Source organism: Anastrepha obliqua, chromosome 1, assembly GCF_027943255.1.
Source record: "Anastrepha obliqua isolate idAnaObli1 chromosome 1, idAnaObli1_1.0, whole genome shotgun sequence".
Lineage (NCBI taxonomy): Eukaryota > Metazoa > Arthropoda > Insecta > Diptera > Tephritidae > Anastrepha > Anastrepha obliqua.
The window spans coordinates 22,419,730-22,491,818 of NC_072892.1; the positions used below are offsets into that span (position 1 = coordinate 22,419,730).

At 36.8% G+C, this 72,089-nt stretch overlaps 3 protein-coding genes across 7 annotated transcripts; 1 reads left to right on the plus strand and 2 right to left on the minus strand.

Moving 5' to 3' along the window:
• Positions 1-12,810: 12,810 nt before the first annotated feature.
• Positions 12,811-45,405, minus strand: LOC129244953 (RB1-inducible coiled-coil protein 1). Of its 2 annotated transcripts, none has more exons than XM_054882883.1 (6): positions 44,441-45,405; positions 15,877-17,697; positions 14,197-15,815; positions 13,861-14,131; positions 13,607-13,712; positions 12,811-13,534 (listed from the first exon to the last, which is right to left on the minus strand). In XM_054882883.1, the coding sequence occupies exons 2-6, from the start codon at positions 17,404-17,406 to the stop codon at positions 12,912-12,914; spliced, it is 4,149 nt and encodes a 1,382-aa protein (XP_054738858.1). In that variant the 5' UTR covers positions 17,407-17,697; positions 44,441-45,405; the 3' UTR covers positions 12,811-12,911. The 2 variants fall into 2 exon arrangements, with proteins under 2 accessions (XP_054738858.1, XP_054738866.1); XM_054882891.1 differs by having other exon boundaries at positions 45,256-45,401.
• A 2,550-nt stretch (positions 45,406-47,955) lies between these two features.
• On the plus strand, positions 47,956-56,667 carry LOC129245515 (pre-mRNA 3' end processing protein WDR33). Of its 2 annotated transcripts, none has more exons than XM_054883724.1 (9): positions 47,956-48,182; positions 48,309-48,699; positions 48,769-49,038; positions 49,361-49,512; positions 52,881-52,978; positions 53,786-53,912; positions 53,985-54,218; positions 54,283-54,494; positions 54,569-56,667. In XM_054883724.1, the coding sequence occupies exons 2-9, from the start codon at positions 48,367-48,369 to the stop codon at positions 55,780-55,782; spliced, it is 2,640 nt and encodes an 879-aa protein (XP_054739699.1). In that variant the 5' UTR covers positions 47,956-48,182; positions 48,309-48,366; the 3' UTR covers positions 55,783-56,667. The 2 variants fall into 2 exon arrangements, with proteins under 2 accessions (XP_054739699.1, XP_054739691.1); XM_054883716.1 differs by having other exon boundaries at positions 48,312-48,699.
• Positions 56,668-61,069: 4,402 nt separating this feature from the next.
• Positions 61,070-65,857, minus strand: LOC129249767 (A-kinase anchor protein 17A). Of its 3 annotated transcripts, none has more exons than XM_054889403.1 (7): positions 65,734-65,857; positions 65,204-65,389; positions 64,678-65,138; positions 64,364-64,621; positions 63,880-64,087; positions 62,263-62,912; positions 61,070-62,202 (listed from the first exon to the last, which is right to left on the minus strand). In XM_054889403.1, exons 2-7 carry the CDS (start codon positions 65,315-65,317, stop codon positions 61,374-61,376), a joined length of 2,520 nt encoding a protein of 839 aa, XP_054745378.1. In that variant the 5' UTR covers positions 65,318-65,389; positions 65,734-65,857; the 3' UTR covers positions 61,070-61,373. The 3 variants fall into 3 exon arrangements, with proteins under 3 accessions (XP_054745378.1, XP_054745374.1, XP_054745370.1); XM_054889399.1 differs by having other exon boundaries at positions 65,670-65,857; XM_054889395.1 differs by having other exon boundaries at positions 65,204-65,857.
• Between the last annotated feature and the right edge of the window lie 6,232 nt (positions 65,858-72,089).

The following is a 72,089-nucleotide window of genomic DNA, read 5'->3' on the forward strand; positions in this document are numbered from 1 at the left end:
GGTGTAGGCCCAAGTCCCGACGGAAAATTCGCCAAGTTGAAGTCTGCGAAAGGCCAAGTTCTTGTGCACGGCGAGGAATAGACTGCCTCGGGTTCTGCTGTATACTTTCACGGACCGCGGCAATGTTCTCGGCTGATCTTGCGTTCCTTGAACGTACGGGTGTTGGCTGATTGTTTACTGACCCGGTCGTCTCAAATTTGGCCACCAAACGTTGAAGAGTCGACTTTGAAGGGCCACCACGTCTACCGAAAAATGGGCGCAATGCGCGCAACGTTTGCGTTAATGAACACTCATTTTGATAATAAAGTTTTATCATTTGAACGTGCTGTTCAATCGTGTAACTTGCCATGATGATTTGGCATAAACAACTGAATAATAAACAAAAGATTTGACAGATGTCACCAAAACAAAATGGCTGCCACAGGGCGCCAAAATCGACCCGCGCCAATTGAAAACCCATTTAGAAAATTTGTAACAAAGTTAAGCCAGAGTAACGATGAGAGAACAACACCTCAGAGTGCCACTATTCACCTACCAAGGCTGTTCTATCGTTTAGCATCTGATGCATAACCCTGACACAGTTTAACCAGAGATTTCTTGATTGCCTTCAGTAGGATTTTATTAAAAGCCACTCGATATCGAGGAAGGCCTCCAAAGCTGAGCTGCTCCTTCAGTCTATGCTGACACAGTTCACATAAGAAATCTTCATCGGTTCCAATGAACATGTCGGTTTTTTTGCTTCTAGCCTCAGTTGGAGTCTCCCTTAGAGGCATGGGAAGTTCTTCCCAGCTGATCCTCGCATGCCATATGGAAGATATCAGCTAGAGTTCTCCAGTAGGACTTCCAAAGCAATATCCTCATTAGCGCAACTAAGCACGATAAATGTCTTCAGTACTTCTTGATGAGTTTATAGCAACGCTATGCACCATCAGTTTATACATGTATGTCTTCGTCCTCATTCCGAAATGTGTAGTCGTTCCTTAATGGTCCCATGATTATACATATGTACATATATGCCGAGGCAGACCGGACGTAAAGACTAGAGTCACTTACGTCTGGGCCTGGGACGTACTCGGAAACCTGGCAGCGTATTTATGGCACGCTATAAAAAATTCACTATGGTTCAAATTTTATTGGAAACCTGAACCTTCATTAATATCTCAAGGGCCAAGGTGGTAGCTTAACCAAGTTGCGACTTGAATTGACAGTTTAACGTTCAATAAAGTCTGCTTAGCTGACGTCAGGTAAGTTGCACCATTGTGAATATTTTACAAAAGAATTCACAAAAACTCATTGCGAATGAGGGAAAGCTGAAGATTACATTTACAATTATTGCAAGCGTTGAGTGCTTTTCTGTTTTTTGGTGGCCACACTTATCCCACAGACATTAGATATAATACAAGAACAATAATTAAAAAATCTCTCACATGCATAAACGCTGACATGCTTGAAGCTTTTTTGTGGTAATTTATGGAATCAAAAATATGTAGTATACTAATTTGCTTAGATTTATCGCCGCTAGCGTGTTTAACCCTTTAAGCATTTTGTTTTATTCTGTGCATGGCTGTTCTTCAGGGCACAGAGGAAATGGAAGATAGTTTCCTTTTCCTCCGGAGGCAATCACTAAAGCTCTGGATAGGCTGGGGGTCGGAGCCGATCTTTCTAGGTTTATCTACAGAATGCTCAGCGACAGAACGGTCGTGGCAGAGTGGGGCGGCGTCTCTCTCCGCCGGCAGGTGAGCAGAGGCACGCCGCAAGGCGGGGTCCTCTCACCATTCCTCTGGATCATTGTTATCAATGACTTGCTGGAGGAGCTGGTGAGGAGGGGCTGTAGGATGATTGCCTACGCGGATGATGTGGCATTAATTGTTAGAGGAAAGTTTATAGATACCTTGTACGATTTAATGCAGGGATATCTGAACGTAGTTGTTCAATGGGCAGCAGATTGCGGCTTATCGGTGAATCCTCTTAAGACGGAGCTCGTCCTATTCACGAGGAAATATAAAATACCCAGAGCTCAACTCCCCTCGATGGGGGGCGCTCCGCTGGTGCTTTCTGACAAGGTGAAGTACCTAGGTCTAATCCTTGACAGCAAGCTGACGTGGAAGCCCAACATTGAGGAGAGAGTAAGGAAGGCAACAATCGCCTTGTATGGGTGCAAAGGCGCAATTGGCAAAAGGTGGGGCCTCTCGCCCAGAGTTGTATTCTGGCTCTACAATACCATAATAAAGCCAATTTTGTTATATGGAGTCACTGTCTGGTGGAACTCACTGGAGAGGACGGCATCAGTTAAAAAGCTAGAGAGAGTCCAGAGGTCTGCTCTCATTGGAATCAGTGGGGCGCTTCGAACTACTCCTACTCTGACGCTTAATGTAATGTTAAATGTGGTACCTATAGACATCGCAGGCAGAATTGCCGCTGCTCGTACCGCAATCAGACTGAGGGGCTATAAGCTCAACCTCACATATGGGCACTCAAGCATCCTTAGAAACTTTGAGTTCATCCCCTCGTCGACGGACCAGTGTGCGCCTTCGCTAAGTCCAAGCGGAACTTTCTCCACCTATATTCCACCAAGGGAGGAGTGGAGCGGGGGCAACACCTGGGGACAGGGCCTCGTTAACCTGTTCACGGATGGCTCGAAATTGGATGGTAGGGTTGGAGGAGGAGTATTCTGCAAAGAGCTCCCCATCAAACTGAATTTCAGGTTACCGGATCACTGCAGTGTGTTCCAAGCAGAGGTGGCCGCAATTAAAGAAGCAGCTGACTGGCTACTTACTTGCGTAATAACTGCTAAAAAGGTAAATATTTACTCCGATAGCCAAGCGGCCATTAGGGCTCTAGGCTCTATTATGGTGCATTCGAAGCTGGTCAGGGAATGCCTGGCCTCACTCTCGATTGCATCAGAATTCTTCGATATTAAGATAATTTGGGTACCTGGTCACAGTGACATTGCAGGAAACTGCGAAGCCGACGAGCTGGCCAGACAGGGGACCTGTGAGGCAATGTGTCCGCGAAAGGAGAGGATCGGGATCCGCTTGACAACCTGCGCTCTACTCTTGGAAGGATGGGCTATGCAGCAACTCAGCGAGCGCTGGGTAAGTACACGAACGTGTAGGGTCGCGAAGTCCTTCTGGCCACGTTTGGATAGGAGGCGCTCGAGGGATATCCTGGGGATGACAAAATGTCATCTCTCAAATTTCGTGGGCATCCTCACGGGGCACTGTCCGCGAGGTACACATGCCGTGAGACTCGGAATTACTTCGAGTCCTTTTTGCGTCAGCTGTATGGAGGATGAGGTGGAATCATCTCAGCACCTGCTCCTAAGCTGCCCAGCCTTCGCGGGACTAAGATTCAAATATCTTGGTTCTCACTTCTTTTCTGCGCCTGCTGATATAGCAGGTGTTGATAACAAAAATCTGATGAACTACATCAGCAGCATAATGAGGCTAACACAACCGCGGACTAGTCACCGTTCGTAGTCTACAAACACTCACCACTCCCCATCCCTTCCCTTCCTCCCCCTTTTTGTCTTTCAATGGTATCACAAAGGACGAACCAAACTATTTCGTCCAAGTGGGCCCTACCCTCTGGGCAACCATTACAACCTAACCTAACCTAACCGGTTGATTACAACCGAGGCAGTATGAATTGTAAAGGATGCCTATTTTTGCTGCTTGCTAACCTAACCCAGTTTTCCCTGCCGTGCGTCTGCAGGCATCCCCTCGTTGCATTAGTATCAATGATGACGTTTGTTTTTGGTTGTAGGTTGGCCAGAACGATCTACTGACTTTGCATGTCGTCTGATCCCTCCATCCACAATGTGCGATTCATAGGTATTTTGAGGAGATTGCATTTTTGATTGAACCCAGTGGTTGCAAACCGAGTCTTCAAGAATGTTACTCATCACAGATCCCCCTCTTCCCAGTTCGTCTTCTTTTCGTTTCGTTCAATGTTTCGATGTCCCGGGACCTAGATTAAGGTAGCGCTATGGTTCTCGCTCAAGGTGGTACGGCTATTCCTGCTTTGTTCCGCCAGTTTAGAGGTTGTTGTAGCCGAATCCCCAGTGCCAGAATTGCAGCTTGGCTATCCGAACGAATAGCTATATTGCCCTTACAAGAGAAGTCTGCGATTAGTAGCCTACAAGCTTCCCCTATTGCTAATACTTCCGCCTGGAAGATACTGCAAGTACTAGGAAGACGCACAGATTTTTCACTTCCAGGTCTATGAGATATACTCTGCCTATACTAAGGCCGCCGTAGCCGAATGGGTTGGTGCGTGACTACCATTCAGAATTCAGAGAGAACGTAGGTTCGAATCTCGTTAAAAGATCAAAATGAAGAAAACGTTTTTTCTAATAGCGGTCCCCCTCGGCAGGCAATGGCAAACCTCCGAGTGTATTTCTGCCATGAAAAAGCTCCACATAAAAAAATATCTGCCGTTTGGAGTCGGCTTGAAACTGTAGGTCCCTCCATTTGTGGAATAACATCAAGACGCACACCACAAATAGGAGGAGGAGCTCTACCAAACACCCAAAAACATGACGCCAATTATACATACATACATACTATACTATACCTGCTTCAACTTCACAATCCATTTTTGAACCATCTGCATAGACTTTAGTGTCGAACTCGTTTAGTGAAAACCTTTTACTATGATATATTCCCCCCGGGATTGAAAGAGAGTAACTAAACTCCCTATTGAATGTCCCCGTTCGGACGATGTTATCAGTCCTCCCCGAGGCATACTAAGTTTGTCGCAATAATAGACTGGCATGATCATAGTTTTTTTTCCTTCAGCGACCCGCTTCATTTAACCTAAATGCACTCATGGTTGCCATCTTCTTGATATGCAGATCAATTGGGTGTACGAGTATACTCGATATAAACGCCTAAGGGTTAAGCACAAACGCCCGTTAAAACACTTTTCAAATTACATAAAAATCAACTCACCATTATTTAAAACAAACAAAAAAAAATAAAATAAAATTAAAAAAAAATATAAAAAAAATATATAAATAAAAAAATAAATTGAAATTAAAAAAAACAAAATCCACATGATAATTGATGCACCATTTTAGAATTGTGGCAATTCACAATAAATAAATAAAGAAACGAGTCACAGTATAAACGCAAAATGCTCGGGTATATTCAACAATGCATTATAATGCGCAACATACCATTTCAGAGTGAGCAGTGCGATGCAAATATGGCAGTACTGCAAATGCAACGCGTTCTTAAACGTCATTTTTGTATCAAAAGTCGTGCATTATTTGCAGCAAAAATTTTCACACTGCCAATAAATACGCTAGTACAATGTCTGATGAAAAGTGGGTATTTAATTATTTATTTTAGCTTTTAATACAAAAATTGATGAAAAATACGATATTTAAACTTTATTTTATTATACTTTTCTTGGTTTTAGTGATTACTTTAGTACATCGGAGATAAAATTACTGCTCAGAGTCCGACTGAGCATGGAGAACGAGTTCACGTCGGGAAGGAGGAAAAAGAGCGTGCTCTGGGCTAAGGTCGTAGATGAAGTAAAAAAAGTTAAGAAAGATTTAAAAATAGATAGAAACATCGCCCAGCGAAAATTTTCTAATTTACTCATCACATATAAGCGAATAAAAAATAGATATTAAACTTTTGACAAGATATGTCCTTCTTTTAAGCTTTACACGTTTTTTTTTTCTTAAATTTAATAAAAGACTATCGGTTTTTTCCTCACATACATCGGCCATAACCAAACTTAGTAACAATTCCATTTTACTGCACAGCGCGTTCATAAATGCAACAAATCTATTTGCAATTTTTCAACAAATCTATCAGTTGCATGAATAGTCACATTGACAGTGCTGCCAGCGCTGCAAGTACTGCGCATTATAATGCGTTTCTGAATATAGCCCCCATCAAACACGCAGTGGAAACCATTACCAATTCACTCAAACTTAAATCTTGCAAATCCAGGGCTTGTTTCTGGTGGATGCGTATCATTAAGTCCACAATGGTGTGACGCTGTTTATTACAACGCTGAATGTTCGTACATGCCTAACGGCATACCCGACTGCACCCGTTCGATTTGTTTCGGCTGTGTTCGTAAATGCGACATGACTTGCAGCATAAGCATCAGTGGCAACACTGCAAGTTTGACATTTGATACTTCTTATACAATTTTTGACAATTTGCAAATACAGTAAGGTGCAAAAATGGAACATAAATAACATAAGTTACCTTTAGTACCATATCTACGCAAACAAGCTTGTTTATTTGAATCCAATTGTACATGTATTATATAATTAGTGTGTAAGCTTTCAAATGAGCCCATAACAGTTAAAATCTAACAACAAAAACTACTCATTGGAAGAGCTGAAAATAAAAACACAAATGTTCCAATTATGCACCGCTTACTTCGTTGTTGTTCAATGCTTAATTTTAACGGTTCTTTTTAAATTTGGCTGTGGTTTCTTTTGTTCTTTTTCTGTCATAAAGTGGTAAAGTGTCAAGTCATTAATAAATAAAACTATGAAACCAAGTGTTGAAGAAAATATTGTAAAATCTGTGCGGGGCGGGTTGTTAATTCGAGAATGTGCCCAAAAATTCAAAGTTAGTCACACCACAGTGCAAAGGCTTAAAACAACATGATTTATTACAAGTTAAGCAAAATCCTGGGCGTCCACAAAAAAAGACCGAGAGGGAAAGCCGGCATTTGGCTAAACTAGTTGCAAGCGGTAGCGTTAAAACACCGTCAGAAGGCATTCAGACAATGAATTTGAAAATCAACAAATGGACAGCGAGACGAAATTTGAAAAAATTAGGATTGAAAGCTGCAGAAAAGAAGAAAAAACCGCTGCTTTCAAAAAAAAAAAACCATAATGAGCAGAAAAAAGTTTGCTGAAGTACACACCGATTGGACTAATGCAGATCGGCAGCAGCTACTAAGCAGTAAAGCTTCAATAATTAATATCATATAATACATATTTTTATTTTTTACAGGTGATATGGTCAGATGAAACAAAAATCAACCGATTTGAATCGGATGGCTGTTCATGGGTTTGGTCAAAAGATCCCCAGCAGTTAACAAATCAAGCGTGAAAGAAACAGTGAAGCATGGTGGTGTCAACATAATGGTTTGGGGGTGCATCATTTCCACTGGTGTGGGTCCTTTGATCAAAATCGAAGGACGAATGAAAAAGGAGCAGTACTTGACGATCTTGCAAGAAAATTTGCCTGCTGCCATCCACAAAACCGGTCTTGCTGTTGAAAAAGATATCTTTCAACAAGACAATGACCCTAAACATACGGCAAAAATGGTGTCCAGCTGGCTGAAGTCCCAAAAGTATTCGGTTATGCAGTGGCCAGCACAAAGCCCTCACATAAACCCCATTGAGAATTTGTGGATTCTCGTAAAACAAAAGCTCGTACACTATAAAAACCCGCCAAAAGGGATGAATGAGGTCTGGGAGCGGGTCCAGGATGTGTGGTACTCCATTTCGCCACAAACTGTGGCTAAATATACAGAAAGTATGCCAAACCGTATAAAGGCATTAAAAAAATCGAAGGGGCTTTGGACGAAATATTAAAATAATTTGTTTTTTGTACTTTTTTTATAAATAAATAAGCGATGCATAATTGGAACATTTGTGTTTTTATTTTCAGCTCTTCCAATGAGTAGTTGTTGTTGTTAGATTTTAACTGTTATGGGCTCATTTGAAAGCTTACACACTAATTATATAATACATGTACAATTGGATTCAAATAAACAAGCTTGTTTGCGTAGATATGGTACTAAACGTGACTTATGTTATTTATGTTCCATTTTTGCACCTCACTGTACGTTTGTTTGAATTTTTGAACGCGTATAATACTAAAATGGAAATTTTGCTGAATCTAACACTAGACGAAATTTGTGAGCAAAGAAAAGATAGATTTTCATTAAATTTAAGAAAAAGAAGGCTATTGAAGTCAAAGAGAAAAATGTTTAGGTACAAATGTATGTCTTTAAAAAGTCGTCGAAGTCCTCAAAATACCTCCAGGATGTAGCTTCTCTATCGGAAGAATTATTTCTTTTCTTAATGCGCTTGTACGTTACCAAGAGATTTAAGAATTTTCTCTGCGCTGTGGTGCTGTCCAGTCTTATATTGGGATTTATATTTTTAACTTCGGCCACAACTTTCTTCCACAATACATTTTTTTTCCTTCTACCCGATTAAAACTCGTCCTCCATATTCAACCGTACTCTCAGCAATAACTGTGTCTCCGCGTTACTGAGATTTTCACTAAAAATTTAAAAATAATAATTTATACAATTATTATTAACATAATTTAACTAAATTTCAATACAAAAATTAAAATAAGACAGTTTTGCACTTACTTTGCATCAGACATCGTAGTTAAATGCAGTAAACAATTTTTTGATAGAAATTATGAGTGACAACTGATAGAATTGTTGTCTTTTTGAACGCTTGATTATTGCAGTGCTGCCATATTGGCATTTCTGAACGTTCTGTTTGTTATGCAATTGTAGTTTGCGCGTCATGTTGCATTTACGAACACAGCCTTCTTTGTGTTTACGGTTTTTTAAGTGGAACAACTATTTCATACGATCCTACAGCTAATTTAAAGCGAAATTTAAACATTCTCTTTAGTGGCCTCCTTATTTTGCTCTCTCACTTTCCCCTACTTTGCAAGTTTTTTGGATACATTAGCACCAAAACTAGATCATTTGTAACAATGGGAAGCACAAATTGTTATTAATTATTTGCTTCATGAAGAGGCATATATATGTATGTATAATCTTTTCTTGATGATATTCAGCGCATATTGGCAGCAGTAAAACTCCAGCAGTTGTACAATAATATTTTGCTTGATTCATTGGTTCACTTGAATAGGGGCACTCAGTTTGCCTACATTATTTGCGCTTTAAAGGATATCGTGTTTTTAGGAGGAAGAAAGGAGAAGGAAAAGAATCAGTCAGGTAAAAAAAAATACCAGTCTAACGGTTAGACGCGATAGAAGTGAAACCTTCCGTAAAACAAACTGAGAGAGAATAAGACGAAAGCAGCATTAGGAGCGGGATAATTATAGGTTCATTATAATATTGCTATAAAGTTCATATTTTATTTTCTTCATTTTATTATTATTCATCCTCAATGTTTTCAATTTCAACAAATGATACGAGTGGCTTATGATAGCTAAAATATGATACAAATGCTTTGGTTTCGATGTTGTCAACATGTCTTTGAAATACCGCGTCAATGGTTGTTTTTGATCGTGTTGTCGATTCAGTGCGATTGTTACACATTTTTAAATTGAATGTTGTATTGAGAAAGTCAATTGAAGGAACCGCTGTGTCCAATGCAAAATTTACGTTAAAATCGCCACTTAAAATCATTGGAACTTTATTGTAATCTTTTCTAAGTATCCGCGATACTTCTGGTGTATACTTTATTAAATTTTCGTGAATGAATTCCGTGATGCTATTTATTGATTTTTTTTCTGTCGATATTCACGACACTTTTCTGCATTATTTTTCGGCATAATTGCGGTAAATATTTAAAAATGAAAATATTTACGAATATAAAAATACACACGCGGTTGCTATTATGAGCGTCCCCAGCAAAACCTGCGTGACCGAAACTCTAACACAATTACATTTTTTTGAATGTTACAAACACATATGCACGCAGGTTTTGCTGGGGCGTGACCGAAACTCTAACACAATTACACATATGCACTCGTATTTGTTTGAAAATAGACTTTTTTTTTGGTTCTCCGTCACCTTTGGAAAATGTGTAAACAGTAAGCAAACTTTATTCATATATTTTTCCTCATTTTTGCATCAGTAAAATTAAACAAACGCCGTAGCCGAATGGGTTGGTGCGTGACTACTATTCAGAATTCACAGAGAGAACGTCAGTTCGAATCTCGGTGAAAACACCAAAATTAAGGAAAACTATTTTCTAATAGCGCTCACCCCTCAGCAGGCAATGGCAAAACACCGAGTGTATTTCTGCCATGAAAAAAAGCTCCTCATAAACATATCATAAAATAAAATAAAATAACTGTATAAAAAAATTTTATTTCTTGTGATTCGAACCAAGAATTTTGGATCGGAAGCTCACATTGCTGGCCTAAAAGTTATTTAGTTCGTCGCTACGTTTATATGTAATATTCGTAGCCAAGCTAAAAAGATCACATATAGTAAGATGTTCATTAAAACGAAAAATTCCCAAAAATAAATCTTTTTTTCCCTAGTCGCTAATGCTTTTTAATTTAATGTGATTGTAATTCATTACTTTGCCAATTTTCAAAAAAAAAAAAAAAAAAAAAAAAAAAAAAAAAAAAAACTTTTTTTGAAGCAATTAGAAAATGTTCGATTTGCCCGTCTATTTTCAAATCTTTATTCACTTTTTTTATTTCTTCCGCCACCTAAAACACTCTTTTTCCTCCTCCCTAAAGCAAATTCACTTTCCATGCTCAGTCGGACTCTGAGAAGCAACTTTACTTCCGATGTACTTAGATAATCGCTAAAATCAAGAAAAATGTAATAAAATATTGTTTTAATAATGTTTATTTAATATATCTTTGCATTAAAAGCTAAAAAAAATTAGTTTTTTACTCACTTTCCATCAGACATCATATTAGCGTAATCAGCGGCAGTATTAAAATTTTTCCTGCAAATAATGCGTGACGTTTGATACAAAAATGGCGTTTTGGAACGCGATGCATTTGCAGTACTGCCATATTTGCATTTCTGAACGCATTGCCAACACTGCAAAAGTACGTTGCGCATTATAATGCGTTATTGAATATACCCGTAGCGAAAACGTTAGAGCCCAGATGTCTAAATTTTTCCCCGACGAGAACAGGAGAGATGATAAGGTGCTGAGATGATTCCACCTCGTACTTCAGACAGCTTCTGCAGAAAGGGCTTGAAGCAACCCCAAGTCTCACCGCATGAAGACCTAATGGACAATGTTCGATAAGGATTCCAACCAAATTGGAGAGCTGCGGCTTTTTTAGCCTTAGAAGTTCCCTCGAGCGCCTCCGATCTGCCCGTGGCCAGAATGATTTCGCGACTTTGCAAGCTTGCGCACTAGCACAGCGCTCGCTGAGCCGACACGAGGTCCATCTTTCCAGGAACAGACCACAGGTTCTCAAGGGAACCTCAATCCTATCATTTTGCAATGAAACCATCTTTGGGGTCCCCTGCTTAGCCAGCTCATCAGCCCAATCTGTAATAATAGTCCTCGCTCATTTAATTTTCGAGACGCCTTAAACTCAATTTTCTCAGTAGTTGCTTGAAAAACAGTTGTCACTTCAAAAAATTTCTCGGAATGCTTTGAAACTTTTTTACTCAATATTTTTTAAGTTTTAGACTGTATTTTTGCTTTACTCCCTGTGTGGTTCCATAGTTTATGGTTGGCATACTAAAAACTGAAGAGGTTGACATACAACAGAAACCAATATTTTAAACTCCTCAAGCCCACCAACAACATCATTTATAAAGTACAGTACATAAAGTTTACGAATGAGTTTAATAACTTGATTATTATTTTTTCCCCCTTGTTCACTCCTCTCGGAGCCTCGACAAGACTCAGTCTTCCATTGGTTTCGTTAATCTAATTTGATTTCTGATTTCTGACAGGGTCGGTGATTAGCCTGCCACTACCAGTCCTAAATAGTTGGAATGCCCACCTCCCGTTGCTTAGGAACAACGCCTTCTTATTGATTGGAGCAACATCTGTGTTTCACATTTTTCTGCCAGAAAGATGGAAAGGATAAGTTTGAGTTTGAGAAGTGAGTTTTGAAAATATTTTTGGAATGAAAAATTATTAGAAAGAGGGAAAGTAGGTAAATTTGAAAAAATGCGTGAACCGTGCTTCCCGTGGCATTTGAACCCATAACCGCTGGGATGGCAGGCTAGTTCACTTACGCTAGACTACTACAGATGAGCTAAAGGCTAAGCCCAAAGCCTTTTGGAATTACCTTCGGTCCAAGCGTGCTGCGATATCCCAATGTGCAAGAGTTTCAACGACAAATCTTCTGCTAGCATATCGGATTCAGTAAATCTTTTTGCAGATTATTTTAAATCCAATTTTGTTACTGATTCTACATCAAAGTTTTACAGCTTTTGTATCTGTGCCAACGACTTCCGTAAGTAGACCTGGAAAGTGACTTTGATGGGCTCTCATCTTTTTTACGTCTTTTACCCTGATATTTAAATATGGTAATAAAAACAACTGCCGTAAGCCGATTGTCTCTGTGCATGAAACACCAAAATGATAGAAAAAGTTTTCTAATAGCGGTCGCCCCTCGCCAGGTAATGGCAAACCTCCGAATATATTTCTGCAATGAAAAGACTCCTCATAAAAAACCATCTGCCGTTCGGAGTCGGCATAAAAGTGTAGGTCCCTCCATTTATGGAAAAATATCAAAGCGCACAACACAAATAGGAGGAGCTCGGCCAAACACCTACCAGAAGTGTTCCTGCCAATTATTTATTTATTTTTTTTTTTGAATATATTTATTTATAGGCCAATATCTACGCTAACTAATCAAAACTTTTTGAAAAGATGGTAAAAGAAAAATTATCATTTGCAATAAAAGAAGTAATTGATCCACATCAACATGATTTTGTTTGTGGATATTCTACAGCTGCCAACTTGGCTGTCTATTCCGAGTACTGCATCTCAGCATTTAATCGAGTTTAATTTTCGGATTTTCACGCATTGTTCCTAATGTGGTTAGGTTCATATAGTATCTCCCCAATAATTATTCCTTTCTAGAAATTGAGAACACTAAATCGTACTCATTTTTGGCCACCTCAAGCGTATCTCAAGGTAGTATTTTTTAGTTCCGATCTTATTTGTTAAAGAATATTTAATAAAGAAATGAAATAATGCATCACTATTCCGAAACGGTGAACTCCGTCTCATCCTTGGGTTCCAAAGAGCGATACTCATCCGAATCTTCGCTGCAGGCGGTGGCAAACGATGTGTTCTTCATATCCGCTGAACAGCCGCTAATGTCTCCAGCCTCAGTGTCGGGACCCGTTATTATGGGGATGGCATGCTGATTACCCGATGCGGTTGGTTGCTCTGTTATCACAGTCTGTAGCAGTAATTGTTGAGTAGAAGTGGGTATCATAGTCGTTGGCGTCTCTTCCTCTACACTAATGCTAGTGTAGCGACAACGTTCACTCAAGGATGTCGAAGCTGCATTATTATCATCATCATCCTCTGTGTGCATTGAGGTGATCTCTGTACCTAAATTGCCACCAGTTGTGGCGTGTGCTGTGGTGAAATCAACTACATCGTTTGTTGATGTTGTTGCCGTCGTGGTTATAATGCTCTCCTCAATAGCGCTGATGTTCGGGAAAAACTGTTGTAGTCGCTGTGTTGGCGAAGCTGGATTACAACTACTAACGGCAACAAGAGCCTTACAGCCAGTGGGCATCAATGCAGTGGACTCGTTGTCAGTGCTCGTATCACATTGCGATATAGACGTGGACGTGGACGCGCAAAAGGATGCTGAATAAAAAAAAAAAAAAATGAATGTTAGCAATGCAAGTGTGACGCAATCTAGATGCCTTTTAAACCTACACTCAATTTTTTCTCGACGAGAAATCCAATGTTGCATGCTGGACAATGGGGCTAGTTTTATGCGATAGAATCTTGTACCCTTAGAGACGCGATAGCGATTTTCATCCTAATAAGGTGAAGAAAAGAAATGTGTGGGCATTAATGTTCGGTTTATACCTTTTTCTTTAGAATTAAATAAAAATGGATTATTAATAGCTCTCTGATGTTGAAAACATCAAATTGAAAACAAAAAACAAAAAATATTATCTACTAACCTTCTTAGCCTGACAGTACTCTCTATCGACAACACGCCCGATAGCATAATAAGGCACCGGTAGGAGCATATTTTCCAACATTGTACTTTCGCTCGGTGCAGGGAGCGGCATACGCAGATTCATTGCTGACAGGCTGTCCCCGTGGACAAAGTATAAAACTGGTGAGTCCTGCACCACCATGTACTGATTATGACGCACACTCCACACGACGAACACGATATCGCCCTTATTGCATGAGTCCAACAGCATATACTTGTGACTAGAACTTGAACTGCAAAGCAATTGAAATTAAAAAGGGTAAATTGTAGATGTTTATCGAAGTGAATTCAAACTTACGCCCTTAAAGCTGCGTAAGAGGTCTCCATCTCTAAGCGTTTCGAACGCTCTTTCTCAACGGTAAGCTCTTCCTCCAGACGGTTTTTGTCGCGATTCAAATATTCTATTTTTTCCTTTAGCCAACTGTTGCCCTCTTCATTGGTGAGTGCATCGATTCGCGTTTTCAACTGATAGATCTCTTTAGTAAGCAAGAGATTCTGCTTACGCACCAGATCTAGCTGTCGATCTTTCTCTTCGAGCATCTCCTTCAATATGTTTACATTTCCCATCACAGATTCTGAGTTCAAATTGAGTTTTGCTTGCCAAATGGTGCGTTCTATATCGACTGCTGCGGCGATCGACCTTTCTTTTTCACTCTCAAAAGTGGCACGCAATTGGGATACAATTGCTTCATGTTCACTGTGGTCGATCATGTGCTGGTCGATGTTGGATGGCGGGCGCTCTATCTTTTCGAGACTCGTTTCGGACGGCGAGAGCTCCATGGAAGTCATGAGTTTATAGCGGCAACGCAGTGATTCGATTTCCGATTTGTGCTCGTGTAAGAGTTCTTCTCGTGCTGCAGCAACCGCACGTTGCTGCTCCATTTGAGCTGCACTAAGTTGATCTTTCAATTCTTGTAGCTGCGAGTGTAGCGCTTCTGTGTCGCAAAGTTGTTGACGCAAAATGGCAAATTCATTGTCATGCTGCTGCACCGTTTCACTTAGCATAGTTTTCGTTTGGAGCAGTTGTTGCTCGCGCTGCTCACTTTGCATGCGAATTAAGTTCCACTGATCGTGGAGCATTTGTAATTCGGATTGGAGATCTTCGCGGTATGTCGCAGTTCCTGTGCGGCATTGTTCCAAGTCAGCACGAGCCAATCGTATGCATTCTGACGAAAGCTTATACATGGCGCTTAAAATGCTACGTAAACGTTCCACCTCAGCACGGGCGGACGATTCCGTTTCATCTGTGAGTGTCTCAGCGCTCTGCATTAATAATGTGGAAGTTGCTGCGCTGCGTGCAACTGTTTCCACGATAGTAGTAGATGTGGCTGTCGTGATCAACATCGGTGTTGCTGATTGTGTTGCTTCATCTACCATAACTGGCAGCTTTTCGAACTCGGTCTCCGTATCGGTTTCGGATCCCTCACAGCAAACGCCGACCTTTTGTAGCTCCCCGAGCCTTGGGTGTTGCAATGGCTTTTCGCCAGTACTCATTGCACAAGTTGCTTCCTCCACCGAGGCTGAGCTGCCTAGAGCGGCAGCTAATTGCAAACGCAGCAGTTCTTCCATGCGCTCCTTCTGATGCGGGCCCGAACGTGAGACGAAAAAATTTATCACAGGTCCCATGTCGGGTAACTGGATTTCTGGAGCCAAATCTGGCAGGTGGGACGATAGAACATCAATGTCGGACTTGGTGATGTTCGGCAAGCGCGCATCGAAAAGTAAGGGAGTTTCGTTCGCAAAAGTAGGTGGCATATCGTTCATGCCGGGGAATAGAATGTTTAAAAAGTGTCCGTCGAAATTAGCGTTGAATTGCTGTCTTCGTTTGATCTCTTCGTTGTGAATGATATCGAAGTCTTCAGCGAGTTTCGAGGCCCACAAACGGAACTCACCGGAAAAGATTTTGCGGCGCACCACCTGGAAATTTTCAAAATTAGTTCACTTCTATCAACCATAAATTTATTTCATGTTCATTTACCTCAGTGACGGCGGCCACATAAATACATGGTGCTTGATGTATCTGTTCGATAATCTGTATGTGCCGCTCGGCACGACGCAGGCAACGCAAATAGAACAACAATCGATTATCGAACTCACTCATGCTGTTCTCAACGTGCACAATGCGATTTAAGCGCATGTGAATGTTCACGCTTAGCTCGTCCTTTGCTCTGGCAATGATGCGTCTGTATTCGCGAATTTTTTGATGGTTTCCAACCATTACCGCCAATTGCGATTGATGCGAGGCGCAAAGGTCCGGTAATATAGAGGCATCACGCAAATTGTTTGCTCGATTTTGATTTTGTTGGAACGCAGTGGATAGCTCTTTTTGATCCTGTCCCATGCGCTTGATCTTAAACCTGAACTCCTCCAGTTTGCAGAGCCGATCACCTAGACCCTTAATCTCTCTAATATCTTGCTGCCCTGCCTGTTTGAGGATATATTGAGCTTCACTCCTGAGCTGGGCGTAGACATCCTTATCGAAAGTTGCTAGACCTTGGATACATTCCTCACACATGGTCATAAGCCGATTTTGATTCTCTTTGGATGTAATCCACTGTAAGAGATTCAGTTTGGGGCGCGTGCAACTGTTAGACGAACTTTCCTGATTAACGGTTGGTATCGAAGTGGTCGTCGCCGCCGTTGTCATTGGATCCTCAGCTGAATCTGTACCCATTTTCAGTTTCTTGTTGGGCGATGTTGAATTTTTATCATCGGCGGTGTTATTATCCTCCCCATCTGGCTCAGCCGTCTCCTCAGGCTGTTCACCGCTTACCGTTTGTTGAGCAGGAATACCACCTGCCACTAGCACCGATTCTTGTGTTGAATGAGACCGCGAAAATACATCGTCGGGCTCCAGAAATTCATCGAATCCATGGAAATCTTCCTCAGCCAAAGACATTAAGCCAGGTAAAATGGGAATGCGTGCCAACATGGTCAAGTCATCATTGAAATTATGTAATAACTCCAGATAATTTTCGCGATTTTCTAGATGTCGTTCGAAGGCCGAACTAAAGTTTTTAAAGCGTTGCCTAAATTCCCCAATCAAATCCTCCATATTGGCTACAACAGTCTGCCAACCTTGCTGTTGTAGATGCTGCTCGTGCACCAGTCGCTCAGAAAGGCGCTCCTCATCGCGGGCGTACTCGAACATCTTCAGTGCCAATTGAGCACGTTTCTCCACCGAAGAATATATTGGTGGCATTTGCTTGCATCGCTCCACCTGTTCACTCAAATCTCGATCGGGTTCATTTGGCTGCAACGGCGGTGGCGCACGTGGCTCCCCAGTCATAAACATATAGATGGGATTCGTATCGGTGCCAGCCGAATAGTAAGACACCTGTGTAGATGGGGCCAGCATCTCACCGCCGCTCACCAATAGCACAATATTTGCAGCCGGTATGCCATGAAGGCGCTCGATGGTCTCCTTAAGGTTTTCGACAGAAGACAGTGCCACTGTCATGTCAAAGGACATCATACGTCCAATGTCGACATTGAACACATACAACATCCTGAAATTGTGGTTAACCACCGGTAGTGTGCGATGTGTGTGTGATGACCCACGCTATTGGCAGTGCTTCAAAGAGTATAGATATTGGTTGATATTTTTCTTCCCTTATAGCGCCGAAGTGCGGTTGAAACGAAAGCGTATGGCTTAGCGGGGTAAAAGAGAGAGCGTAAACAAAGGAGGATACAGAGGCTTTAAGAGTGATTGCTGTGCGCTTTGCTGGTGGTTGTGGCGATCGGCATAGGAATCGAGTTATTGCACACAATCACAAAAATGCTATTGATAGTGAACCATCTGCATGAAGAAAGAATAAGAAAAATAATAAATAGTAAATATTGTAGTAAATGGTAAATGAGATAAGATATTTATGTATGTAAAAAATGTTGTTTGTTTTATGTACCTGTGCAACAAGGAGTGGTAGTACATACAAAATGAGAGCAGTGAAAAGAACAAGTACACAGGGTGGGCCAAAACAAGTGTTTTTAGATTAAACAAAATGAGCAAACAAACTCAATTTCTTTTGACTTGATTAGAAGTAACAAATATGCCCAATATTTATGCAAAACTCTATGCCATCAATGTGGCTGCCTCGGATGGCTTTGTAGCAACGCATCATGTCGCTTTTCCCAAGATTTTGTGGATGTGAAGTTATTTTATCTGCTTTAAAGAGCAACATAGTTTCTGAATCAACTGGAAATATTGACGACACCTCACAAAAAATTAACTAATAGGGGCTGATGTTACGATTACCGAACTTAGTGCGCAAAAGTTTGATTGCTTAACCCCTTGAGTATGGATTTATTTGATAAAATATTTTTTGGTTGCTTGAAGTAGTATGTAAAAGCAGTTCATTTTTGTTAAGAATTCATTCATTTCTAAATTTGAAAGAATTCTAGGACAAACAAGTGAATAACATGTCTCAGACGTCAAATGTACCCAAGGGGTAATAGCCTATGTAACGAAGCACGCCATCCGGCCGAAACCAAAGATCTTCAAGTTCATATCTCAAATTTAAGCGTACAAAAACTCGGTTATCATGGCTCTTCAACGAAATGGCGTTTGGTTCCATCGCTTCAAAGACGGTGATTTTAATGTTGACGACCGTCCGAGTGAAGGAAGGACAAAAACCTTCGAAGACGCTGATTTGGAGGCATTGCTCAATGCGGATCCGTGTCAAACGCAAAAAGAGCTTGCTTCAGTATTACGAGTTACCCGCCAATCCATTTCCAAGCGATTGCATGCTTTGGGAATGATTCAGAAATAGGGGACTTGGGTTCCTTATTAGTTAAAACCAGGGGATGTTGAACATCGTTTTGTCGCCTGTAAACAACTGCTACAGCGGCAAAAAAGGAAGGGTTTTCTTCATCGCATCGTGACGGGTGATGAAAAATGGATTCATTACAGCAAACCAAAGAAGAGTAAGTTATAGGGACTGTCCGGTAATGATTCTACGTCGTCGCCTCGGCCGAATATTCACGCTGCGAAGGTTATGCTATGTATTTGGTGGGACCAAGTTGGTGTTATTTATTGTGAACCTTTAAAACCAAGCGAAACCATCACTGGGGATCGGTATCGACTTCAATTGATGTGATTGAGCCGAGCACTGCGCGAGAAGCGGCCGCAATACGCGGAGAGGCATGAAAAAGTGATCCTACAGCATGACAACGCACGGCCTCCTGTTCCTAAACCCGTTAAAACCTACCTGGAAACTGAAATGGGAATTCCTACCCCACTCGTCATATTCTCCAGATATTGCGCCGTCCGCTTATCACTTGTTCCGATCGATAGCACATAGTCTAGCTGACCAGCAGTTCCATTCATACGAAGACATCAAAAAATGGCTTGATCCGTGGATAGCCTCAAAAGATGAACAGTTTTACCGTGACGGTATACGAGATCTACCAGAAAGATGGGAAAAAGTAGTAGCCAGCGCACTTTCAATGATTCATTGGAAACCATTTTCAATACCAAGCTTCATTTCAGTTCATTTCATTTAATTTCGTTCTCGTGGTAATGTGCGCAAGGACGGACAGATAGACACAATAAAATGGACTTCTCTCAAAATTATAATACCCTTGGACCCTAGTGCGCGCGTGCATAAAAACAAGAACAAATTATTCTAAAATTGCTTTTATTAATTGCTTATATGTATATATTTGTAGCGACTTTATAATATCTAGCAAGAAACAAAGACACCTGGAGAAATATCGTAGAGAAGGGGAGAAGAGAAGAAAAAATATTTTTCTCTTATTTAATGCTTCGTATTGGCAACGGTCATCGAACCAATGGCCAATCGAATGGCAGTCACGCACAAATTCACTCGCCTTGGGGAACAGTTTTTTATTTCATAGAATATTTTCAGTCAATTGCGTACAGTATGTAATTTAGTCAACCACAAACACATAGATAACACAGTCAACGGAACAATAATACATAACAATAACAATAATAATGACAATGATGGAACAACACAATTATTCCAACAAATTGCATGTGTACGAGAGTGTGCGGCAATCACACAAAAAAGCAAAACGAAAAAAACCGAAAACTAGTCTATGAATTGTTTAAATATCAAAAACAAATAAGTAGCAAAGCACGCGAAAAAAAAGTGCAATAAGAGAAAAAAAACATAGGCAAACAACATAAACGCATGGAATGATAAGGAGAATAGTCAGCGGATGACATATGTACATACATATTACACCTGTGCTCACATAATTAAGTCACTTTATCTGTTTTACAACATTTGCATTGTTTTTCATGGTAATTTTTTTCGTACATTTTTTTTATAAAATTATAGTTCATTTCTGAATAAAAACCTTCAAAATCAAAATTCCAAATCACAACAAAATAACAAAAATAAAAAAATTGTTAACTTTTGAATCAAAATCTTTAGAAACCTTCTGTGTATCCAGAATAGCCTATTCAGTTTTAGTATAATTAATGTAAGTTTGAAGTCGCTCAAAAATTGAACTAATTTTTGAAAATTTGTTTTGCAAGATGTTGAGCATTTGCGTTCACATAAAAGACTTCCGAACATGTGCTTTATAAAGGGGTTTCCAATAACAGGTGTTATTTTCATTTTAGGTCACTTTTGAAGCTGTCATTTTTTGATATCTGACAAGTAGAAACTTCGCCATTAATAACAGTGGAACGATACACGTTTAAACAACGCATTGAAATTATTAAAATTCACTATAAAAATGGTGAAAATTTGGCAGAGAGGGTTTGTAAAACTCGAACATTTTTGAGTCATCGTGAAGGATATTGTCGGACCGCAATACAGAAATCGGTGAAAAAATTCGAGCTGTTGGGACAAGTTAGGGATGTGAAGAATAGAACCCGTGCACGTCGCTCAAGAACAGCCGAAAATATTGCTGTTGTAGCCGAAAGTGTTGAAGAAAACCCAGGTCTGTCCATTCCTCGTCGTTCTTTAGAATTAGGCATTCCACAAATCCGTATTTTGCATAAAGATTTGGGTCTTAAGGCTTATAAAGTCCAGTTAACACAAGAACTCAAGCCGGCCGGTCATCAACAACGTCGTGTCTTTGCTGATTGGATCGTTGAAATGCATAAAAATGATCCGAAATTCCATCGAAAAATCATCTTGAGTGATGAGGTCCATTTCCACCTCGGTGGCTTCGTCAACAAGCAAAATTGTCGGATCTGGGACTCAGAAAATCGTAGAGTTATTGTTAAAAGCCTCTCTATCCTCAACGTGTGATTGTTTGGTGCGGTTTATGGTCCGACGGAGTCATTGGACCTTACTTTTTCGAAAATGAGGGTGGAGCAACAGTTACGGTGAATGGATTACGCTATCGAGAGATGATTAACGATTTGCTATGGCCGGAATTGGATGGCATTGATCTGGACAACGTTTATTTTCAACAAGACGGCGCTACCTGCCACACAAGCAACGAAACCATTGATCTTTTATGGGAATAACAACTTTTATTGGAAAACCCTTTATGAGGGTTGCCTTTTATATCTTGACCATTTGCAACACTACGTGTGATGAGCCGTAATTCGTTATTTTTTATCGAAAAGTCTGGTATTTTCTAGCATAAATGTACATATAACGTTTTCACTTACGACTTTTATTTGTTCTTATTTCAGTGAACCGAAAAATGTATTTCGGCAAAACAGATGGAAATAACTCGAAAATTAAAATTTTTGTGCAATGATTTATGACGATTTTTAACGTGGATTATCGAGACAGAAGAGCATTGGTTCAACTTACTTCGGCTTTTGGCCTTAGCCACTGTGAAACGCTGGTCCAAAGAGTTCCAACGTGACCGGCGATTCTTGCAGGATGAATTTCGTGAAATCCGGCCAAAAACGGTACTGTACGCCAGTTGACAACGCAAGATTGTTATCGACATATCGCGAGATAGATGCATCCTTGGGCATATTACATGAAAATTTGTTCTCGTTGAATACCTCATAAATTGAAAATTGCACAAAAAAAAAAAGGATTCGTGGCGATTGGTGTAAAGAAATGTTGAAGAAATTCAGTCGCAGTGTTGCAATGCACGTCTGTCGCAGTATGCATGTGCCAAGATGAGCTTAATCCAACAAAAGTTGTTCGCGACGAGCCTCAAAGTAAATGGTTGCCTGTTTTTTCGGAAAATCTGCTCATATCACAATTGTACTACTAGAGAAACTTAAAACAGTTAATCGTGCGCGGTGCACAACTAGAAGTTTTCGGATAATTAAGCAAAACCAACCGCCGAAAACGAATCATACTTCACCAAGGCAATGCGAGCTCTCACGCAGCGGCGCATACAAGAATGTTTTTGAACACTCAAAAGGTCGAACTACAGTCTTGATTTGGCAACTAGTAATTTCTTTTTGTTCCCGAACATCAAAAATAAAATGCGATGATGAAGCTTTTAAACAGCTCGTTTTGGAGGTATCCACTTCTGAGTGGCAAAAGTGCTTCGAAAGTTGGTTCAAACGAATGCAGAAGTGTATTGACTTTCAAGAATATTTTGAAAAACAATAATGCAATTTTCATTAAATTTCCTGCTCTCATTTTACTGTTTTAATTATTTGGCACAAGATATAAAAGGCAGCCTTCTCGTATGGAAGGACATCCTCGACATCGTTTGCAAAAAAATCATCAAAAATCAATAACACTCCATAGCCAGAATTTTTTAAAGATTCCTCCCCAAAGTGGAAATTTTTGATAATTTTTTTTCTTTTGTTAAGTTTTGGGCAAAGCTTGAAAGCTTAATTCTTAAGATTTTTATTATGTAAAGAACCATATTTTTATAAAAAATTTATAAAAAATTATAGCTTCAAAAATACTGCGAACATTGTAAAAAGATAAATTGGCTTAATTGTGTGAGCACAAGTGTATGCACAATATACATACCTCACCTTTTGATGCAACAACAATTATTGTACTATTATGTGGAAAACATTAGCTAAAAACGGGTTTAACGCGAGCGAAGTAAATTTAAAAAATAACTATGAATATACCTATGAGGCACGAGCGTGATGTACATACATACATACGTGCATACATACATATGTACATATCTAAAACATATTGCAGAAATGGGGAAATATGCATATGGAATAAAGGAGTTTCAAAAGGGACACAACACGTTTTTAATACTAATAAATTCTTTAATTTTCATGTATTACGAGTATCTGGCAAGGTCAGAATGCCATTCAAGGCACATTTTTATAATAATGAATGAGAAGTTCACAAAACACCATTTGGAAATTTGGAAAAATTGTTACCTAATAATTAGGATCTCGTCTCGACACTAAATTTTTGATTACTTTCGATGGTCAATTTCAATAAATTTGCCACTCGACACAGCAAATTGAATGAAGTTGGCAATTCATGTCATGATTTACATATTTTAAGTCATATATTGCCAACATCTGTGAAGCAATGAACTGTCATTTTGCATGTTATTTTTCTGTGACGCTTGCTAATTTCAATTTTCCAGACTGTGCATTTCACTTCTTTGCACAAAAGGATTCACCGCGAATCTCAGCGTCCTTCTTTCCTCTTCATTGTATAAATCAAACAAGGCTTTCAAACAATCAAAAGCGTGCGCACAACGTACTGGCTTACTTGACGACACCTTCAAAATGACGAGATGGCAATGCCCACACTTTAAATATTGCCATTGCTTTCAATCCAATTTGGCAGTTGTTATAAAATGAACAATTGAGTGCCGAGATGTTGTGTAATTACGGGTCAGTGGACGTGGCAGCGCACTTACTCAGTTCACTGGCCGTCCACACTAATTGGAAATCTCTTAATTCGCATTATAACGAATTTTGCGTAAAGATCTTGACCTAGACCCTCAGTTGAAGAAATGGAGTCTCCTAATCATACGAAAATACTTAGAGGAAAGTGAAATTGTCAACGTTGCGGCGGCCGATATGTGTGCAAGAGTGATGGCCATTGCAAGGTCAATTTCCATTATTGCTAGTGAGAGAACAGTACTCACTTTGTTCAAAGCATAGAACAACAATTCAAACCGTCGAAAGACCCAAGTATGTGTGTATTCATATGTGTAGTATTATGTAATATTATTTAGTACCTATATAAAAGCAAAGCATACCGTGCGAAATGTAGCAAAATTATTTTGAATAATTTTTTCCTTCACAGCGTCTACGTGCGCCGTATGAAATATAACGGAACAATAATCACTTCCATATACCGATTAACAGTATATACTACAAAATGTTTATTTCTAGCAATGAATTATTTTTGTACCTAAACTTTATTGATTCACTGTATAGTGCATACTTAGTGCGAGAAACTAAAAATAATTCTAGTTTATATATAGCATAAAAATAAACCAATGTGTGTGTACTAGGGCGGGTCGATTTAAAAATCGCTCATTGCTCTGTGAAAATCGTATTCTAGGGATCAAAATAAGAAACTTTGCCGAAGGAACCATACCTCTAAAACGAATTCTGATGTCCCCCAATTTAAAAATATCACCATTTTTGGCCTTTACATGAAAAAATCAGCTAAATGGCTATGTTTTTCTTTATTTTTATTTATTTATAATAATATTTATTATTTATTTGTAATAATATCTATTTTTTCTCTTAAGAAATTTATTTAGACAGAAAATATGTAAATGAAAAAATTAATTTGAGTTATAGAAAAGAAACTAAAAAGTTCGACCCAAATTGGGGGGTATCAGAATTCGTTTTAGAGGTATGGTTCCTTCGGCAAAGTTTCTTATTTTGATCCCTAGAATATGATTTTCACAGAGCAATGGGCGATTTTTTTGCCTCCCTACAAATCGACCTGGCCTAGTGTGTACATATGTGAGTATGTATGTAAATAAAATGAAAAAATTAAACAATGAAATGGAATTGAACTGTCTGATGGGTATGAAAAACAAAATCATATTTAAGAGTGGGCTCAAATTCACTTGCTATTGTAATTTAGAAATGCATACAGTGGGTCACATCAGTATTTTGCATGCGAAGATGAAAAATATTAAACGTTTTGTATATTTTTATGATTCACTTATAAATTAATTACTACTACTACACATGTTATTAAAATTAAAGTTTACTACTAAAGGGTTATCCGATTGGAGGTACTTTTTCCAATAGGATTGTTTTGACAGAACACGCGTGACTACTGTCAAACTAAATGCATAATTTTTTTCAGTATTCATTGTCATTTCATCATGGAAAGACTTATATCTCAACAAAGTTTACAAATCGCATAATTGTATTACGAAAATCGACGCTCTGTGAAAAGTGTTCATCGCGCGCTCAGACCAACTTATGGTGTGCAACGATTAGGCCCATTTGAGGCTTAATGACTACGTCAACAAGCAAAATTGCCGTATTTGAGCTAAAGACTAACCCGGAGCTATTCAAGAGACGAGGCTGGCGCCAATGTAACAGTGAATGGCGATCGCTATCGCGCCATGATAAACTTTGACGACTTTTTGAAGCGGGAAATTGAAGCCCGTGATCTCCACAACATTTAGTTCCAACAAAACGGCGGACGCCGCTACTTGTCATATAGCCCGTGAAACAATGGATTTACTGCGCCGTGGTTTCGGTGAGCAATTTATCTCTCGTCTCAGTCGAGTGGATTGGCCACCAAGAGAGTGTAAAATCACACCTTTGGACTTGGGTTGTGTAAAGTCTATATGCTTTGTGAAAAAACCAAGTTCGATTGAGGCATCGGAAGCCAACGCTACTTAAGTTATACACGAAATACTGATCGAAGTCCTCCAGCGAGTCATTCAAAATTGGTGTTTACGGATGGCGATCTACGAATTGCGGTGCAGTTGCGGCCAACATTTCAAAGTAATAATATAAGTATATACCTATATAACTGGCGCGTATACCCTTTTTGTGTGTTTAGCCGAGTTCCTCCTTCTATTTGTGGCGTGCATCTTGATGTTATTCCACAAATGGAGGGACTACAGTTTCAAGTCGACTCCGAACGGTAGATATTTTTTTAAGAGGAGCTTTTCCATGGCAGAAATACACTCGGAAGTTTGCCATTACCTGCCGAGGGCCGACCACTATTCGAAAAAACCTTATTTCATTTTGGTGTTTCACCGAGACTCGAAACTACGTTCTCTCTGAATTCCGAATGGTAGTCACGCACCAACCCATTCGGCTACGATGACCCCCAGTGATTATCTTTAAAAAATAAATGTCAAGAATGTTTCTAGACAAAAATAATAAAGATTGCCAAATCGATTTGAATTTTCGTTCTTTTATTTCAATTCCTCTAAATTAATCACCCTTTATAAGTTATATTAATAATACTACACACCAGTAATTCCCAGTTTAGCTAAAAATAAATAAACAAAAGCAACTTGGTCAAGTAACGGTTTCAAAAACAACAATCAAAATACTTTTGTGAGCACAGAATCTCCTTACCACGCACGTTTTTTGTTATAATTTCTTAACGGCACAATTTTCGAGCTTGATAATTCCCCAGTTTCTTGAGGAGATGTGCAACAATTAAAATACGCATTAAAAATAAATAAATTCGTTTATTTAATACATAGGAAATTTAAAATTTGTGCATGCAAGGGGTTATGCAAAATACTTTTGTGAGCCACTGTATGTATTTACATACACGCTTATGCACTTTCGTGCATACATACATATGTACACATGTATGTAAATCATAGCGAAATCATTGAAATGAATGAGCTTATTTATTGCCGCGACGTTGTTAGACTTTGGCAGCCGCTGAGGCGCTTTGCTTACACGTGTTCGACGCAAAAACCAGCCAACAACAACAAAACATAGCAAATGTAAATATGTAAACAAGTAGAAAGGCAAAAGTAAAAGGCAATTCTTTATAGAAATATAAATCTATTCATGGTGAAGTTGGTGTGTGCGCGGGAAGCACACGGGAATGTGAAAATATAATATAAAAGTATATGTATGTATGTGTATATTATTTTCTTATAGCCACACTCGATTATGCTTGTCAGTATGTTTGCGCCATATTTTTGTTTTGTCTTGAATGAAAGATTACGTTCTACAACAGAGGTACATAGAGGCATATAGTGTTGTCCAAAACAAAAGCAATAACAAATTCGCACAATTTTAATAGACGTTTTGACAAGCAAAAAAGTTCAACTAAACAAAATTCCATAACCAAATGTATTTATGCTAATAGGCCACCACATAAAATATTACACTTCCGATGTCCTCGTCAACGCGACTTCAAAGTCATTTCATTCAACTAAAATTGAATGAGCTATAAAACTGCATAGCCTAAAGTTGTCTACAAATTCTAATTAAAAAATTTTAAATTTTGAGGATAATTTTTTTAAATTTAAGTTCTTGCGTCTGCCGTAGCCGATTGGGTTGGTGCGTGTCGATTTTTCGACAATAAAGCGATCGCCCCTAGGTAGGTACTTGCAAACCTCGACGAGTGCATTTCTATCATGAAAAAGCTCCTCATAAAAAACTATCTGCCATTCAGAGCCGGCATAAAATGGTAGGTCGCTCCATTTGTGGAATAACATCAAAGCGCGCAGCACCAATAGGAGGAAAAGCTCGAGCAAACACCCAATAAAGGATGTCAGCACCAATTATGTACGTATACATTTTTTCCAAATGTTGTATTTGATTTACAAAGCCTTGGTTATACAATGAACTACATTTTTATAAAAAAAAAAAAATCGAAAAAAAATTAGCCCGCAAAATATTGGTAAAAAGATGAAGTGACTCAAAATATGGGACCACAAGTGTATATATTTAAAAACTAGCGCATTTAGGAGTAAACCCCATTAAAGCTGACGCGCGAAGTGTCTACATAAACCCTTTGGCCTATTGTTGCTTATTATAAAATTTAATATCGAATTTTTTGCAAATTTTTAGCAAATTAACTATTGCTTCACTTTGCCTTTTCTTCACTTCGTTAATAATAATTCAACAAACCAAAAACACTAAAATATTCCACCAAACCAATTTATATGAAGAAAAACATTTCAAAGCAGTCTTGACAAGTTAATTTTCAAGAGTCAATTTTGCTGCTAATCTGTCATATGTGAACGGGTAGATTAATTTTTGTGGATTTATTGCTAATCACTGCATATGAGAACGTACTAAGAAATAAATTTGATTTAGATTAAAGGCGCTCACCCTCACCAACGTAAACGTACGCCCTTACCAGCTGATACGATGAAAGTAATGAGAGCCCCATGTAAATGAATTCTCACCATCGTTCCGTTCCGTACTACTATCGTAGATCGTTGTTTAATCGTGTCAGATGATACGGGGGTACGTTTACGTTGGTGAGTGTGGGCACCATGAGGTATATTAAATCATCATATTTTTGTAAAACTGTTTGTGATTGGTTCTGTCGGCACAAATATTCTGTGCACTAATGTCGCCAACACAGATCAAACAAAGAATTTCGTTTTTAATAAATTCCGTGGTATTTTCGCAAATAGGTCAAGCAAAATAATTGCGTATAAATTTTGAAAATTGGTCTATCTGCATACATATGTATGTATGTACATACATATCGCCCATTTAGTTCAATAGTGACATAACTCAAAAATCAAAATGTCGAGAAAAACGGCTGCAAATTTTCAATTTACTATTCCCCCCTAAGTAAAAGTACGGACATACATACATATTTTCGTCTAATGCGATACCCTTAATAGATATCGCCATGAAATTTGTACACAGCATAAAAGAAGAGTTTGTGGTAATTTTTGCATACTTATTTAAACAGCCTTTTTTTTGAAGTATTGAACAACCACTATTGAAATAAAGTTGAGCGATTTGTAAATTTTTTGTCACATTCATCAATTGCACGAAATTTTTGAAAACTTAGGAAATAAATACTAAAATTAAAAATTCATGGGGGAGGTGCATATGCACATACATATACACACCATCATCCCGTCGTCGATACGTCTGCTGGTTTAAGTTTTAAAGTACATTGGTTTGTTGTTCAAATAAAGTACCCCTTAAGTAGTTTCATCGTTTTATTAAGAGTGGTTTATTGTAGGACAACTTGAATACTAAAGAAAAAAAAACATCATTATCTGTGAATAACAAATCGTTGTAGAAGTATGTATTTTCACAAATATTTACATATGTATGTACGCATGAATGCGCATGCGATGAGAAGTCATCGAAACGTTCGTTACTTTCCTGTCTCGTCTTTATTTGGCTGATAGCGCAATTATTGTTGTATTTCATCAGATTACTTAATGAGCGGTATCTTTATTGATACCTAAACGCATCTACATATGTACATACCCCATATGCATACCCGGTAGGAAATGTTAAACTAGTGGAGACATGAACAAATTCTTCTATTAAAGCAGAGATCTTCAGATCTATTAAATTCCTTACCCTAGTACAGAAAACGGTTAGTATTGAGACGTCGCCTCAAAGAGGGGAACGCATGGAATTGTAAGGGGTACTCGTCTTACGAAGACAGAGTTCACCATGTACGCATTTTCCTTCATAAAATAAGAGGCTCAACTGCTCAAATTTAACAGTCTGTAATTAATAACAAGGAATGTTAACAATGTAGGCTAGCTACAGGTGTTTTTTTTTAATATATATGTATGTACGTTAATAATATATCTCATATTTTTTCTATTTATTTTTCATTTCATTCACATTTCTTTCTTTTTGAATTATTTCATATTTGGGTACATATTTTGCCTCATTTTTTCTATTTATTTTTCATTTCATTTACAAATCTTTCTTCTTGAATTATTTCATATTTTGTTACATACAAAGTGCTGCAAAATTAATCAACCTATCAGAAGATTTATAATTTTTGGCAACGGCGTTTGACACTTGCGAACTAGACAGCTGCAGTACAAAAACAGATAAATACAGGATGAACGATATGAAGTGTTACCAACTTCCCACTGCTTGTATCTGTAAAACAGCTCATGACATCAACGTTAAAATTGTTCTAATGACAGTTCAATATATTGTTTATAAGCCATTAAAAGCATTTGCTTCTCAGTTTTGTTGAATTTTTTTTTCTGTTATGGAATTCAAACGTAATAGTGTGATTGCAATATATTTGGCTGGAAAATCACAACCAGCCATTGTTCGTGAGCTCAGTCCCCTCAAACTGAATAAAATGTTTGTGTATTGCACTATAAAACGTTACAATGAAACTGGTAGCATTGCAAAACGATATGGAGGTGGGCCAAAAAAACCGCAACAACGCCAGAAATGGTTCGAAAAGTGAAGGCTCGACTTGAACGAAATCCACGTCGAAGTGGAAGAAAAATGGCCAAAGAACTGAAAATATCGCAAAACAGCATTCGGCGCATATTGAAAAATGAGCTCAAGGTCAAGGCTTACAAGTCCCAAAAAGCACACGATCTTTCAGTTGTTGCGCTTGCACGAACGTGGCGAATTTCCTAACATTGTGTTTTCTGATGAAAAAATTTCCCCAATTGAGCAGTTCATAAACACTCAAAACGATAGTGTTTACTTGACCGAACGCTCATACAAGAATTTGAGCCTACGTATGGCCACTCGAAGCAATTTCCCATCGCAAGTAATGGTTTGGGTCGCAGTGACCGCTGATGGATGCTCTCCAATCGTTTTTATCGAGTCTGGTGTCAAAGTGAATGCGACTTATTATCGGGAAAATGTTTTAGAAGCTGCTTTAGAGCCGTGGACACGCAAACATATCGGTCGTAGACCATGGACGTTCCAACAGGACTCGGCGCCGTCTCATAAAGCTCGTGTGAACCAAGAATGGCTAAAAAACCATGTTCCACACATCATTTTGTCCACACAATGGCTTTCGAATTCGCCAGACGCAAATCCGATGGACTATTCCATCTGGTTCATTTTGGAGAGCAAGGTGAGGACTAAAAAATATGCCAGTATGGATGCGCTGAAAGGAGCGATTATACGAGAATGGGCCAAAGTACCTCAAGATCACATTCGTGCAGCATGCAACTCATTTTTTGACCGTTTGAAGGCTATAGTTAAGGCAAAAGGTGGTCATATCGAGCTAAAGTGAATATATGTTAAAATTGTAATCAATTTTGACCAATTTTTTCTTTGAAATCAATAAAAACTAATTTCACACAAAAAAGTTATGATGTTTTGAATAAGTAACACTTCATATCGTTCACCCTGTAATTGAGCGCGTAAAGGTCAAAGCAAAGATTTCCATCACCCAAATTAATTCTTTATGGCTTATTTTCTTTTGCAGATAATCAAGAGTGCAATTCGGTAGGAAAAAGCAATTTTTTCAGTGGCTTAATACAATTTGAAATCTCAACTATCATCACCGCTTTAAACTCCAAGTCTAACTAAAAAAATACAGCTACAACTATTAGACATGAAAGTTTCAGTGAATTTTTGTTTTTAATAAGTAGCACTCCTATTGGTCGAATGCATTTCACTTATTTTGTGTCGAAATAAACCGATTCTCCAATCACTTTTAATTTTTTTTTATATTCATTAGATGAAACATTTCTTGACATGTACTCAGTAAACATGTACGCGTGTATAGGCAGAAAAATTAAATAAAAATTATTTCAATTCTTGCAAGTCTTACTCACAGCTACTCTCACGAGAGTTTGAAGTGCCGCTAGTAACGGAAATCAACTAATAAACAACAAATCAGAGCTGTCGTTCCAAAAGAATTGGAGGCGATTTCTTTCTGACCATTTAACCTTTGAATACTATGAATATTTTTGTTGTAATATATGATATACTGTACATTCATATTGTATACATAATGTAACATAATGGGAGAGAGAGAAAGATAAGTTGCTCTACACCTAAGTATGTATGTAAAATAAGATATGTATGTATTTCTTAACTGAACATAATAAATGAATCGCTTTTGTCAACAATTTTAAATAAAAAATGTTTATATCAAAAATTTTGCATAGTCCTCGTTACATTTTATTAATGCCGAATTAATAAGAAAACACAATGTGTAAAAATATGAAATATTTTACGTTGTTTTATTGAATTATTTGGGATTATTTGAAATTCGGTAAGGTGATGCTTTATTTTTGGCCCGTACTCTATGCTATGTGGGCTAAAGAGTTGTAGTGATACTTTTTTTAGCACTTTACCGCGAAATTTTTCAACTTTAACACTGCTCATTATATTTTAAATTTGTATTATATCTAATTTTGAATACTATTACCAAATATGACAAGTCATCACTTATTAGAGCAAATGACAAATATGATGAGAACTGTGAAATGTTGCTTGGCTAAAAATAAATTGCCTTAAAAAAGAAATATTTTCTCTCCGAAAGCAATGAATATTGGAAATGAAAATCAGTAAATTTGCCTTTTTAAGATCTTTACAGTGAGTCAACTAATTCGACTCAAGCTTGAAAACAAAACTGCCATTCCAACTATCAGGCGATAAACTATCAAAGGGCTAAAGACAAAATGAATCAGAAACTGAGAAGACTCTTAGAATTTATAAGAAATGTTCGAAATCAGTTAAGTGTCGCTAATCATTTCCGCATGGTACGTATTTGCCAATACTCCGATGACTGTAGTCATTAAAACCACTGGAATACATACACACATACATACTCGTACTTGTAGATACATACATATATTCTTATTCCTTTGTTCCGATTTCACCAAATAAAGCAATCGTTGTGGCGCGATAAGAAGTTACGAACACCACAAGTGAATTGGCATTGGCCTAAAATCTTGGACATTGTCTAAATAATATTGGAAAATGATGCTGATCCAAGAATATGCCCTTGAAAATATATGTATGAAACAGATGTCTCAAACTAAATATAGATCGAGTCCGATGACATGAAATATAATATTTGATTGTTATTCTTTGCGTACGGTGTCCGGCTATAAAATTTGATATTTAAATTAAGAAACAAAAAGTATGTACACAGTATGATTGGATTATTTGAAAGTTTTGTGGGATGCCTGTGTATTTTCATTTATTTACGATTGTCAATTGTCAAATACAAAATGCATAGCAAATAATAGGATTCATAGCAAATAATAACATCTTATACAGCTGATAGCCTATGATGCTAGTGCTGCATGACCACTCCAGTTTATATAATAGTTATTCACATTGTATGAGCTTATTAAAAAAAAAAAAAAAAACAATTAAAAAAACTTAAAAAACAATTAGAAAAAAAAAAATCTTTTATAAAATTATAATATCTTATTTATTTTTTGGGTCGATCACTTGTAGAAAATTTTCAAAATTTTGCATTACATCTTTTTTATGTTTTTGAAAATTATCGTAGCAAGGAAACTGGGTATATTGGTCGATTTCGCTTGCTTGGATGAAGAATAAAATGTGTATCAGGTTTCATTAAAACCTATTAATTCTCGCTTAAGTTAGCGATCAGATATGGCTACATTCCATTTCCATCATATCTACATACATATCTCTATCTCTTAATTACACTACAGTTATGTGCACAAAATTATAAGACCCTTGCGCACAGCACAACACTCTTTCAAATATAGAAAGGTTTGGTAACAAAAAACTGGGAAATGAGAGTAACTGCACCTAAAGCTACGGCGACACGCTCATACATTTGCTGTCCAGTAATTTATATGTGTGCGTGTCGGGTGCATGACGCTTGCCTGCGAAAAAATCTAAAATTTTTGATTTTCATCATGCAAAAGCCGACAACAAGTATGTGTGACACGAAACAAGTACATGTGTCATCCGACTCGCACACATACATACTCGTATAAGCTGCTGGACAGCAAATGCATGAGCGTATCGTTGTAGCTTAAAAATTAACGAAAATAACACCTTACATACAACAAAGTCTTAATTTTTAATTTCCACCTTTTCTTTCACTTCCTTCACAAGCACTAAACATAACAAAAATGTGATCTCGCAAAGAAACTTAGTTTACATTGGCTCCATGTAATGACCATTTTGAGATCGTATGCTTTTAATATGTACGAACAATCTAATGACTCTCAAATTTCTCCTCAAACGCACTCGTTCTTTGCACTCTTTCTATTGGTCTCGCCAAACGACATGGCTTGAAACATAAGGGGCGCTCGCAAATTTCGTTACTTCACCGGTCGGTTAGTTGGTAGTCCGGCAAATGTGTTTTGTGACTTATTTCTGTTAGTTTAATCATTTTGCACTACCACTATTTTTTAATAGTTTCATTACCACTAAATTTTTCAGGTTTTCAGTGTTTTAACTATCCGCTTATTGCATTAATTACTTAGTGCACTATACACCCAACCCTAGTTTGGTAATGCTCTTACACATCAGCTGATTTATAGCAATTTCATTATATACCAGTAAAATAAGATATTATATACCAGTAAAACAAAAAAACTAAAAATGCCGGAACATAGCGAGAAAGCAAAAATTATTGATCAACTTATTTAATTGAATTATTAATTATTTAAAAGCGCTGCGAAGCAAGTTGCTTTGATTGAAGCTAAATAAATAAGTATTATATATCACAGTCCATTGTATAAACTTAAGCCAACAGTACATATTTTTTATTCAGTACCACAGAAATTTTTCAAAAAAAATTACCTATTTAGTTTTTTCCTTCACTTTTGATATTTTAAACTTCAACTATTAAGTGCTAATTGTCAAACAGCTGACTGGTAGTTTACCAACTACCGATCAAATTGTCAAGTTTGCCGCCGCGACGCTTCGTTACTTGGCACTTTCGTTGGATTTACTAAAACAAAATAAATAACGACTGGTTGCTTCGTTGCTCGGTGTAAAGACCACTATTGAGTAAGTAAAAACACTAACTAACCGTTTGAAACTTCTTTTAGCACTTTACGAGTATACTAACATACAAAATTAGCACGCACATCCTTTGTTGGATGTTTAGTATTTAGTATGAATATTCGCCATGAATATTCCTGGCTCATTCAGCTAGGATATGATGTTAATTTTTGAACATGTCCCTATGTAAATGATTATGCAGGTAGTAAAATAGGGATTTCTTGAAGAAACGTAGTTTCATCGACCATAGGACGACTGTTACTGTTTGCCTGGAAAAAATTGATGGACCGAAATTTGTAAGATACATATGTATGCATATATCTACTAATTGCAGATGTGGAAGACGGGCTACCTCAGCTGGAAAGTAAACTAGTTTTAAGGTACTTCACGTGAACCGCGTTTGAAAAACTGCAAGCATAATAGGCCCGCCAAAATGAGTTTGTTGCGTCCACATTTGAGTTGTTGGCACCACATTTAACTAACATCCAGCCGTATTGATTAAGTATATTTGTATAGAGAATGCCAAATTCGTCTCGGACGTTTTGTTGGCCAATTCGCTACTTTTGTCGCACGGAAAGTCCCGTGCAACAACAACAAACATATGTACTATACATATATAGATGACATGCAAAACAGCTGATTTTTATATATTCAGCAGCAATGCTTTCATTGTGGCATCGTTTGCGTTTGGTTTCTGGCACAGCCGACAACGGACTCATTCTGGCGCGCCAATACCCGATATTGCGACAGTAAAAGATTCTACGAAATGAGGAAATGCCTTTCAAACCACAAAAATTCAAATTGAAAAAAATAGACCGCTCGCTTACCGCCAAATAAATTCGCCTTGCTTTGGCGTTTGCTATAAGCAATTTGCTATCGCTATGCTGCCGTGCTGAAACCAGCTTCGCAGCAAAACAACAGAAGTTTCTTGTTTTGGTTTTTTATCTTTACTTTGCTTTCGCTGTAGCAAATTCATTTTTCGCAGTCGAAGAAGAATTAAAGAAAAAACTGAACACAATTTCAAACGCTGATTATAAGTACCTATGTATGTATGTATATACGCATACATATACAGTTGCGGAAATAAAAATCCAAACAGGTCACACTCTCCATAAAAAACACCTGAATTTTTTATAAACAGAAACAACTATTTATTTGGTTTGCCATATTGAAAGCCTTGAGCGTTCGAAAAGGTATTTGTTTGCTTTGCCGCCCGATCACTGAACTTTGTGGGCCCAATCCCACCGCATAGTAACAGATGTAAGCTAAAAACTTAAGAACATTAAACAGCAGAATAACTATCTTCCTCTCCCTCTCTATTGTGAAGACAAGAACAAGAAAGACTTGATGCCATTCTAGTTTACACCAACAAGTTCGAAATTACATTAGTTTTTTGATATTTCGGAACAGTTTGAAAAATTGCAATTTAAGATTTTAAGTACAATATATAAATAATTATTTCTTAGTATGAGGGCAACTAATACCCGTATGTGTTGTCTGCGGTCCATCTTTTACTGATAAAACTATCCAATAAGCAAATCAGCTGTTCGCTAATCCGTGTAAAAACGGTCTGTCACATTACAATTTTAATCAAAATCAACTGCGTTGGTAATCCTAATTAACGCTGCCGTCTGTCTAGGCTATAAGAGAATTCAATCTTTAACTTTAATATTCTCCAACGAATTTTAAAGTTATTTTGAATCAAACAAATTCAATCTGTAAAAATACTTTTATTTCTAAATTATGGAAGAATAATTTTAGTGCTGCATTTATGCTCGTAGTTTAAGCACAGAATTGGTAATAGCCAGTAAATGAACTATTGTTAATAAAAAAATAAAATATAAATTAAGAAATTAACAAAAAAATAAAGAAATAAAAACAAAAAATAAACAAAAAATAATAATAATAATAAAAAAAATAAAAAAAAAATAAAAATAAACAAATAAATAATTTGTAACAAGTAATAGATTTTTTATTTTCTCGGATAAAATGCTTCCTCCTTATATAATCTTTCTTATTTTACTAAATATATTCAATATATTACTAAAATATTGCCATAATAAATTAAAAACAAAAAAAACTAAAAAATAAAAATAAATAAAAAAAAAAACAAATAAATATTTTGTAACAAGTAATAGCGTTTTCTTTTCTCGAATAAAATGCTTCCTCTTTATACTATCTTTCTTATCTTTATATTAAAAAAATATTGCCATACGCGTAGTGAAATTCTTTGGTTTTCCATATGAGAAGTATAGAACAATAAAAAATTAACACTCCCACATTTACATTTACATCACATTTAATAATAATAAAATAAATGCGCATAAATATATCACAGCAAAATACTACCACTTTTTGTAACAATTAAAGTCTTCATACAATTATTTGGACGAACTCGTGTACGCAGTCAAACAAGAATCACTCACTTTTTGTATGGGGTAGAAATGCCACATATCCGTCAGTGCAAAAAAGTTTGAGAAAAGAATATGCTGAGAATAGAAAACGATAATTGTACAGGTCTGGCACAGGGTGGAATAAGCACGAGAAAAGAAAACACCATTAGCTACTTAATAAAATATATGAAAATACTCTATTGCAAACGTAAAAAAATTTAAAAACATAAAAATAATATTAATTTAAAAATATTTTTATTTTGTTGTTAAAAAAATTTCAATATATTCGCGCGCAAAAAACTAATGCACTCGTTTGGCATTTACATTTTTATGATCGTAACTGTATATACTCCCTTTGGCTTGAAACTCCCCAGTGCTAAATGCATTTCAGGTTTCTCCTTTTTTGTAAATAACGCATTTTAATTGTAAGTACTTGTCATTAGCCACGTAGAGAAAATATGATTTTGTTTATGAGTATGTATATACTTATACATACATACATGCACGCATATGTATGTGAGAGTACATAGCTACATACCTACATACTTCCACATACATACATACTATGTGCATATGAAAATACACATTTATTTTGCGCTCCATCGCTTTGCTACCACCTTTCGCCACTTTTCTTTATTTTCCCCTGCTGAGGGTGAAACTAAGTGTTGTTGGTAGAGTAACTACTAACAGTGGATACTGCGCAAACAATGATGAACAAATAGGATTTTTGATATGTGTGACAGACAATTGTAATTTGAAATAAGCTCGAACTATCAGATTAAATAGATGGATTTATATATGAATTTATAAAATATATGAAGGGGGATCGGCTACCAGGCCATTTTTCCCCCGCAAGAAGTTCAGACGTTATGGATCTTATTATGTTTTGATAGGATAATTCGATGGGTTTTTTGCGTAATTTCTGGCAATTATATAGGTGCACCTGTGTTCAAAATAATAGAAGCGCGATAAATTATCAATTTTTAATAATTGTAATCAGAAAAGTTTTAAAAAAATATTAACAAATTTGTATCAAAATTTTCAACTTTTTATTCAGGGTATGCAGTTTTATAGCCCATTCAATATTAGTGCAAGAAAGTGCAACTTTCAAGTGACTCAAAATTTAGAATATAAAGAGAAAATTACCGAAATTTGTTCTTGTGTTGTATTGCGATTTGTGGCAGTATTTGCTCAGATGGAAACTCACGATAAGGTCGAATAAGGCAAAGCGGAATTAACGTTCACTGGAAAGATAACACCTGTAATGATTGCGCCATGACCCAAAGTGGGTATCGAACCCAAGTTAAGTTATATACGGACAGTACCACACATATTGAACAACTAAGCAAACAAATATACTCGAAGTAATATTGCCACATATTCGTTTATAAATCAAGTACATACATTCATCGTCCAGAAGGTGCAGCTTCCGACTCAAAATACACCATACCTGTATTACTACAAAACGTGGTCGTTCTCTTTCTTATCCCCGCAGCTGTATCTGTGGCATGAGTAGGTAAATAAACTTATTTGTTTGCATAAGCTTTCTTATCGGTATTTCCCCAGCCACCTGCACTTATTGCATCCTGACCCACTATGGGTATCGCACCCGGGCCGACCTAATGATAGTCACGCATAAAATGGCGTTTTCCGAAACATCTTAACCATTATTTCTGATATGGAGCTTGAAGCGTTCTGTTTTTTTGGTAAATTTTCTTGTAGCCATGCACATTTTTGTGGGAAGTTGTACGTTAACGAATATGACTGCCGTATTTAATTAAAGATACATCAAAACAATGTGCTATTTTAAAAATAAATAAAGTTGAAAATTTTTAGTGAGCTGCTCGTGTTCAACCGCATTTGATACTTGTCAACAACAAAATGTTTGCCTTTTTCAAAATATGTAGGTCAAAAATTAAGTGAACTCTAATAATTTAACGTTATTCAACCACTGTACAAATCTACCACACAAAATACAAACTAAAAACTCCAATAATTTGTTTACACAAAATAAGGTCAACGTATGGGGTTTTGAGAGTCGTTTTATCTTTTTGCTGAAAAGCTTTTGTTAAAAAGGAATAATAAACAAAAAATAGAAGCCGAACGGAAAATTATTAATGTATGCAAAGCAAGCTTGATTCACTTTTGTTGTTGCATTTGTTGCTTATTTTTTACGCTTTCACAGGGATTATTGCTTATCTCTCCGTGTTTACTACCACTCTTTGAACGTAGTAAATATCTAGAAAGCCATGGTAGCAACGAAATTAGCGGACATGATGCATGCACAGAGGGGCACATAATAATCGCACTGTCACATTTTGAAAAGCTTTAGTTTAGACGATTTATTTATTTTTTATTTAATTTAATTTATACAAATATTGTTCGTAACTTTTTTTTTTTATAAAAATATTGTTCGTAACTTTGTTTTATAAAAATATTGATCGTAACTTTTTTTTATAAAAATATTGTTCGTGACTTTTTTTATAAAAATATTGTACGTAACTTTTTTTTATAAAAATATTGTTCGTAACTTTTTTTCATAAAAATATTGTTCGTAACTTTTTTTTCATAAAAATATTGTTTGTATATTTTTGTCATAAAAATATTGTTCGTAACTTTTTTTTTATAAAAATATTGTTCGTAACTTTTTTTTTTATAAAAATATTGTTCGTAACTTTTTTTTCATAAAAATATTGTTCGTAACTTTTTTTATAAAAATATTGTATGTACGTAACTTTTTTTTATAAAAATATTGTTCGTAACTTTTTTTTCATAAAAATATTGTTCGTAACTTTTTTTTCATAAAAATTTTGTTCGTAACTTTTTTTTCATAAAAATATTGTTTGTAACTTTTTTCATAAAAATGTTGTTCGTAACTTTTTTTTATAAAAATATTGGTCGTAACTTTTTTTTTTATAAAGATATTGATAAAGATAAAGATAAGAAAGTTACGAACTTTTTTTTATAAAAATATTGTTCGTAACTTTTTTTTCATAAAAATATTGTTCGTAACTTTTTTTTCATAAAAATTTTGTTCGTAACTTTTTTTTCATAAAAATATTGTTTGTAACTTTTTTCATAAAAATATTGTTCGTAACTTTTTTTTAATAAAAATATTGGTCGTAACTTTTTTTTTTATAAAGATATTGATAAAGATAAAGATAAGAAAGTTACGAACTTTTTTTTATAAAAATATTGTTCGTAACTTTTTTTTCATAAAAATATTGTTCGTAACTTTTTTTCATAGAAATTTTGTTCGTAACTTTTTTTTCATAAAAATATTGTTTATAACTTTTTTCATAAAAATATTGTTCGTAACTTTTTTTTAATAAAAATATTGTTCGTAACTTTTTTTTTTATAAAAATATTGTTCGTAACTTTTTTTTCATAAAAATATTATTCGTAACTTTTTTTTCATAAAAATATGGTTCGTAACTTTTTTTTCATAAAAATATTGTTCGTAACTTTTTTTTATAAAAATATTGTTAGTAACTTTTTTTTTATAAAAATTTGTTCGTAACTTTTTTTTATAAAAATATTGTTCGTAACTTTTTTTTAATTAAAATATTGTTCGTAATTTTTTTTTATAAAAATATTGTTCGTAAAATTCTAAACTTTCTACAAAATTAAAAAAAATGCAAAAAAAATTTTGCACAATCAGTAGAAAAAATCTGGATATGCAGTTTTGTAGCCCGTTCAATTTTGGTTTAATATTGTGCAGGCTTAAATAGGCACACAATTCTTATTTATTTTGAACAATTATTTGGTAATCGTGTTGGGAATGTTTTCCCATAAACAAAAATTTCGTGCATTTATTTTATAGAAGAAACTGCATAACAACAAAAGAATTATCAAAAATAAACACGAATTTTGGGCCCTTTAAAACTTGAACCATATTGTACCGAAATTAAATGGGCTATAACAATTTATGTATATAAGTTATCTTGTAATATGAGCCATGCATATTTTTATTAAAAAAAAACTATACATATATAGGTATGTAAATAGTTAAAACTTTGCTGAATGTTCCACTGCAATTTTCTGAACGCCTCTGTGTGCCCGTAAAATTTGTGCTTTCGGTTTGAACTTTTTGCATATTTCCCTCCATTTTGAAATAATTAGTGATAGTCGTCACCCTATTTTTTAGTTAAGACATTTTTTATGGTAATTACACCATAACTTAACCCTTATATTATCAACTTTTGTTTTCCTTTTCTTTAGAAAACACTACAGTAATTTGGCTGTCTGCATGTTTCCCACAAGGAAAGTGAAGGAAGATGAGAGATTTTCTTGATCATTTCTACCACGGAAGGTAGCTGTTAAACACGATACTAAAATCGATCGCCAAGAGATCTGCTGGCCACATTTTCATTGTTCAAAACTCGTTCAGTTCAACGTAGATGCCTGCTCTTTGTGCGTTACTTGCCGTTCAAAGTCTTGAGACTCGTGCAAATCTCTATTTAATCAACTTCAAATTAATCCATTTGCACATATTTAAAAAAAACCGTTCGCCCGTGAATCAAGTGGAATGGGGCGTTAAGTGACATGAATACATTTTTGTCTTTTTCTACGAGCTTGTTTATCACTAGAAAAAAAAAAAAAAAAACAATTGAGCGCCGGTAAAATGCATACTTGATGATTAAATCAATTAAGATTTTTCGCCTTTCGTATACGTGATAATAAATTAAATATTTTCAGTTTTATATATTTATAAAGTTTATTGCGTAAACTCTGAAACTTTCGCACTAAAATTAAAAAAAAAACCTCAAAAGTAGGCTACGGAATACAACTTTGCCGATAATCAACATGTCGAACATTGAGTTTTATTAGTTTTATGGGGTAGGGGTTAAAAGTTTTAAATATCACTATTTGTAATATAAATATAATATACAGTGGCGAACACGAAAATGTGAGTATTTTCTTAACCTTTAACTTACTTATTTTTCTTATCTGATAGGTCTATCGATAAGTTCGTGCGGTTTTACAACAGATGGCGTAACTTGATTATTATTCCATCGATCCACATTTCCAAACATTCATTGGAGAGCTACTGTCGTAAGGCACAAACGTCAGTATAAGTTTTTTATTTGAAGCGTAAACAACAATATTTTTACCACACTTGAAAATGTCGAATTTCGTGCCAAATAATGTGTTTTTGCGGGGAATTCTTCTTCATTATTTTAATATGAAGAAAAAAGCAGCCGAAAGTCATCGTATCTTGGTGGAAGTTTATGGTGAGCATGCTCTAGCTGAGCGAACGTGCCAGAAGTGGTTTGCACGCTTTAAAAGTGGTGATTTTGGCTTGGAAGACGAAGAACGCGAGGGTGCGCCGCCAAAGTTCATGGATACCGAATTGGAGGAATTGCTCGATCAAGATCCGGCTCAAACGCAAGAAGAGGTTGCAAAAACTTTGGGAGTTGATCAATCAACCATTTCCAAACGTTTAAAAGCCATGGGAATGATCCGAAAGGTAGGCCATTGGGTGCCGTATGAATTGAAGCCAAGAGACGTTGAACGCCGTTTTATGGCATGCGAACAACTGCTTCAACGGCACAAAAGAAAGGGTTTTTTGCATCGAATTGTGACTGGCGATGAAAAGTGGGTCCATTACGACAATCCAAAACGTCGGGCAACGTATGGATACCCTGGCCATGCTTCAACATCGACGTCGGCGCAGAATATTCATGGCCTGAAGGTTATGCTGTGTATCTGGTGGGACCAGCTGGGTGTTGTGTATTATGAGCTACTGAAACCGAATGAAACGATTACGGGGGATGTCTACCGACGACAATTGATGCGTTTGAGCCGAGCACTGCGAGAAAAACGGCCGCAATACGCCGATAGACACGACAAAGTTATTTTGCAACATGACAATGCTCGGCCACATGTTGCACAAGTGGTCAAAACATACTTAGAAACGCTCAAATGGGATGTCCTACCCCACCCGCCGTATAGTCCAGACCTTGCGCCATCCGATTACTATCTCTTCCGATCGATGCAACATGGCCTGGCTGACCAGCACTTCCGTAATTACGATGAAGTCAAAAAATGGATCGATTCGTGGATTGCGGCAAAACCGACCGAATTTTTCACAAAGGGAATCCGTGAATTGCCAGAAAGATGGGAAAAAGTAGTTATGTTTTTCTATACTAATATTATAAAGAGGAAAACTTTGTTTGTTTGTTTGTGTTTGTATAAAAAGGAAGTTGAAATAAACCAACAATGTTTCAGAGAAAACTGAAAAGATTTATATTTTTCTTTCCGAATGCTGTAAATGGCACGAAATTAGATATGTTTATTTAAATTTCTAACCATTATGAATCAAAGAAAGTTTATTTAATTAAAAGAAAGAAAATGATGTAAAACTTATTACCACCTCTATATACACACATACATATGTACTATACATGAACGTTAAAAAGTTCCCCCTCATAAGTTAAAGATTAAAGTTAAAACTTAAAGGACAAGTGAAAACTTAAACAATTTTTTTGTATCGCACGAGGTTCAGTTTTGATGTTGATTCAAAGTTATACATTATCATAGTTTATATTAATAGTTTATATTAAAAAAAAAATTAAATAATAATAATCTCACGGTTGGCAAAAACTGGCAGCCAATTTATATTCTTAATGTATTTCTTTCAAATCATCTATTAATTGAAAAAAAAAAAAAAACATTATTTATCAACATATTTGCTCTCACAAAGCAAATTAGTATAACCTGTAATATTTTTAGTGTCCGGATCTCAATGTACAAAACTGTACAAAAGCACTCGTTTTTCCTGCATAACCCTGATATAAATAAAAGTAGGTGGTGTTACCGCGTGGTTAAAAGAGAAAGAAGTGCTATCACATTTTCATAGGCCGAAAATCATTGTAAATAAAGGACTCGAATATTGAAATCTGCATTGAAAGAAAATATATGTACATATATGCATACATGTATGTATATGTGTGGATATATAAATACAAATGCATTAACATTAATGTATGCATACACAACAAATTCATACAATTTGTTTTGTGGGGGAGCGTTTGAAGGGCTATGATTTGTCCGTCTCTAGCTGCAGGCGCGCAAGGGTTACGACGGTTATACCTGACATATTCATAGATATGTATGTACTATACATTCAGCTGTACGTAACAAACTAAAAACAACGACCAACTCACATATGAATTTGATTCATATATATACAGGTACACGGTTGCAGTTGCAGTCGCACGTACAAGCGTGAGAGCGAAACAGCGACAAAAACAATGACAAAATGCATGTAAATGGGGAAACTGAGCGTGATTGAATAGAAAAGTAGTTAAGAAGAGATGAAATATTCTTTAGAGAGCAAATTGAAAACGGAAAATGGAAAATAGAGAAAACAGAAACGGAAAAAATAAACGAGAAAACTAAATGAAGGAACTACTTACCCAGCAATTTGGCTGATGATTGATTAATATGAACTTTGCTAGTATAGCAAAATTTAAAATTCAACAGCAAAATTTCATGGGAAAGCTGATTTCGTTTATTCATAAATCAGCTGGAACTCAAGGAGTTGCTTATTTCCATCCAACCTCCATATACTTGTGTATACTTGGCCCTTTATTATTTTCTAATTGGCGAGTTTGTCAACGAATATGTCGATTTCCAAACTCGTACAGCAAGTGATTTTTATATTTTCTTTTATTTCTACGTTGTCTTCTTGTATAAACTTCTTTCACAGCTCTTTAGCCAGTTTTTCTTCGACGACTTGCTCGTTGTTTAATGCCTTGCGTTGCCCGTTTACAAGTACTGCGTATATATTTATTTGCTTTTTTTGGAGCTTGATTGCTTGTGTGTATGTTCTTTATTTATGCTTGCTCTTTATCTGTTTCGCTTCTTATATGCTTCGGTCCCTTACAATTGCTCTATTCATTATTTTTTCTATTAGTTATCTCGTTCCTCCGTTTTACCTAATTCTCAATTCAATCGCGTGAAGAATTAAAGATGTCACCGTCGAATCGAATTTTTTACACCCAAAAAGAAACTTGAAGACGAATATATAATACCAACTCCAATGTTATTCCATAATTTCATATATTCTTCCTTTCGTTTATTTTCGTATTTTCTTTGAATTGCACTAATACTTTGTTCGAATCACACAAATACGGTTCTCCTTGTATATGTATTCATTATATTTTTATTTTTGCTGGCCTCAATGGGGCTTTCAGCTGATTTTTTGAAAATTTATTATCATCTAACTAACCTTCACTTACAGAATCGTTCTCATCACTTTTATCTTGATTACGATAGCATTTCGCGTTTAATTTTTCTAATAAAAATTAAAAATTAGAGCATATAAAAAATTTCTAGCACAACAACGCACTTTTCGACTTCCAATGTGTAATGAGGGAAGAAAAACTCTGCTGACTGCATTGAAGGGGCAAAAGATTTTTAATTACATAGCTGCAGAGTTGCATTTGCTTATGATAATAAGTATATATAGCGTACGGAACGGATGTATTCTTACGCAGATACGCATTAAATATATTCATCAATGAACTAGAAAACGTCTTAGCCTTCTGCGAATAATTATAGAAGAGGATGTTGAGCAAATTTAGAGTTAATTCACAAATAGAGGACAGTCATCGAAATAACCCGGGCATTTTCCACGATGTACAGGATGCAAAAGTGTTGTCAATATCAAACCGTTAATTGGCTCTCTGCAAATTTGAGCTACTCAGCTGATTTGTTGACGTAATAAAGGAATATGACAGCGATTTGCCTACAACAGAAGTCGCCAAAAATTGAGATAGTGTTTTTGATACACGATTTCGTTGCCGCTTGAAAAAAATACAAATCTTTATCCACCCATTTATATACATTAAACCGCTAATTGTGGTAATACACAAAACAGTATACAAAACGCAAACAATAATACCTCATTGGCCAGTGAAGTTTGCTATCAATGCTGGCCATGTTCACAAATGAAGAACCAAATTCTCCTAGACCATGCTGTGCTTCTCGTAAATTGCTGCTGATGATAGTTGTCATATAATTTGTATTTGCATGATATGAATCCAACACAAAATGTTTTCTTATACCCGATCCAAATTTTATTTTATCTATTCAATTCATTTTGCTCACTATTTGTATTTAATAACAATATTGAAAACTTGGTTAATACAAATATGGCTACATTTTGCTCATCCGGGCAAAGTTTTACTAATATTTACCTGGAATAATTTAAGTGCAAAGATTGAAATACTTAATTTATATTTCTAATTTTCTTTGCATAAGTAATGGATCCAAAAAGCAGTTGTAGATTCCATCGCCTGTAAAACATTCAAAACCACCACATCGCAAGAGAAAACGCATCAGACCAATCATCTTTTACGCCTCAGTGGTCTAGCGGCAACGGAGCTTAGTTAAGTCCACACTCCGAGAACTAGACAGGCTGCAAAGAAGCGTGTTGTTATGCATTACGGGTGCCATGAGTACAACCTCTGGCGATGCCCTAAATGCTCTGCTTGATTTGCTCTCCTTGGATCTTAAGATACGACAGGAAGCAATAAAAGCAATGTGTAGACTCCATAAATATGGTTTCCGGCCCGAAGAGGGAACTTCCGGACACAGAGAAATCTTTAAGTTGCTATCTGAGCAGTATCCACTGTTTTTTGGCACCTAAAGACGACCTGATCTGACCCATAGTTTCATTAGGAACGAAATTTGAAGAAAGATTTCCATTACGTGAGCAATGGAGCAATCCAGAATGCATTGGAGGTTTGACGGATATTTTCTTTACCGATGGGTCCAAGAATGAAATAGGATCTGGAGCCAGATGGTACTTAAACGATAGTATCACTATGCTATGGGGGAAATGGCAACTGTTTTCCAAACGGAAATTTTTGCCAGCCTGAAAGTAGCCGAATGGATAATCGAGAGGAGATGGAGCGGGAAACAGATTGGAGTTTTCAGATTATATATGCAATTTACATATAGAGCGATGGGCTGATCTAGAACGCTGCAGACTGCAAAGAGTTTTGTGACAAGTTTGAACAGAAAACTTTCAAACTTTCTACTAAAACTTGGAAGGAAAGACGTGCGGTTGATGGTCGGTGTTATTATTACAGGACACAACTCATGGGGTCAGCATATGACCACCATTGGAATCATTGAGAACCCAATGTGCCTGTTTTGCTTGAAGGAGGCGGATAGCACGGAACACTTTCTTTGTGAGTGTCCTGCCTTTGCTAGAGCAAGTCTACGAGTTCGACATCGGGACACATGTCGTGAGAATAAGTAATATTCGTTCTCTAAAACTGGAAAATATTTACAGATTTGCCAAAAAATCTGGAAAATTCTCACAGGACTAACTACCTTTATATCTGTCTCTATTCTTTCCTATCTATTTCTCTGCCACTTTTCTCCTTCCCCCCTTGACTATCTACCATCTTTTTAGACCTTTAAATCCACTGTTTTTTTGAGCCTGAGTATTTTAGGAGCCACCAAATCTCTTGGTGCTCCTGCGCTCGACATATTCAAATTTCAATTTCAAGAAAAAACTAAGTCATTTTGTTTGGATACGCCTTGGAAATATAGGCTTCCTTCATTATGGAGTAAAGGAAAAGTCACATCGTTGGGCTCTTCTGTTTTGAGGTTTTACACACAAAAAATTATAACAACTTTTCTATTGAGAGGCCCGTACTAGTCTTAAGTTTTTAACTATAACATATAGTTTCGGTTTCGTTTATGGGTTTTCCTTTTAATTGGAATACTGTTATATTTTTTTATTATCTGTTAACAAAGTTAAGACCTTAAATTGGAATTTCAAAGTATATTTCACTACTCGCTTTTAATTGTTTATATTGCATTAAACTCAGGTGGTTTGAAATAATTTTGCACATTAATAGCCCTTTACGAATACGACAGAGAAAGTGTGAAACATAACTGCAGCTAACTTCGTTGACTTTTAGACGTAAAAGATTTTTCACGCGATGTCTTCAACCTTCATTCGCACAGAAAATTTGCAAGAGTTTTTATTTGATTTCCAATTTTGATAAAAAATGTCTTAATATTTAGATTTAGAAGCATATAAAGCAAAAATTGAAGATAACTTTCATTTGAAAAATTGTATATTCAGTGTCGTAATTGTGAATATTTGCCAGCGTGTCTCGCCCGGAAAGTAGAAGCGTGAGTGTACCGCCAGACAAAAGCTAAAATGTATTTGCTACAGCGTCACGCTTGCAAACTCAAAATGAATATGCTTAATTCATGCGTTATATTTCAACTGTTTAATTAACTCTTTATTGTTATTAGCAGATTCATCGTTAGTGGAATTGGGATCTACCAATTAGTTTTAGGTATAGTTTAAGACATGGAATTCCAGCAGCCTCCACCACTACCACAAACTGATGTTTCCCAACCGCCACCTCAATTGACAGCACCCTCGGCATTAGCTACAAATGCAACACTATTGCCATCTCAATCTGGGGGCGCCAATTCTTATGGCTCACATCACCGCAATCACTATCATCCACATCATGGCGGTGCCGGCAAGCCGGGCCACCCATATTTTAAACCCTTCAATCCCGGTGGTTTTCAGAGGCCATTCGGCATGACACAGGATGATTTTGATGGCAAGCGTTTGCGAAAAAGTGTCATGCGTAAAACGGTTGATTACAACGCATCTATTGTAAAAGCATTGGAGGTAAATTTATAATATATTTGTTAACAACTTGTTTAACGTCTGAAAATTAAATGGTCTTTTTCGTCTTAGACACGTTTATGGACACGTGATCAACGAGATCGACATGCGCCACAACCCGAAAGTATTTATGTACCCGAACTTCTGCCACCGTCCAGTTACTTAGATAACCCGTCGAATGCAGTGACTACCCGCTTTGTAAAAACTGCCACAAATAAAATGCGTTGTCCTATTTTTACACTCGCCTGGACACCAGAAGGCAGACGTTTGGTCACCGGTGCCAGCTCAGGTGAATTCACTCTATGGAATGGATTGACTTTCAATTTTGAAACCATATTGCAGGTTAGTGAAATAAAAATTATAGTGGAGAGAACTAAAAGTTCCAAAAGAAACAATCTTAATTTTGAGTTCGACTAGAAAAATTAATGACTTGCTAAAATTGTGAAAATTGTATGAAACTTTTTAGTAATATCAAAAGTTTTTAGAAACACATTGTAATCGACATTATTTTTGATGCTATTATTTTGACACAAACTAAGTATACATATATTTTTTTCTTAATCTTATAATTTTGCTGACTTTTATCATCACATCGAATGACTTTGTTGGATACGCGTTGAAATGAATGTAACTACTATATGCACCGATGATTTGCTCACAACAGGCACATGATGTCCCCGTACGTACAATGGTATGGTCCCACAATGACAGTTGGATGGTGACTGGCGATCACTCGGGCTATGTCAAATATTGGCAATCGAATATGAATAACGTGAAAATGTTTCAGGCACACAAGGAGGCGATTAGGGGAATAAGGTATAGCTTACTAATTCCAATACTATTCTACTTTTATTACTCGTACATGAAATTACGTTTACTACAAACACCACCACAGCTACAGTGCCCTCTCTTATTAGTGTACAATTTCTTAAAACTATATCTACTATTTCTGAATATCTCATTAAACACTTTAGTACTCCCTTGAAACATTGCTATTTTTAACTTCAATTTGTTTGAGTAATACCTAACAGTAATAAAATATTTAGTTTGATTTCAATAAAGTATATCGAGTTTAACAAAATGTGTGAGGAAATAAAAAATATTAGGTACACGTTTTGCGACCTTGATGGTACGAACGCAAACGTTATATTTTTTGTGTATTTCGGAGAGGCACTGTTTAATTATAATTTTCTCTTTGATACGAGTAGTTGCTAAAACTTATTTGAATTTCATTGATACAAAATATTTTAACAGTATAATATTGTTGTTGTTTGTTTGCTGTCGATAATATAAAAATAAAGAAATGAATGAGTGATACAATAAGTGTGCGTGTGCATGTGTTTGTGTGAATGTGAAAGTCGAGGTTTTGAAAATTAGCGTGACAGTTTTGACGTCTTAAAATGGAGGTAATTAATCAAAAAGATTAATAAAAGAAAAAATGTTGAGTAATGTTCACGGATTGCCGAGTGTATTTTTGGCATGAATAAACTATTTCATTAAAAGCCAACAAAGGTTATTATACACCAAGTCGGTCCGTTTGTGAAACACTTCTAGGCACATACAACAAAACGTAGAAGTGAAGCTTGACCGAACATCTAATAAAGTATGTGTGTGTGTGCCAAATGTATATTATATATACGTACCTATGTGTATATAGCTACAGGAACAAAAATTAATGAAAATGAATAGCAACAATGAACAAAGCGAGGCACTTTGTTTTTGGAGGCAACCATCTAAGCCATAACCTAACTTTTGTTAGTTGCATCGACCACAAGCAGATGAAATTCTTTTCTACTATTTTTGCTTGCTTAGTTTTTTAAGAATAAAAATCACAGCACTGACGTTTTTAATTTATTAATTTGGCGATCGGCTGAGTTGTTGTTGTTGTAGTAGCATAAACGATCCCCATACATGTAGGGGAATGTTGCTGGAGTGACAGTCCTTGGCCGGGCATAAATTCGGGTCGTTTCAGTAACGCAGACAGTAACGGACTATCGTGGGAGCGAGACGGGGTGGGTTGTTATTGTAGCAGTTTACTAAGTCGGGTTAGGTCAAATTACCTGTGATATTTTCAAATGTGCGTTTTTTGGTTTTAGAGTAAAAGTGTGAAGGTGTGTAGAATAAGTTTCTAATATGCCTCGATTTTTATTGTTTTTCACCGAAATATAATAATTTAACGGGGTCACAATGGCCGGGTTTATTTTCTATTACACTGATGATTTTCCCTTAATAAATTTCGTTGAGTAGATGTTTTTTTTTTTAATTAAATTGTGAACTTTCAGTACAGGCATCGATGAGAGAGTTACAAGGAGTAGGAATCAGTGAACCCGAGCCTTTTGCTTCAGCGCGGCACTAAAATTTTATATGTGATATAGGCTTAAGCTGTGATATGTTAGAGTTGTTCGAAATGTTGACGTTTGAAGGAAATATTACTACCAAACCAGGTTATATTTGCAGTTTGATATACCTTTTATTGAGTGTTTTGTATGTATGTAAGTGAGATGTTGAATGTGTGTTTTGCTAAACTTTTATATATAGTATAAACTTTAATAATAGTAATATAGTCTTACTACGTATTTATTGGTAGGGATAAGGCGAATTTTGTTAATAAATAAATAAAGAAGACTTTGAGCCTTAATAAGTATATTTTTTTTTATTTTCATAAAAAATAATTTTGTTAACGTATCTAACCAATTACAAGAAAAATGTACAAGCAAATTACTATTGTTACCAAAAATTTCTTTGAAATAAAGCGCAAACGACAAGTTTTTTTCATACAATTCCTTAGCGTACAAATAAAGCAAAGCAAATTCAGAAAAATAATTAAAAGTTGATTTTTTTATTCAATACTAAAAAATTGGAAATTTCAACATTTTTGCTGCGTTTTCCCTTCTCGTTCACAATTTCCGCCTGCCGCTTTGGTTTGTTGACAATTAATTGCAATAAAAAGAGGCAAAGCGTTGTTCGCCTGCTTGAATGGGACACCCACACATTTGATCATTTGTCCACACGACAATTGCGTGACGTCGCTTAAGCAGCAATTTGTGTTTACTGTTGATTCCGAAGCACGCATAGAGAGGATAATTCTTTTTGTAGACAAAGTACAAAAAGTAGACAGAGTACAAAAATTAGGTTTCCTCTCGCATAACTTAATGATTTTGCAATGGAAATTGGTTTTAGGCCGCATGCGGAAACCCGGATAATGCGTACCAAATAAATAATAATATTTCACAAAGATTTTGCCTTTTTATTCCAAATGTGGGTTGGGTGTTTTTTTTTTGTTTTTGCTCATTAAAACTCAATAAAAGATTTTTGCATAAAAATTCAATCGGACTTTTTATTACAATTTGACAAAATGTTTTTTAGGTATATTTTAATAGATTAAATAAAAGGTCAAAATACAGCTAATAAAAAAAAGTGAACTTCAGTGATATTTTAATATTTTATGGGAAGGCAGAAATTTGTGTTTCCACATATATTTTGAATTGGTTTTCGGGCATTTCAAGTGCGTAATCCTGAATTCAGCACTGATAAATGAGCCATTTCTGCAGCGTCGCCCTTAATACAACTTTAAATGCAAAAGGAGTTTATTAATTTGTAATTAATAAGTTAATTTATTTGACAATCGTTAATATTTATTTACAAATAACAACATTGTAAGAATTATACGTAGGTCTGAATTATTCCTAACAAGTCCACACAATAAAACACTAACCAATATTCACTTCAGTCGAGCTGCATTTCGCCTATCGCCGTGAACAGTGAATGGACTGCTCGTATTTCAGCTTCGTAATTTGCTGTACCGTTATTGTAATTGTCAGTGCCTACAGATGCTCTCTTATTGTATACATGTGTGTGTAAAAGTGTCATCACAAAAAACAAAATAAAAATACATACATATAACGAATTTAATATAAATTAGCCCTAACCATAGTTATTTGTATATTAACATATATATTTTTAGAGGAGTAATTTTGAAAATAAATTCTTTTTTTCCTTTCGACTAATTTTTTATGTTTGGGTGCATAATATAATTTTGCATTTAAAATAAATAAAAAACAAATATATTCTTCCATTAAATATGCACAAAACATTGCTACGTAAACCAAAATTGAAAAAATCGTCGCCTAACGCCTGCCTTCGACATTATCGTTTGACATCTTCTTTTTTCCTACGACTTCCAGTTTCAGTCCGACGGATAGTAAATTTGTGAGCTGCAGCGACGATGGCACATTGCGTATATGGGATTTTCTACGCTGTCAGGAGGAGCGCGTCCTAAGAGGTAAATATGTAAAATGTATAAAAAATATATAAAAATAAATAATAGAATTTGCAACAGTATTGAGAAGTATAATAAGGATGCTAGCCCATTTTTCTAACGGCATTGATTGAAAATTTGTTCAACATAAAATATAGTAACCAATTATTAGCAGAATTCCAAAGTAAATCATGCAAGAGTGGTTTAGAATGGTTAGAAATTTGTAGTTTTTTTTTTTATTTTTGAAGTTTTTTTTTATTTTTAAAGTTAATTTTTTTTATTTTAATATTTTTTTATTTTAATTTTTTTTAAAATATTTTTTTAATATTTTTATATTTTTTTGTTTTCAATATTTTTTTTCTAATTTTTTTTATTTATTAAATTTTTACATAATAATAAATTATTAAATAAACTGAAGCAAACGCAGCGCTAGCAGCAGCGGCTTTCGGCTTTTAGAAGTTGAAATACATTACAAAGAGAGAAAGCCGAGTCGTGTTCGTTTTTTCCCAGTGCTGCCACTGCAGACGTTGTTTAAAACTGAAAATTTAACTAAAATGTTTTTCACAATGCGCTCATCGCTTTCTTAAACATAATGAAACTAAAATCTAAAGCTAAATCGAAACCTGAGCCTGAGCTTGGCACACAAGTTTCGTATGATTGAAATTAATAAATTAAATACCGGACCACTCGAAAATTTCTATTATTGCCCTTTTTAAGAAAATTTAGCGCATTTGCTCTTGTGAAATCTAAAACTAAATAATAAAATAAAAATTCTTAGTTGCTTAAATATCGTTTTGTTTTATTCTACTTTTTACTTTCTCTCACATCCAGGACATGGCGCCGACGTCAAATGTGTGCATTGGCATCCACAAAAAGGACTGATTGTGTCGGGCAGTAAAGATAACCAGCAGCCCATAAAGTTGTGGGATCCAAAGAGCGGGAGCGCGCTGGCTACTCTGTAAGTCAATTGCAATGAAATACTTTATTAACCTGATCTTCAATGTCTCCTTTCTAATCCTCACTAATCTAGTCATGCGCATAAGTCGACAGTGATGGATTTGAAATGGAACGACAACGGTAACTGGCTGGTTACTGCGTCACGTGACCATTTGCTCAAATTGTTCGATTTGCGCAATTTGCGTGAAGAGATGCAAGTATTTCGCGGTCACAAAAAGGAGGCCAGCTCAGTGTCGTGGCATCCCATACACGAGGGCCTCTTCTGTTCGGGTGGCTCTGATGGCTCGATACTGTTTTGGAATGTTGGGTAATTTGAGTGTAAAAAACAGAATTTTATTTGTATCATTTAAAAAAATTTAATGTGTTTTTAGCACCGATAAGGAAATTGGCTGTGTAGAAACGGCACATGACAGCATCGTCTGGACACTAGCTTGGCACCCGTTGGGCCATATACTTTGCTCAGGTTCAAATGATCACACTATCAAGTTCTGGACACGTAATCGACCCGGTGATTTGATGCGCGATAAGTATAATTTGAATACGCTGCCTGCGAGCTTAGCAGCGTTGGATGACTGTGAATATGGTGAGGATGCAGAGGCATCTTTTTATTGTTAAGCGCTAAACGGATAACTAATTTATTAACTAATATGCTTCCAGATGACGCTGTCATTCCTGGCATGGGTCCTGAGGATAAAGTCGAATTTACCGAAAGTCTCACTGCCGATAAGGGCTTCATTCCTGGCCTGGATTTGGATCCGTCGCGCTCAGGTGACAAGGATCGCGAGAAGAAAGTGCCCTACAGTAAGCCGATACCACGTAACTTCCAAGCACAATGGGCTGGCGCCCGTCGCTCTGATGAAAGCAGCTTTCACGACGAGCTGTCCATACGGGAAGCCAAAGACACTAGCGGCCTGTCGCACCAACAGATTAGTGAGAGCACTATTGAAGGAATGTTGGCCAGTGGCGTGCTGACCACCATGGATCCGCAGGCCATTGTCGGTCTACTCGTTTACAATCGCTTCATACGCGTTCATCCCGATTCGCGTGTAATGGTTGCCATACGGCAGGGGCCCGACTACTTGAATAAGTACATCGATGCAGGTAAATTGGACGAGTTGCGCGATGTGGTGCCGATTCGCGATCGTTCACGTTCGTTGTCGCCTACATTGGAGGGGCGTGAGAGCTCACCACCGTCGAAGCGCACACGCTTCGAACCGCGACAACATAGCGCTCAACTGGTGTGCGTACGCGAGCTGCTAAGTCTTAAGAAACCGTTTTTGCCTTGCTTGCTGCAGTTGAAATCCCAACAGGGGCCACAAAAGTCTGAGTTCTTGGATGATGCGCGCGATTCACCTCAGCCTCAGTCACAGCAGCAGCAGCAACAAAACTTTCAGCAACAACAGCATTATCAACAGCAGCAGCAACAGCAATCCCCAATGCAGCAAACGCAACAGAACCGACCTAGTCCATGGGCAGTGGGTCCGCCTTTCCAGCAGCAGCAGCAACAACAACAACCACCGATGAATCCTTGGAGCGCACCGCTCTTGGCTGGGGGCTCAAATGGCGGTCCGAGCATGGTGCCGCCGCCTAATCAAAATGGCTATAATGGCAACAATGGACCCTATAATGGCCCAAGTTCGGGTTACAATGATGGCATGAATTATGGCGACAATAATATGTTCTCCAAAGGAGGTGGCGGCGGACCAGGTCCGGACGACAACAATGGCGGCATGCACATGAATAATATGAACATGAATAGCAACAACAACTACGGCAACAATCAGCGACGCGGTAACCGTCGGGGCGGCGGCGCTGGTGGCGGCGGAGGTGGGCGTAACCGCGGTGGGCGGAACAATAACCGACGGTTTTAGAAAAAATAAAGATAAACAGAAAATGTGTAAACTATTTCTGAATTATTAAGCGGAGGTGAGACAAAAAACAAAATCAACTAAAGCTCACGCAGCGTTGGACGATTTTTCTTAGACTCTAAGTCCACCTTATGTAACAGTAGAACGAATGATATGGCCGCCAAAATCAACGGCTGACGGCCGGACATGCTGCTAAAGGGACAGACAAACGTAGAAAATCAAATGTAGTTAAAAGTGTAAAATTTTTCCGGCGCACTTGATTCTTGGTTAGCATCCGGTTGCATATAGTGTAGGTATGTATGTAGTTTTTAAATGTTAAATGGATGTACACATGCACGTACGTCTTCATATGCCAATGCTACATAATATTTATAATATAAAATATAAAGATAATGTCATCACTGGAGTACATTTAAGATTTTTCATTAGTACGAGTATATTGAAAAAAAACAAAAATAAATAAATAAAAATAAAAGAATCATTCTGTGATGTCTGCACAGATTTTCATAGACGCGTGTATACTAAGAAGAGAAAATATGACCGCTTTAGTGGAATGTAATAAATATATAACTTTGTATGTATGAGAAGATATGAAAGAAAAACTAAGCAATCATTGTTGTAAATTAATTTATAGCATATTTTGGTGTCCTTTGAAAGCATTCAAATTAAATTCTTATTTACTTTCTTTTTGTCAACTATTTCTCAAAGAAATCATTAAGAAAATGTATGTATAAATAGATGATATGAATATGTGAACAAAGGAACAAATGCGTAGCTGAGCCTTTTATGTTTTGGGATTGAAATTGATTGTGGGAAATGAGTTGAATGATTGTTTTTTACACTTAAATATTTAATAAATTATTTGCCGGTCAAGCATGCACAAATGTATATTGAAAGTATCAAAAATGAGTTGTCGATTTGGTAGACTGATCGAGAGTATTAATGCCCACAAAGTCCACGGCGACCCTCTTCACCACCTAGACAAAGGAGGCCAAACTGCAACTTAAAGTAAAAGTCGATGACACACCAATTCCGACAGTTAACAACCCCAAAATCTTGGGAGTTACCTCCGACAGTTTGCTCTTCTTCTCTATTGCCACTAAAGTCCAAAATCGTAATAAGGTCCTCAATCGCTTGCCGGCAGCACTTAAGGCAAAGACAAAGAAATGTTGCTATCGACATTTGAGGCAATAGGCCGGCCGGTATTAAACTATGCTGCGCCTGTCTGGCCGCCTGGTACCAGTGATTTGCAGTGGACGAAGCTAAAGACTTGTCAAAACACTGTACTGATGTCCCCACTACAACATCTACATGACGAGGCCTATATGCTCTCTGTGAAGGACCATAATAAACTGCTCAGCAACCAGTTCCTGTGGGGGTGTTACCGCTGGTCGCACCCATACAGACGCCTGCTTGAATCTGAGCCACCTCCCAGGCATGTCAGGTGGCAACTCCTTAACTACGCGGACGGGATCCAGGACAAAACAGACCGACAATTACTGGATCGGACAGTGTAAAGACAGACAATTAACAAGATTCATCGGGAGACTCTTACCACCTTCTTAAACTATCGACCCCCGAATGCTGTCATCGAAGTCCAACCACTACCCATTGCAGACGAATAGCTTCAACTTCCCCGAGAATCCCGCGTAACCTTTGCGCAATTACGTTCTGGATACTGTAGCAGGTTAAACTCCTAGCTATCCCGAATCGACCCCGACATACTAAACATATGTTCGGCATGTGAAGGCACCTCGCACGACACTAACCACCTCGTTTCCACGACAGTCGGTTCTACGTTACCGAAACGACCCGGATTTATATCCGGCCAAGGACTGTCACTCCAGCATCATTCCGCGTATGTAGGTAGGGGGAATGTTTATGCTGCTACAACAACAACAACAATAACACTAACCACCTCTCCACATGCCCCATCAAACCTACTCATCTAACACCCCTCTCGCTCTGGACCCAACCTGTCGAAACAGCAAATTTCCTGGGCCTACAGTTAGATGAGCTAGACGAAGACGACCAGTGATTACACTACACTGACAGGGCAAAGTTACAACAACAGAGTATTAACCCAATATATATATATATATATAATTGGCGCGTATACCTTTTTTGGGTGCTTAGCCGAGCTTCTCCTCCTATTTGTGGTGTACGTCTTGATGTTGTTCCACAAATGGAGGGACCAGATATTTTTATGAGGAGCTTTTTCATGACAGAAATACACTCGGAGGTTTGTCACTGCTTGCCGAGGAGCGACCGCTATTAGAAAAATGTTTTTCTTCATTTTGGTCTTTCACCGAGATTCGAACCTACTTTCTCTCTGAATTCCGAATGGTAGTCACGCACCAACCCATTCGGCAACTGCGGCCGATAGCCAGTGCTATATTACCAGAACGGCTGGGATTTTCAGCTAACTGGGGACTGACATGTCAACAGCATTTCTCGAAAATGTATGGGGAATGTTCACCCATATACCGTTACAACCAATCGAAGGCGAGAACTGTACACAGCTAACTTATACTCGTCAACAGCTGACATCATTGGTGTTAATGCTGGTTTTCAAGTCGATGAAGTGTTCTACTACATCAATTTATGGCATACCACAATTCTACATTTTTTTATGAGACTGCTTTCTGATGTAGTAGGTGCAAAGTCGTAGAGGTTGCACCACTGGCTATTGAGCTTATGTTTAGCTAGTAGCATATCTTGTAAGATCACACACAAAATTTCAATCGGATCGGTCTATTTATTTGTGTTTGGCATTTATTTGAATCGACGAAGTCGAGTAATTTTCCTTTTCCATGACGTCAACGCATCGACTCACGCCTCAGCAGTGGTGGTCGCAAAATTAATGGAAATAGCATCCCAAATCGTTCCACATCCACTCTATTATCCAGATTCGGCTCCCTCTGACTACTATTTCTTCCCCATTTTGAAGAAATGAACAAATCATTTCAGACTTCGACTAATCCTATTATTCGAAAAAAAGGTTTACCCCAAACAATTAAGTAGTTTTTTATTTTTGTACGGATCTTTCAATCGATCCTCGTATTTTTTTGCACTGGACACGTAACTGGTGTCTGAAAGTGTCTATATCACGTCATTGACATGCTTTTATGGGTTTTAACCTTCACTTACCTGAAAAGACTGATGTGCCGAGGACTGAAACTTTTCTTCAAATTAAAGCTTGATTTTTTTATAATAAGGAAAATTAAATAAATAAAATGAAAAAATTAAACTTGGTTTATTTGAGCCAAATAGGGTTAACCAAAGCCTTGACATAAATTTAGGCTATAGTCTTTGGTACGTCAGCTTTTTAAGAAAATCAGTGGCAAGCAATCCCCAAAACGCAGGAGAATTTTACGCCACCTTTCTCAAATCCGGATATAAAAGCTGACTGACAGCTACTGGAAGACCGATCAAGCGGTGATTTTCAGAACTTAACATTTTTGAGCTGTAGTCCCTCATATTGGATCAGTCACTTTGAATTTAGAGAAATAGCGCTCGGATTTGTAATCAGCGATCCCAAACCCCCGAGCTTAGGCAAGAATTACCAGATTTTGCTATCCGCGATGGTGAAAAACAAAATTGTGGGAGTAACTTTGGCTGCCATGTCACATAGGACTCGGCAACAGAACTATGCTTGCTCATTTAAGTTTTGCCGTTGCCTGCCGGGGGCGACCGCTATTAGAAAATAATTTTTCTTAATTTTGTTGCTTCGCCGGGATTCGAACTTACGGTCTCTCTGAATTCCGAATGGTAGTCACGTACCAACCCATTCGGCTACTGCGGTCGAAGAGTGGAGATTTGTTTCGTATATCACCAGCACATCTCAGTTTTTTCGTAAACAAACTGTTGTTGTGACCCACGTGACGCCAGCCGATTATTTCAAGCTCGCTGAGAGCCGGTTAACGATCTGATCTTGCTGCCTCTCTTTTAGGGTCTTTTCAATATTTGGCGTGTTCCGAATTCCAGTCACTAGGTCGCCATTCTTAATTTTAATATCTTCGGTATGCAACGGAACTTTCTGTATGGTCGCTTTTCAGCCTGTCTTCATTCTCGGAATATCTATGTTTCTCTTTCTCAACTACCGGAAGTACGACATTGTGGCTTTCATTGTTTTATCATTCCCAAGCTCGTCCCGTTGCTGTAGCAGCAAAAACATTTCTCATACATATACCGGGAATGCTGTTGAAGTGACAGCCTTGGCCGGACATAAATCCGGGCATAAAAAGATAAATATGCCAGTTCCTTACTAGCTCTATCTAGTAAAGAAAACAGAACTATCGCAAGTATACTGACAGGCCACAATTTGCTATGAATTTCGCAATGAACTGGAAGGGAGGAAAACTTTAGAACAGCTTCTGTGGTCTTGCTCTGCATTAGCTACAACATGAATGCGATACTTAGGAGCTTTAAAATAGATCTCGGGGTTAGTTTCAGTTTACTTAGATTCGCAAAAGATGCGCACTTATTACAAGACGTCTACTAGTGAGAAAAGTAAAGGTCTAGCTCCAACTGGTACCAATAAGGACTAATAGGTTCTCCCGACAATCGGTTTTGCGTTACCGGAACGATCCGGATTTCCTATATATCCGGCCAAGGACTGTCACTCCAGCAGCACTCTCTGTACATGTATGGGAAATGTTTTTGCTGCTACAACAACAACAACCAATAGGTCTACGTTCCCACGACAGTTGGTTCTACGTAACCGAAACGACCCGGATTTATATCTGGTCAAGGACTGTCACTTCAACAGCACTCTCTGTACATGTATGGGAAATGTTTTTGCTGCTACAACAACAACAACAACAACAACAATGTATATGTGATGCTTTCAGCCAGCGAGGTCAACCTAACCTAAAAAGTCGAATACCACACATCATTGAAAAATTGTTTTCTAATAGCAATCGCCCTTCGGCAAGCAATGGCAATCCTCCGAGCGCATTTTTGCCATGAAAAAGCTCCTCATAAGAAACCTTTTTGCCATTCGGAGGCAGCATAAAACTGTTGGCTCTTTCATTTGGAATCCCACAAAGGGTATAAGCTTCAATAATATATGTATAAACAAGTGAAAGTAACGAATTTTTAACTTAATACTATAAATACTTACGCATTAGGGGCTCCATGCGTTGCAGACAATCTTGGATGTTTGACCCAATGTGGTTTATCACTTCACCAAACACTAACAAATGTGAAATAACAGCAACAAAATTAAATAAAATCGTTTCCGATGGAAGTTAAGGCATTTCCGCGATTAGTAAGTGAAATTTCCGCATTTTTCAAATTAGGTTTTTAGTAATTGTTGTTTTTGCAACTTTCTTTTTTTTTACTTAACCTTCAAAATTTAATATGTAAAACTAAATTCTCATTTTAAATACATATAATAATATATGGTTTGAAGTAATTTACTGTGGTCTAAGTAGTCTACTCTGCAGTTATCAGATTTAAGTGACACATACATATACATACATAGCTGTATCTTTCTTTAAATTTTAGTTAATGTTATTATGTGTTTGACTTTTTTTTAACAATTACAATTATAACTAATTATTATATCTCAATAAATAACTTCGACGCATTTAATACGCATCAGCTTCGCGTTCGTATGAATTGCGCCTTGAATGAGATGAGTGGTATGAATGTGTGCGCACGCGTTCCCTGCTCTGACTGCGCTCTGCACGCTCGTCTACTTTACTAGCTGCGGGCGAGCTGACTGTAGTTCCAGTACAGCCGTTTTTTGGAATAGAATTCGTATCCTTCATATCGTTTTCAGAACTAGTCACAATTGCATTCGCCACATCTGTGCTGGCAGCATTCGTTAGGCTACGTGTTGGATTGTGTTTGCAGTGCCGGAAGTTTTCCTTTATTACGCGCTCTTCTTGCCGCATGCGATCCTGGGTGACCTTTTCGATTGTGCGTTTCATTTCTTCAGCTGAACGGACTAGTTTATCAGTTTCCAGCACAATGTGTCGTTTCATCGGGAATCGTTCTCCACGTCGTGACCAGGAGCGTTTCGAGCGTGTGCGCGATCGCGATTTGGATCTCGAGCGAGATGAATCGGATGTGGAGTATGAACGACGTGTAGATACAAGTTTCTTATTGGCGCGTGGTTGCGTCGGACTCTTTGTACGTGACCTACGCGACTTGGAATCCTCACGACTGCGTGAAGTACGTCTTGTTTTCGATTTAGAATTAGATCGGGAGCGCGTGTAAGAACGCGAACGTGCACGGCGCTCGGAGCGTGATCGACTACGCGTACGACGCTGTCTGGAACGAGAATGAGAAGGCGTACGACTACGAGAACGACTTCGCGAACGAGAACGTGAGCGACTGCGTTTAGAGTAGTGCCGTTTACGTGAACGTGAGCGTGAGTGGGAGCGAGAGTAGGAGCGGCTCCGTGAACGATTTCTGAAATAACGCAGTTTTATTTTGTTTATATAAACTTTGTATGCAGCTTAGTTAAGTTACCTGGAGCGCGAATATGATTCTTTACGATAATCGCCGTCGTCGTACTGTTCGTCTTCATAACTATTTTTGTAGCTGTTGTAGTATGAAGTATCGTAAGAGCCTCTGCCGCGTCCTCGACCACCACGTCCCCTTCCTCGTATACGCGGTGCATAGCCACGATAGTTCACAGAAACTGGAAAGGGAGTGGGCGCTCGGTAAAGCGCAGACATGCCTCCAAACACGGGAGGTACATAGGGAAACATAGAAAACGATTTCATCCATTCGCTGGCCGCTTCAGGTGGATAGCCTGGTGGCAAAGTTCCTGGGGTAGCGCCACCAGCTGCGGCTAGTGCTGCCACAGCTTTGAAGGGATTTAATGGATTCAGACCGACAGCAGGTATTGCAGGCACATTGCTGGCTTCGGTGGGAGCTACAGTGGTTTTCTGTTTTGCCTTCTCCTCATCAACATCGGAGCTTTCAGATCGACGAGATCTACCGCTTTTCAAAAGTCCCATTAATGGGGTTTTAGTTTTTATTTCTTCCACTTTCTTTTTCTGCTCGGTCAGCAGTTTTTCGGTGGCCAACTTATACTTTTCGACCAGCCGACCACGCATATCCGTTTTGGGCGCTTGATTATTACCATATTTAGAGTACTTGCCCTCATGTTTCAGCTAGTGGGGTATAGAAAAATTGTGTTTTTATTAAAAACATAAAAACAAACAAAAATTAAATACAAAAAAATATATATATATGTATATACAGGGTTGGCCATATTAAACTGACCCATGTGATTATTAAAAAAATATGGAAAAAGAAACATTTTTTTGTGTTTCATTGTGAAAAACATTTAATTTAGTTCAAGGAGATTCGTTTACATCACTTTTTGAATATGATATCGCGCAAGTGGTCGCCCTTAGCTCGTATAGCGTAATGTGCCCGTTTTTCGGCGTTTTCCATAGTTTTGGCCAGCGTCTCGGCCGATATGGCGGCTATTTCCCGTCGGATATTGGCCTTAAGTGCGCCTAGTGTCTTTGGCTTGTTGACGTAAACCTTAGATTTCAAATTACAGTAAAAAGTTATAGGGTTACTCAATGGGTCAGTTTAATATGGCCAACCCTGTATATTAAATATATCAAAAAAAAAAAAAAAAAAAAAAAAAAAAAATATTAAAAACATTAAAAAAAAAAACTTTAAAAGAAAAACAAATATTAAATACATCAAAAAAACAAAAAACATTAAAAAACAAAACAAATATTAAAGACATTAAAAAAACCAAAACATAGTAAAAAAAATTGAATACATTAAAAAAAAATTAAAACTATTAAAAACATAAAAAAACAAATATTATGTATATTCATTAAAAAAGAAACAAATACTAAAAACATTAAAAGAACACAAATATTAAAAACATTAAAAAAAGAAAATATTAAAAGCATTAATTACAAAAAAATTTCTAAAACATAAAATAAAAACAACAAATATTAAAAGCATTATTTAAGAAAACAATATCAAAAGCATTATTAAAACAAACCAAAAAAGGTTAAAGTCTTATTAAAAAACAAAGAAAAAAATATATTAAGTCTTATTAAAAAACAAAACAAATAGCATACACATTTTACGAAAAAAAAAAGTATTTACTTTGATGCGGTTGAATAGCTGCTCCAATATACGTATACTCTCCAATTTTCTTTGCGCTATCATTAACTTCCGCTCCTCGATGCGTATCTTCTGTGAGATTTCAATTTGGCCCCTCTCTTGTATTTTCTTCAGGTGTTTCTCCTTGCGTTTCTCTTCTCGTTCGCGTTGCTTCTCTAATTCAGCTAATTTTAATTGCTCTTCTTTTTGCCTGTAATTTTTTTTAATTCGCTACTCTTCTTTCTATTGAGCTTACAGCATAATTTGTTTTCAGTTCTACTGACATTTTACGTGGCTTCCCAAAGTTCTTAAGCTTAATTTTATGATAGAACTTGTATACGGAAAATAATTTCTATAGTAATATAAGCGTATTTGAAGATAACAGCAAATGAGAAAACAATTCTCAATTGATGCACTTCACTTACACAAAATGTTACCAAAATAAAAAAATTCATATTTTAAAACGAAACCTTGAACGAATGCAAACCTTTCATGCTCTTGTCTTTCAATCTCCTCCTTCTTTTTCTTTTCCAGCTCCTCTTCTTCGCTTTGTGCCTTCTGTATTAGACGCTTACGTACCCGTTCCCGACGCTGAATCTGTGCATCGCTGAGATGTTTTGTTTTGTCAAAAACAACGCTAATGTTGATGGTTTGTGTTTTGTCTACAAATTTCCGCACCAATTTCATGCCGCGAAACTCATCCATGGCGCGTACAAACCCCATGTATTCGTCAAATTGTACATAACTTGAGATGATAATTATTTTATTATTGTTATTTCCTTAACCTGGTGAGCTACTTACGCTTCGAAGAGCACGCCATGCTCGTAGCTGAAAGTCTTCATGCCATTGATGTCGGTGTTCATTTTATTGCGGTAAGGATCGCAAATTGGTATATCAACACAACGTACGCTGCCGAACTTCTCGAAAATGCGTTTGAAGATGCTTTCGCTCGGCTTCACGTTATCGTCGTTTTCCATATGTCTGGGGCAGAACCATCGTATTGGCAAATGTGTTAGATGTATGGTGTCTGGGCGTTCGCCCGCCTTCATCTCATCCATATTGCTGGCATCACGAAAGAATGAGTCCCAATCGTGTCGCGTAGGAAAGTCATCTTTTGGTTCCGTTGCGCGTACCCGAAACGATTCACTAAAGCCAGATAAACGCAGTGACACTCCATCTAGACGAGAAATGGCACTGCGCAACCGAGTGCGATCTTCTAATTCAGCTTCGAAGCGTATAAACTCCAATGTGCTTTTTGATGTCTTTAATTATTTTAGTAAATGTTAAAAAAAGGTTAGGCAAAATTGATATAAATGATTTTACGCACTTTCAAAACGAAGAATTTGTCTGGCTTCAACGCGGCGCTTAATTTCTCCATTAAATCCAAATGAGAAATGGATTTGCCCGTTTTATTAACGGGTAGTGACACTGATATCGTCATCTTGGCCAGCGGCTTGAGATATAAGCTATGTGGCAGATAAAGCGGCACACAGTCTGATACATTTTGTATATTCTGAATTTCGGTCATTTTTAAACAAATGTTTTTGAAATATCAATTAGTTGTTTTTAATTGAACGAAGTTAAACGATATTTAATTGTGTAAATTACATGAAGAGACATTAGCTCGTGGGAAAAAGAAATATTAGTATATGAAATTATCTAAAAATTGCTGAAAATGCACTTTGATAAAAAGAAATATCCTAGCAACGACACACAAAATTTGATTATTAATTCTTCTAAAATTTTCGCGGAAATTCTTATGAAAATCAGGAGGCTGCCATAATGATCTAGACCTTATTATACTAAAGAGGAAAAAAAGTAAATGCTAGATATGAATATTTAACAAAACACAACGACTTCTGATCTCCTTAGCGACTCTTTGATTCTAAATTGAATTATTTGCGGAATATACGCGTAATCACGACTTTTGCATTAAAATGTTGCAAGGTGAAAAATGCTGAAGTGAAAATAACAACGTTGCGCAAATTTCCACATTGAAATGAAGGAAATTAAGAGAACAGCTTACAGAGAACGTAAAATAAAAATTTCTTTCCAACAATAGGGTGATTGAGAAATTTATATTTAGGTGGCTTTGAAAACTAAAAAAACCGTAAGAATAACGTTCCATCAAATAGTAAAGGTGTGGGTAAAACATAAAAACTTACCCTACAAGAGAATGCTAAGCACTTTCGTCAAAAATTTCAACACATTTACAAGTATTTTATAAGTGTATAATACATGCCAGGCGGTCGCCGTAGCCGAATGGGTTGGTGCGTGACTACCATTCGGAATTCACAGAGAGAACGTCGGTTCGAATCTCGGTGAAAACACCAAAATTAAGACAAAGATTTGTCTAATAGCGGTCGCCCCTCGGCAGGCAATGGCAAACCTCCGAGTGTATTTCTGCCATGAAAAAGCTCCTCATAAAAATATCTGCTGTTCGGAGTCGGCTTGAAACTGTAGGTCCCTCCATTTGTGGAACAACATCAAGACGCACACCACAAATAGGAGGAGGAGCTCGGCCAAACACCCAAAAAGGGTGTACGCGCCAATTATATATATATATATAATACATGCCAATTAGCAGAACGGCATACACAACATTTTTTATAGGGGAAATCAAATATTTCATTTGATATTCCTTTCCCCTTATCGGCGTGAATTCTATCTATCGTTTACCAATAGCAATTTCATATAGGTGAAAAATATATCTACTGTACTTTAAATGACAAGGCAACTCATTTGTATGCTTATAATTTGGCTGCTCTGAAAAACGTACTAGTGTGAAATTTTTTTTATGCTCATTGTGTAGTCCTCCTAACCAAATGAGTAGGTGCTTGGCTAACATTTGAAAATGCGTAAGTTGGAATCTCCGTGGATGAAACACCGAATGTATATGTAAGAGTTTTCTAATGAATACAAAAAAATATTAATTTTGTATATTTCTTAATAAAACATTTTATGATAACGAAAATGAGGAGTTTTGCCATCAGTGCTGATTACTTTTTGATAACAAAAATGAGAAGTTTGATTATTGGTGCTGAGAAGTTTGTGATGACGACAGTGAGGAGTTTAGTTTCAGCAGTTATTACATTGTAAGAATGAAACTTTCATGAAACCTCAGAGCCCATCCTAGCTAAAGAGTCAGAGGTCTCGTTACCCGCGATACCCACGTGTCCCGGACCCATGTTAGCATCACGCCATGATGTCTACCGACTTAGTGCAGCCTGGATTTACAGGACTGGACTACCCCTGATGTGGTTGGAGGGCTGTCTAAGGCCATAAGCGCAGCTTGGCTGTCGCTGCAGACACATATAGATCCATCGGTTTTTCTCAACAAAGTTCATCGCTTCTTGAACTGCTTACACCTCCGCTTGAAACACAGATCCATGCATTGCAAGAGCAAAGCGCAGTTTCGTCCCACTCAATTCCACGTAGACCCCAGAGCCCCCCAGAAGCCGTGCTCGGTCCTGGAACCATCCGTGAAAATGCGAAAACAGTGTTTGCCGGGTTCATTTTCAGAGTTTGACCACAATTAAGCCTCTGGCAGCACCTCACTGAATATCTTTTCAAGTACGATTCTTGATGGCATGCATTCAAGGGGCATGGAGAGAATCGTTGGATCGAAGTCCATGGTCGAAGTCTCTGTTTTCCAATGCCAGACAGGGGCCGTACCAGTTCCCATTGTGTTTCAGGCTGCAGATGGCCTTCAAGGCCTCTCCTTAGATGAAAGCATCAAGTGGTGGTAAACCAATCAGAGCATCTAGTGCCGGGCCTGAAGTAGTCGGAAAAGCTCCGGTTCAGATGGCCGTAGTGCGTTGTAGTCTTGACTCTCCTCCTGACTCCCACGAAAGAGAGTCTGCTCATTGAGATAATAACTCTTATCATATCCATGTAGATCCATAGGATCTTGCTGGGAAAAAGACTCCACGTTTCCCAAAGACACCTTTGTTCTACCAGAAAGCTGTCAGTGCTTTGGATGTCTTTGTAAGTAACATGTGACTTCCAAAGAAGTATACTATCGAGGATTACTTCAAGATATTTGATTTCTTTGGATAGCTGGATTGTGACCGATTTTAGCACGAACGATTTATACTGTTTAATATTACCACAAATCTCGACTCATTTTACAATAACTGCCAAATTTGATTGTGGGCATTGTCATTTTATAATAAGTTGAAATATAACCAGATTCTCTACTTTTTTGAGCTTACGCATACAAAATTTCTCTCGCGAAATCCGAGATTATAAATTAAATTAGATAAATTAATTCAATTAGATAATAATCATACTTTTCCCCACACAACCCTGTGTTTTCTGTGTTATCGATGACTGTCATTACAAATGTAAGGATACACATAAAAAAGGAAACTAAATAAAATGGATGCCGGCAAAGAAAAGAGGTTTTTAGACATAGTTCTAATAAAATTCTTGTTAGGTATTATTAATTTTGCATTCATATAACAGAAAAAGAGGTTGTCTGTAAAGTCGGTTTACTGACGATAGTTTAACGTGATAACGTCATAAGAAAATACTGATTGAATGGTTGCATTTTTCAAAAGAAAATTTTAATTTTATTTGTTTGATAGATATTTTGTATGGATATAGAGAATGAGGTAACATTAATATAACATAACATAACATAACATAACATAACATAACATAACATAACATAACATAACATAGCATAACATAACATAACATAACATAACATAACATAACATAACATAACATAACATATCATAACATAACATAACATAACATAACATAACATAACATAACATAACATCACATAACATAACATCACATAACATAACATAACATAACATAACATAACATAGCATAGCATAACATAACATAACGTGTTTTTTGGTGCGTGCAGCCGGCTACATAGAATTATAAGACGTTATCACGTCAAAAAATAATAATAACATTAAAACAACAGGTATTATTAACCAGTTAACTGTGGCGCTCCCATTTAAAAGTGCGCACAGTTTTGTGTCGCCAGAATTGAGCTATGACGAGTATATTCGTCAATCACAAAGTAAGTTGCGCTGGTAAGATATTGGATGAAAAAGATGGGTTAATTTTATAAAATTGGGGACAAATGAACTAAAAATAAAAAAATAGTAATTTACAGAACTTCTGCACAACTTTATAATACATATACAAATACAAATACGTGCGCATATACATACACATATACGCTCACTTAAGTAGGAGAGAGCAAGATGTCGAACGTTGCCGTTCGTTCCGCGCTTTCGCTTGCAGTTCATTCAAGATAACGGCAATGAGCAAGGTAACGACACATTTTTTCGTGCGTGCAGCCTGTTAAATCGAATTATAAGACGTTATCACGTCAAAAAAAAAAATCAGTCTTACCTTTAATGCGCTTTTGATAATAAAGATAACCGTTAAGAAAAATAAATTTGTTGCTGAAAAGTTCGGCAAATAAGGCTACAACTGGCAAATAAAATTTTTAAATAAAATTTTTAAATTTTATTTTACCCCTTTTGAAGTCAACGTCTTTTTAAAAATGTCCCAAAGACCTCTTGAGTTCATTAAAATTCCAGGCAGCGTTTATTGTTTGCCTGAAATAAAAGCAGACATTACATAAATTCAAAGCCGCTGTACGCACTTACAGGCCCGCTGCAGCTGGACATACAAACAAGGCAAATAAAGGAATGATGCTATGCGCTGAGTGACAGCGGGAAAACTTTATAACATTTGCATTGGAATGCCAAGTAGTCAGCTCGGTTACATAAGCCCGAAAAAGCTTACTTATTTACGATACACAAAGAGCAAGTAAAGTTTAAAAAAATTTACAACGAGTAATCCTTCGCACGTAAGGTTCTTTTCAATGGGCGGTCATTAATTTGAAGATAATAATGGAAGAGTGTGGTGTTGTACAACGAGTGCAAGTGTATTTTGGTGTAGGAATTATACAACTTTTTCTCTTGATTGTTGTTATTGTTATTATAGGAACATAACTAAGCCCCAACAATGATATAATACAAGATTGGGGTTTGCCAAAGGCCGTGACGTCAGAACAGAAAGGAGAAATAAACGAAAAGAAGAGGAATAATAAGCAAAAGTTTGAAGGCTTCATTATCATTCCTGCTTTCACAATTTAGTACGCGGAACTTATTTTTTATTATTTGGTTTAATTTGAAATCAAAATATTCATTAATGGATTCACAAACAATTCACTAAGTGATTCCTGTGTTGACGTCACTCCAATGTCAAATTCGCCAAGAGCAAAGTAGCGGTTTGCGGATGGTGTCACGTTTATCATAGATGACTAGATGTGAAACTCTTTTTCTCGTGAGAGCGCTGAAAAATGTGCATTTTTTATAACATTTTCCAATATTGCCACACCGGTAGAAACATGAATTGGGTATTTTTGAACCAAAGGTCTGGAATTTTTAGTTTCCACACCACCATTGAGGTTAGTATTTAGTGTGCGGTTGCCCAATAGCCTTATATCACTCGTAAACACCTACATATACTAAAAATAAGCACAATCCGTATGAAATATGTACATAAATAAGCAAAAAATTTAAAAATGTATATGTAAATGAAATTATTTAAAACTTAAATACAAAAGTAATTTAATAATAATAAAGTAATGAACGCGAAAAACATAAGTTATAATTACAAACATGACTTATTCCGATTTTTAATATAACACAGAAATTGGGTAACAAAAAAAAATTCTCAAACAACGAACAGAATAAGTTAAAGCATATTACCTTTAATTTTTGTAAAATATCTCAAACACAAATTCAGTTCCCTTACCTACTCTTTTCGACCATAGAATATTTACGTATGTATATAAGTTAATAAATCATAGATTTATTTTAGTTTTTAAAAAAGCTAGCGGACTTGTGTCCGCTTTTGACTTTATTAAAGTGAATCAAACTTAAGATTAATTACATTATATTTCTTACTTCTACATTACACCTATAATGGTCATCAATGTGCTGACTGTTGTTGACTTGTACAATATGCTGACTGTTGTTGACTCGTACAATATGCTGACTGTTGTTGACCCGTATTGATTGGTAATTTGCTGATCGTTGCTTACGCAACTGGGTTGAAGCGTCAGCGGTTATGCTGATGCGCGTGCAGGGTAGTTGACCATTGTTAAGTGTCAACTTTGTTGAAATTTTATAAGTTGTTGCGTTAACTCTTCCCCTCTTAAAAGCGATCGTCCTCGAGCGTTACGTGTTGTAGTTGAAATATGGTGCTGTACTATTCGTGTGGTCATCGTATTCTGTTGACTGTGTGTTAGCCTCTTCTTGTGTAGTTTTCATTCTCTCCAATGGTATTTGTTTTACGTATTTTCCGATTAATTTATTTTCCTTTATTGGTCTAAATTTCATCATTAGCCCTATTATTAGAACCAGTAATAGGCTGGATACGCCAAAATTTGTTACTGTTGATATTAAGGTTCTTCTTTTTGCTTCTTCGATGTGCTTAAGGTTTTTTAAATGCAATTCCTTCATCATTTCAAGACTTAGAATTTCTTCCTCTGGGTTTATTGTATTGCTGGGCTGGAGAATAGCAGGAAGTGGGTTGTTTGCTGATATTCCGTTGAAAATGTATTGCTGGTTGTCGATGATAACTGTGGAATTTTGGAATTGGATCGCATATGATCCATTGAGTCGCATTTCTTCATTGTCCAATGTGACTGACCCTTCATATTGGTTTAAAAATAGTATTCCTGGTAAAATGGCTTCTATTGCGGATACGTGTTGGTTGTTGATTGTTGTACAGTTAGCTGGATGACTGTTGAGTAGGTTTGGTATGCACGAGGAGTTGCTTATGTCAATAATGTCCTTATCATTACATATTTCTAATGTGTTATGCTTTTCGCACTCATTTCTTTTTCCAAATATTTTATTTTCACATATTAAAATTTTTTCGAATTGTATTCTATTTATTTTGTTTCCCTTTTTTATTGGTTTTATTAGTAATGATTCGCATGTATTTTTATTGGTTAAGGGAATATTTACTACATATAATATTACTGAGTTATTTGAAGCTACATTAACGTTAGAAAATTCTAAGGCTTCGTCTATATTATTAAAGGGGTTATTTTGATTTTCATGAATGCTTTTCATTAAATTTATTTCATTATTTGAAAAAATGTAAGAATTTACTGTGCCTGTTTTTGCCCAATGAATGGCGTAATTTATGTTAGCAATATC

What these genes read in the sequence shown, in the direction of transcription:
- LOC129244953 (XM_054882883.1), bottom strand. Translation starts at nt 17,406, where the DNA reads ATGTTGTATGTGTTCAATGTCGACATTGGACGTATGATGTCCTTTGAC. An exon ending in ATGTGGCCGCCGTCACTGAG is followed by an intron (nt 15,816 to 15,876) that starts GTAAATGAACAT and finishes GAAAATTTCCAG; the next exon opens with GTGGTGCGCCGCAAAATCTT. An exon ending in TCTTACGCAGCTTTAAGGGC is followed by an intron (nt 14,132 to 14,196) that starts GTAAGTTTGAAT and finishes ATTGCTTTGCAG; the next exon opens with TTCAAGTTCTAGTCACAAGT.
- LOC129245515 (XM_054883724.1), top strand. Translation starts at nt 48,367, where the DNA reads ATGGAATTCCAGCAGCCTCCACCACTACCACAAACTGATGTTTCCCAA. An exon ending in ATTTTGAAACCATATTGCAG is followed by an intron (nt 49,039 to 49,360) that starts GTTAGTGAAATA and finishes TGCTCACAACAG; the next exon opens with GCACATGATGTCCCCGTACG. An exon ending in GGAGGAGCGCGTCCTAAGAG is followed by an intron (nt 52,979 to 53,785) that starts GTAAATATGTAA and finishes TCTCACATCCAG; the next exon opens with GACATGGCGCCGACGTCAAA.
- LOC129249767 (XM_054889395.1), bottom strand. Translation starts at nt 65,404, where the DNA reads ATGACCGAAATTCAGAATATACAAAATGTATCAGACTGTGTGCCGCTT. An exon ending in ACAAATTCTTCGTTTTGAAA is followed by an intron (nt 65,139 to 65,203) that starts GTGCGTAAAATC and finishes AAATAATTAAAG; the next exon opens with ACATCAAAAAGCACATTGGA. An exon ending in GAAAGACAAGAGCATGAAAG is followed by an intron (nt 64,088 to 64,363) that starts GTTTGCATTCGT and finishes AAAAAATTACAG; the next exon opens with GCAAAAAGAAGAGCAATTAA.